At 39.8% G+C, this 72,089-nt stretch overlaps 2 protein-coding genes across 2 annotated transcripts in view; both read right to left on the bottom strand.

Moving 5' to 3' along the window:
* Positions 1–11,672, bottom strand: part of LOC101340324 (putative dimethylaniline monooxygenase [N-oxide-forming] 6) — a 29,122-nt gene extending 17,450 nt beyond the window's left edge. Inside the window, 2 exon segments of the mRNA XM_004384103.1 lie at positions 3,281–3,469; positions 11,541–11,672. Coding sequence (XP_004384160.1) covers positions 3,281–3,469; positions 11,541–11,672 — 321 coding nt within the window.
* Positions 11,673–33,990: 22,318 nt separating this feature from the next.
* On the bottom strand, positions 33,991–65,430 carry LOC101348289 (dimethylaniline monooxygenase [N-oxide-forming] 3). Its single transcript, XM_004384130.1, is given in 10 exon segments — positions 33,991–34,085; positions 34,088–34,317; positions 35,088–35,160; positions 37,882–38,237; positions 40,162–40,358; positions 43,480–43,622; positions 43,880–44,042; positions 47,562–47,750; positions 60,319–60,455; positions 65,334–65,430. Coding segments are annotated over 10 exon segments (1,680 nt in total).
* Between the last annotated feature and the right edge of the window lie 6,659 nt (positions 65,431–72,089).

The raw sequence follows: 72,089 nt of genomic DNA, 5'->3' as shown, positions 1-72,089 counted from the left end.
CACCTTTCTTTGGAATGGGTACCAATATGGATCTCTTCCAGTTGGTTGGCCTGGTAGCTGTCTTCCAAATTTCTTGGCATAGACTAGTGAGCACCTCCAGTGCTGCATCCATTTGTTGAAACATCTCAGTTTGTATTCCATCAATTCCTGGAGTCTTGTTTTCCGCCAATGCCTTCAGAGCAGCTTGGACCTCTTCCTTAAGTACCATCGGTTCTTGATCATATGCTACCTCCTGAAATGGTTGAACATTTACCAGTTCTTTTTGGTACAGTGACTCTGTGTATTCTTTCCATCTGCTTTTGGTGCTTCTTGTGTCGTTTAATATTTTCCCCATAGAATCCTTCAGTATTGCAACTAACTCAAGGCTTGAATTTTTTCTTCAGTTTTTTCAGCTTGAGAAACACCGAGCATGTTTTTCCCTTTTGGTTTTCTAACTCCAGGTCTTTGCATATGTCATTATAGTACTTTACTTTGTCTTCTTAAGCTGAGCTTTGAAATTCTTCTGTTCAGCCCTTTTACTTCATCATTTCTTCCTTTTTTGCTTTAGCTACTCTACGTTTAAGAGCAAGTTTCATAGTCTCTCCTGACATCCATTTTAGTCTTTTCTTTCTTTCCTGTCTTTTTAATGACCTTTTGCTCTCTTCATGTATGATGTCCTTGATGTTATTCCACAACTCATCTCATCTTCAGTCATTAGTGATCAATGTGTGAAATCTATTCTTGAGAGTGTCTCTAAATTCAAATGGGATACACTTAAGTTCGTACTTTGGCTCTTGTGGACTTGTTCTAATTTTTTTCAACTTCAGCTTGAACTTGTATATGAGTAATTGATGGTCTGTTCCACAGTCGACCCCTGGCCTTGTTCTGACTGATGATATGGAGCTTGTCCATTGTCTCTTTCCACAAATGTAGTATATTTGATTTCTGTGTATGCCATCTGGTGAGGTCCACATGTATAGTTGCCGTTTACGTTGGTGAAAAAAGGTATTTGCGATGAAGTCGTTGGTGTTGCAGAGTTCTTTCATGAAATCTCTGGTGTCTTTTCTGTCATAAACGGCATGTTTTCCAACTACCAATCCTTCTTCTTTCTTTCCAAAGTTTGCATTCCAAATCCAGTAATTATCAATGTGTCTTGATTGCATGTTTGATCAATTTCAGACTGCAGAAATTGGTAAAAATCTTCAATTTCTTCATCTTTGGCATTAGTGGTTGGAGCGCAAATTTGAATAATAGTCTTCTTAACTGGTCTTCCTTGTAGGCTTATTGATATTATCCTATCACTGATAGCATTGTACTTCAGGATAGATCTTGAAATGTTCTTTTTGACAATGACTGCGATGCCATTCCTCTTCAAGTTGTCATTCCTGGCATAGTAGACCATATGATTGTCCGATTCAAAATGACCAGTACCAAACCATTTCAGCTCATTAATGCCTAGGATATCAATGTTTATGTGTTCTATTTCATTTTTGATGACTTTTAGTTTTCCTAGATTCATACTTCATACATTCCATGTTCCAATTATTAATGGATGTTTGCAGCTGTTTCTTCTCACTTTGAATTGTGCCACATCAGCAAATAAAAGTCCTGAAATCTTGGCTCCATGCACATCATTAAGGGTGAGCCTACCTTGAGGAGGCAGCTCTTCCCCAGTCGTATTTCGAGTGCCTTCCAACCTGCGGGGCTCATCTTCCGGCCCTATATCATTAATATGCTGCTGCTATTCATAAGGTTTTCACTGGCCAATTTTTTCAGAAGTAGACTGCCAGGCCTTTCTTCCTAGTCTGTCTTAGTCTGAAAGCTCTGCTAAAAACTGTCCACCAAAGGTGACACTGCTGGTATTTGAAATACTGGTGGCAAATCTTCTAGTATCACAGCAACATGCAAGCCACCACAATAGGACAAACTGACACACTTGTGGAGGAAAGGCTGGGTAGGAGTATGCAAATGATGGCTTGTGACCCACCAAGGGGATTGGATAACCTGCTCATAATGTAAATAAGGTGCATGGCACATTTGTGGGGGGTGGGACCATGTAAATAAGGAACATGGAACCCTAATAAGGGTATCGGGCAGCTTTTCCATCCTGCTAGGCTTAAGAGAGAGCCAATTCCAGAGCAGAGAGGGGACCTGACTAACACCAAGAAGAAAAGATGGGAGTGGAGCAGGTCCTTTGCACCTGAGATCACTGAGCTGAGACCCTCCTTGTCCCAGGATATAGAGAAAGAGAGCTGTAACATTGAAGATGGCAAGATGGCAAGACGGCAGGAAGCAGTGGCAGAGACATGGTGGAAGCAGAGGCAGCAGAACCAGAAGACTGGCAGGAGACGATGCCGTGAGCTTCCATGCCCATGGAGCGAGAAACCTGAGTGCCTTTGGATGGAAGGCTTACTGGCAGAGTGGGGTGCTTCTGGGCACTTATAGGCAGACGAATAAGAGCTTCGTAACACTTGCCTGAGCGGGGCAGAGGCCAGGCTGGCCCAAGAGGCCCTTTGGGGAGGTGAGGACCAGAGAGAGGCCTGACTGCAGCATGGCTGAGAAGGGGCTGTCCTGATCCAAGAACTGTATCCTGAGCATGCTAAATCTGAATTGTAACCTGTTACTTCCCTAATAAACCCCATAACTGTGAGTTCTGTGTGGCCTTTGCAAAGAATGATTGAACGCAGCAGAGAAGTACGGAGTACCTTGGGAGGGGTGTTTGGAGGGTGGAGGTATGTCTGACCTCTGCCTCATAAGAATCAACTTTGGGCTATTGATGCTGATAATGATTCTCTCTCCCCCTCCTGAAGTTAGAGGAGGTCAAATGCTGCCTCCATGCCATACTTACAGCTCTATAAGGGGAAATCTAATAAACTAAGTGTGTGAAAGATGAGGGCCATGACTATATTAATCATTCAATTAAATTGTTATTCTCTTAATAATGGCAGAATTTTTTTAACAAATACCATGTTTTCTTGAACCACAACTCATTGGCACTGAATCCACAGAACTAGAGAATCAGATTGTTTCTAGAACATTAGAGCATGTGGCTGGGAAGTACACTATGATGGTATAGCTGCCTCCAGTATTTTAGAGAGTATTGTAAAAGCTCTCTGAGACTAGTGGAGAACAAATTCAGGGGGAAAAAAGTAGTGCATGAATACTTTATAATTTGAACTCATATATGATTAGTGAGGTATCCAAACTTTTGGCTTTGATTTCTGTCAGGGTGCTGTATCCTTACCTCTCCTCTAACTCATACACATACTGATAGCAATGACACCATTTATGAGGTACTTACCTCAAACTCTATGTATCTGAGAAGATTCTTCTTTTGAGCAAATGTCTTTATGTACTCCTGGATCTTGCTGTGGTGTATATAGTTAGGATAGTCATCAGGGTAAGGAAAATCTGGAAAGCACATCATTTCTTTGGAAGAGTTGGTGAACACAGACTGGTAAATGCTGGCTCTACCTTCTTCTGTGTGGTCCTAAGAAGAATAACAAAGCTTTAAAAGGAAACCCCAAATGGTGGTCCCTTCAATGAATATTCAATTCTTGGTTGACTGGAAACTTCTAATATTAAAAAAAAGAAAAAAAATTGCAAGCCTTCTGTAAGTTATGAAATGGAAAGCCTTTAGCACAGCACCTAACACAGAGCTAGAAAGCTCTTTCCACATTAGTCCTCTTACTCTAATTCCCCTCAATGTTTTTGTTTTTGTCATGATTTAGGAAATAATATTGGAGTTATTATTCCCTGTCCTTGAGCATAGAGAATGTGACCCAGCTGGAGCTGGGCTCACAAAGGCTCACAAGGACACATCAACTGGGCCCTGAGGTATAAAGACAATAGCTAAGATAATCTTGGAAAATATCTTTTAGGGAAACTTTCACATTAAGCCAATCAAACAGAACACAAAAGACTTTCTACTCTTATCTTTTTCTATTAGTGAATAGAAATTTGTTGGACCAATGAAGACCCTCCTGACTGTTGTTACTGAAACCTGTTAAGTTGTTAAGAAAGACAATTCAAAATGTAGGATCACAGTTGCTAGCCAATCTGTGAAAAGGTGAAGCTTTCAATGGTTTTGTCCATTTGTAATGTTAACGTATACTGATGACTCTGTAATGGTCTTTGGACCTGGGCAGACATGGCTCTGGCAGCATGCTTGTCCATTTCCCACTTTTGCCTTTTTGAATATATGCCAAATAAAACTTTCTTTTTGCTTTACTAAACTCTGTGATATTCTTCCCCTACAACAGCCATAGATTCAATTCTGACTCATAGTGAACCCATGTGTTACAGAGTAGAACTGCTTCCTAGGGTTTTCTTGGCTGTAATCTTAATGAAAGCAGATTGCCAGGCCTTTTCTTCCACAGTTCCTCTGGGTGAGTATGAACTGCCACCCTTCAGGTTAACGGTTGAGCACAAACCATTTACATCACTTAGGGATCTTACCCCAGTATTAGCTCTGTTTTTATAATCACTTAAATTTTTCTTTCTTTTTTCTATCACTGGCACTGATTTGGATTTTATACTCATGTTAAAAAAACACAACAAAAGGGACCAGCGGAGGCTGTGACTTTCTGCCTATTTGATTTGCTATATAGAGTTTACAGGATCCCTGGTGGTACAGTTGAGACAGATCCCTCACAGTGCTGTATTAAAAATCATGTTTTTTTACCTGGCTTCCTCCCCCACAGTATTGTATTAAAAATCCTGTTTCCTTTGCTGGGCTTCCTCCCCAACCCAGCTTTGCATTTGAATCCTGCTTTTGCCTGGAGGTTATATGTAAACCCCATTGTGCCTACGTAGTATGATTAAGAATGTTGTTGTTATAACTTGTATGAACCCCCTACTTGTAAACTCCTTTAAAAGTAACTTGTCTGCCTGCTCTTGGGGAGCAGTCTTGACAGCAGCAGCTCCAACTGACTCCTTTTTGTTGTACAACAAAATAAATGTGCCTTTCCTGTTCTCCCACCTAGGTCTCTCGTTTATTGGCCAATATGAGTCATGCTGACCAAGAACCTGGGGCTTCCACCCAGTAACACAGTGGTTAAGCACTCAGCTGCTAACCGAAAGGTTGGCAGTTCAAACCCACCAGCCGCTCTGGGAGAAAGATGTGGCAGTCTGCTTCTGTAAAGTTTACAGCCTTGGAAACCTTACAGGGGGCAGCTCTGCCCTGTCCTATAGGGTTGCTGTGAGTTGGAATCGACTTGACAACAATAGGTTTTATATAGAGTTCAGTGAACACTTTCTTCAGCAGCAAGAGAACCCTTTATTGAAGTGATTTCCCAACTTTGGTGTAGTCAGAATCACCTGGAAGGCTTGTTAGACCTTCCTGGGCCCAATCCAGATTCCTGACTCAGTAGGTTCCGGATGCTGATGCTGCTGGTCCTGGAACCACACTTTGAGAACCTCTACTCTATTGTACACGAATTCTGTATGTGAGGAGTTTCTTAGCTCACAGCTAGTGGTATTCACTCCTCACCAAAGAAGCACAGGTAACTGGGGGCCTTAGAACATGTCATTTTAAGGTCACTGTGTAATTGAGTAGTGGTTTCTTTTTGAGAAGCAGCTGAAGGCTAAATTGTACACAAACATTTCCTCTCTATTACAAGGATAGGATAAAAGTTCACACAATGTGCTGCCTTGAAAATACATTCAAAAGCTGGCAGCATCTGCTTCCCCAAGTCCTGAAGGAACTTTGTGAAATGGAGGAAAGGATGGAATGGCAGCCTGGATTCAAATCCTCTGTCTCCTTCCCACCCCCACTGATCTCTGGAAGAGGGAGACAGAAGTGCTGGGACTTGCAAGTTGATTGAGAGGATTGCGTCTCTGGGGTTTGCTTTGAGGCTTCATTGCTTCTCCAGTTGAAAATAGATTCTCTTCTACTCACGGTTGCTGTATTTCTCTTAAGAAGTGAATCTTGGGGGTTTTAACCTTTTTTTAGCTCCATTTTGAAATTTCTGTTCAGGTCAGAAGAAGAGTGAAGGCTCACCCTCGGCAGGTTCTCAGGTCTGAGCCTTTTCTGTTCACCCGTAGCAGGTACCTTTTGCTTGGGTTTGAGAGATGGAGAGGAAGTTTCTCAGCTGCCTGTGGACTGGAGGGAGTGGATGAGCTGCGGGCTGGGACTGGCTAAAGAATGTAAGACTCAGCTCTGGAAAATGGAGGTGATAAAACCTTGGATTATTTCCATCTTTAAAGAATCTCTGCTCTTTTGTCTCTTGACCCCAGCCAAGTCATAACAGGAGGAGACAGCAGCATGTGCTTTACAGCTCCTTGGAATTTTCCCTAAAAGACTGTTCTCCAAACAAAGGAAAACAAATGTGTTACATAACAACTGGCAGTTGCTCCATTTTCATTTGTTCAACACGTAGAGTGGGCGGAGCCAGTAAGGAGGAAATTAAGCTCAGACTCTGCCTCTGGCAGAGAGAACTTGCCCTAGAACAAGAGATCAAACAGTTGTGGGCATGCTATAACCAAACCCAAACTCACTGCTATCGAGTCCGACTCATAGCCATCCTATAGGACAGAGTAGAACTGCCCCAATAGGGTCTCCAAGGAGCAGCTGGTGGATTCAAACTGCTCTGTTTTTGGTCAGCAGCCGTAACTCTTAACCACTGTGCCACCAGGGCTCCATGTTATAACCAGCTATCTTTTATTATAAGTGTTCACCTTTCATCTTCCCCACTAGAACATAAGCAACTTGAGGACAAGGTCAGGGGCTAATTCTAGAATATCATGTAGCACCTGCTGAATAGAAAAATTAATAACAGACATCTTACTTTGATTTTAAGGTTTTTCTTATCCACAAAACCAAATATTAACCTTAAATAACCTGCCCCAAACAGCAAAAGCCTGCCAGAAACTGCTCTATAGCAATGCACATTTGTCTTATCCAGCTAGAAAAGGAGAGTGGACAAACCATTACCTCCTAATTTAAATTTCAAAAAAGTCTCTTGGCTGCAGGGGAGTGGTGGGCCAGATTATTAGCAGCCAGGCCAGAAGTAACCTGATATCAGTTGATCTCAGTAAAAGGGGAAGGCAGGGTTCAATCAGTCATGTTAAGGTTAGTCCAATGGTTGGACTTCTATATTTCCCCCTCCTCTGTCATTTATAAGCCCCACTGTACCAAGCTTCTTCCAGTCATTTGCTTTTTCTAGAATCAAAATGGCCTTCCCATATGCATGTAGAATAACTGCTCAGAATAAACCTTGTGTTCAAATTCCAGTGAGTTTTGATTATTTTTAACACACATTAGAGGCCTGTCTTGATCTTCTTTTATATCCCATCTCTGCTTGTCAGTCTCATTTCTGCTTGTCTAAATATCACCTTTAATTTAGGAGATAATATTCGAATCATTATTCTCTGTCTTAAAATATGACCCAGCTGTAGCTGGACTCTGAAGGACTCACAAGGACACATCAACTGGACCCTGAGTTATAAAGATAGTAGCGAGGACAATCTTTGAAAACATCTTTTAGGGAATCTTTCACATAAACTAATAACACAGTACAAAAGACCCACATATTTTCCACTCTTAATCTTTTTCTATTAGCATTTAGTGAATAGTAAGATTTGTTGGACCAATGAAGACTCTCCTGTCTATCGTTACTGAAACTTGTACCAATGTTATTAAGAAAGACAATTCAAAATGCAGAATAAGTTTTTAGCCAATCTGAAAAGGTGAAGGTTTCAATGGTTTTGCCCGTTTGTAATGTTAATATATACCGATGATTCTGTAACTCCCTTGGACTTGGACAGACATGGCTCTGGCAGCGTGCTTATTCGTTTCCTACTCTTGCCTCTTTGAATACATGCTGAACAAAACCTGTCTTTTTGCTTTACTAAACTTTGTGATGTTTTTACCCTAAAATACCTTCAAGGCCCAGCTCAAAAGTCACCTCCTTTATCATGCCTTTCCTTGCCCTTGATCCCTCTCACTAATTGCAATTCATTTCTACTTCCACTAAACTCCTGGTTGTCTTTACAGCCCTAACTCATATTCACTTTGTTGTTGTTAGCTGCCATCTGGCTGGCTTCAACTCATGATGACCTTATGTATAACAGAATGAAATATTGCCTGGTTCTGAGCCATCTTCATGATTGTTGGTATGTTTGAGTCCATTGCAGTGGCTACTGTGTCAATCCATGTCATTGAGGGTTTCCCTCATTTTTTTTTTTTTATTTTTTCCCATACAAAAATGTATACATACACTGTTATGTGATTCTAATTGCTCTCCCCATACTGTGACAGCACACGCCTCCTTTCCACCCCTGATTCCCCATGTCCATTCAACCAGCTTCTAACCCTCTCTGCCTTCCCATCTCACCTCCGGACAGAAGCTGCCCATTTAGTCTCTTGTATCTGCTTGAGCTAAGAGACACACTCCTCACGAGTATCACTTTATGTCCCACAGTTCAGTCCAATCCCTGTCTGAAAAGTTGGCCTCAGAAATTGTTTTAGTTCTGGGCTGATAGAGAATCCTGGGTTCCTCCAGTCTCAGACAGACCATTAAGTCTGGTCTTCTTACTAGAATTTGAGTTCTGTACCCCACTTTCTCCTGCTCCATCTGGGACTCTCTGCTGTGTTCCCTGTCAGGGTGGTCATTGGTGGTACCTGGGCACCATCTAGTTCTTCTGGGTTACCCTCATTTTTGCTGACCCGCTACTTTACCAAACATGATGTCCTTTTCTAGGGATTGAACATTCTCACTTGTATTAGAGTTATTCTAATATTTGTTTTATCTCTGCTTTTAAAATGTGGCTGCCTGCTGTACCTCTTATCTGCAGCTATGCGTAACACAGTACCCTACACGTTCTATACTCATTATGTATTTTTTGAATGAGTAAGTGAATGGATGAGTAGAAATAAAGTCCAGATAGCTCTGGTTTCATATATTTTTTTTTTGTAATCAAAATGATATAGACCTATCGTACACGGTTTGTTATCCAATCTTTTACTCCAGCAGCAATAAAATCTTTTGAGGATGTGAGGCACTCTGTAGGAGTATACGAAATGTAGAACATGTTAACATTCAACTTACTGGTGTTAAGCCCCATTTGTCTTTCATTTCTCAGAAAAAGCCCATGGTGAAAAGTTTAGAATGATCAGGTTTCTTCTGGAACACCTTCTACCTAACAGAGACCTGCAAGTTGAAAGCTTATGTGACACATTTTTCAAAAATCCTTTTCCACATAAATTTTCTTAGAAAAGAAAAAAAGTATGGGGGTGTGTGCAAGGGGCTAACGTTTAGAATATTTGTACGTGTTCGCATCTCCACTGAGTCTTTGAGTAGAGTTCTGCTTATACACCATGACCTTGTGGAAAAGAGAGGTTCTCTCTTGTGGACAAACCAGAGGGTGATCTTGTGTCTCATTCTATCTGTCATCTACTGCTTCCCTAAGTAAGCTCTCTGATCTGGCTACACTGGTTAACTCAGGATCCCTGGATACATCATGCTCATTGCTGCCTTTATGTCTTTCTTCAATTGCTGATCATTCCTTCCTAGAAACCCCTCCCCCGTAGGCCACCTGGCACTGCCACGCTGCCTGTGGCTACACAAGTCTATGGGGTGCCATTCACAGACTACGATGGAGTGGGACTCTCTGGAGGTGTGTCACACAGTGGTCCTGCTTCCCCTCCACTTTCCTTATCTAAGAACATCCTTCAGGGCTTGACTAGGTGCAATCTTGCAGAAAGTTCCTCTTGACATGCTAAAGTTTCAATGGTCCACCCTCCTATAAAATCTCAAGGTGCTTGTCCATGCCACTGAGCTGACAGTCAGAAGGGCTGTCTTGTTGTTGTAAAGTTCTATAATCTCCTATTGGAAACTCTTGGGGCCAAATGTATTTTGGAATTTGTACATTTGGATTTTGCTCTGTAATGCTCCTAGTGAGGTCTGGGACAGCTCCCTGTAGTCAAATGCAATAAAATGTCTTCAGTGAAACACTGAGTGGGACAAATAAAGGGTATGAATAGCCTCATGTCAAGTCAACTCATATTTTGTGACCCTATGACTTCAGGACAGGTTGTGCTATCAAATGGGTTTTTGCTCATTTGCCGTCAAGGAATTGTGGACCTATATTATGACTTGCTTTAACAAATACAGTGGAAACCATTTATACAGAGTGATTATGTTGCATATTTGTCATTCCAGGATCTAGCACAGAACTCTGCCAGAAAAGGTTCTCAAACAGCATTTAATTGTTGCTGAGGAGCCCTGATGGCACAATGGTTAAGCTCTCAGCTGCTAACTGAAAGATCAGGTATTCAAATCCACCAGCAGCTCCTTGGAAGAAAAGATCTGGCGATCTGCTCCCATAAAGGTTACAGTCTAGGAAACTCCATCAGAGACTTCTACTCTGTCCCATAGGGTTGCTATGAGCCGAGATTGGCTCGACGACATACAATAACAACAACGAAATAATAAACAGCCATTTCATGATTTAGTCTAGGCTGGTCATATCTCCCTGAGCCAGAAATGTAAATAAAGAAAATTGAGTTCTTAAAAAAAATGAACTTTTGATTACTCTCCAAAGCAAAATAAAAAATAGTTGATCTTGTATCTCATATAACACTTTTGGGTTTACAGGTCAAAACATTAAAGCTCATGTGATGATGACAAATGTGCTCTCAGTTAGCCCTGATGCACTCTATTGGAGCAATCTGTTGTTGCAGTTGGGCAACAACTGAGACCAGAGCAGAATGTAGTTACAAGATGAATGATGTGAATATAATGTCTTCAAACCAATATATGTCTTCTACACCCACTCAGAATGACTGAGAAATTTAGAACAGAAAGGCTAGAAGTTTCCTAACACCTGGCCTTTGGAATTTTAAAATTTGTGTTTGTGATTAATATTTCCTAATTATATCATTTATACAGCAATGAGCCTGAATGACTATCACTTTTCTCTCTATATTTGTCATCATACCAGGTGATGACAGACCATTCAATATACAAAGACACACAATAATCATTCACAGTAATTTATAATGTCTACCCAGTAGATATGAGTTAATTAAAAAATCATAACCTGTTAGAACTGGAAGGTGCATTAGAGGTCACCCAATTTTCAACCTCTACATTTGGCGAGCAAGTATTTGAGGCCCAGAAAGAGAAAGTGACTTGCCTAAAATCTACCTGCCTAGAGAACATAAGAGTTGAGACTAGAACTCAGGACTTCTAACTCCTGTCCAGGACCTTCTACCATGTTCCTAGGATTTAAGAGCAATAAGGGATAGTCTTTTCAGTTACATGCGAAGGTGATGGTCAGGTTTGGTTAACTACTGACATTAGCACCTTTTACAGCCTGGAGAGCTGGGCTGTGTGTGCAGGTGACAATGTTTAATGAGCTGGAGATGCTCTTTTCAGGATGAGCCCTGATATAAAATAGTTTTGAGTGATCAGATCTTAGTGTGAGGGGATAGGTACGATTTTACCTACCAGGTCTGGAGTATTTTGATTCCAAAGCCAGGAGTTAGAGTTGATCGGATTTGATTTGCAATGGAACCCACCTTCCTTCCATTGATGTCCCAGTGGTAAGCCACTCACCGAGAACTTCCACAGTCCTCCAATATCACTGCTCCTCTCAAAGCAGGTGGGCTCCAGCCCCTCTTCCAGACAACACCGTATGGAGGCCAGGCCACTGACACCAGCTCCGATGATGGCCACTCTCTTCCCCATGGTCACCTGTGGGAGGACCTGGAGAGAACTGCTTCAGGAGAGGGTCCCTTAATACTTAGGGGTTTTCAGTAGAAATAACTAGCTGAGGTTTATGTAGAAGGATTGTCCCCTAACACGGAAAGACAGATGCACATTAACAATCTATGCTCTTTTTTTTTTTTTAAATCACTTTTCCTCTAATAAGATACTAAATCCGATTTCTTCTCCTGATTATTCAAGATGCCAAAAATGACACAGTCAGTGAATGCTAGAGCTGGAAGAATCTTGAATCATCAATCTCATGTGCTCAATTGCAAATGAAGCAATTGACATTCTGAGATTAGAAATTATTTCTTCAAGGTCTCAGAGGTAACAATTAAGTAAAGGAGTCAGAATGAGAACTCAAGCCTTCTTTCTGAAATCTACTGTACTAGATTTTCCCTAGTTACTTTGAATGCTTGACTCTCAGCGGCCTTACCTCTTAATCACCTGCCTTCCTCTCCCCAGAGAACTAACAGTTCTCTAAATGTAGAAGAGCATGGCTTTTAACAATGTCTTGAAGTCAAAACTCTGGAAGGGGGAGGAGTTATTACTCTTAAAGTAAAAATTCCCTTTTTCTCATCTTTTTAATGATGTAGAGCCCTGGTAAAATCTGATCAGAAGGACTGAGTATGATAGGGATAGGAGATGAACAGGAAAGGGGGTGGGGGAGCAGAAGAGGAAAGGGATGGGGAAAGGGCAAGCATGAGGTGCCTGTTTCTGCTTCCAAAGAATAAAACAGTGATTGATATGGTCATTGGACCTGTAAGGTAAAACCTCTGGGAGATTAAGAGAGCAATGATTCTTTTGTTTATTTTTGCTTTGGAACTATAGAATATATAAATAAGGCTATGCACCTGGACTGTAATGAAAGGTTTTGTTTTGCCAACAGTAAAAACAGTTCAGTTTTCTGAAAACTTAGGAGAACTTGATTCGAAGCTGTTGTTGTTAGGTGCCATTCAGTAGGTTCCAACTCATACTAATCCTCTGTACAACAGAAGGGAGCACTGCCTGGTCCTGCACTTCCTCACAATTGTTGCTATGTTTGAGCCCTTTGTTGCAGCCACTGTGTCAGCTCATCTTGTTGAGGGTCTTCCTCTTTTACGCTGAACCTCTGCTTTACCAAGCATGATGTCCTCTTTCAGAGACTAGTCCCTCCTGATAACATCTCCAGAATACCTAGGACTTAGCCTTAGTCTCACTATCCTTGCTTCTAGGGAGCATTCTGCCTCTACTTCTTCCAAGACAGATTTGTTTGTTCTTCTGGCAGTCCATGGTATATATCAATATTCTTTGCTAACACCATAATTCAAAGCCATCAATTCTTCTTCAGTCTTCCTTATTCATTGTCCAGCTTTTGCATGCATTTGAGGTGATTGAAAATATCACAGTGTTATGGATTGAATTGTGTCCCCCAAAAATGTGTGTCAATTCAGCTAAGCCATGATTCCCAGTAGTGTGTGATTGTCCACCATTTTGTCATCTGATGTGATTTTCCTATGTGTTGTAAATCCTACCTCTATGATGTTAATGAAGCATGATTAGAGGCAGTTATGTTAATGAAGCAGGACTCAATCTACAAGATTAGATTGTATCTTGAGTCATTTTCTTTTGAAATATAAAAGAGAGAAGCAGAGAGACCTGGGGACCTCCTGCCACCAAGAATGAAGAACCAGGAGAGGAGCACGTCCATTGGACCCAGGGTCTCTGTGCTGAGAAGCTCCTAGTCTAGGGGAAGATTGATGATAAGGACTTTTCTCCAGAGCTGACAGAGAGAAAGCCTTCCGCTGGAGCTGACACGCTGAATTTGGACTTCTCGACTCTTAAACTGTGAGAGAATAAGTTTCTCTTTGTTAAAGCCATCCACTTCTGGTATTTCTGTTATAGCAGCACTAGATAACTAAGACACATGACCTGGGTCAGGGACACCTGAGTCCTGAAAGTGGCGTCTTTGCTTTTTAACACTTTAAAGAGGTCTTTTGCAGCAGATTTGCCCAATGAAATACGTCATTTGATTCCCTGACTGCTGCTTCCATGGACGTTGATTGTGGATCCAAATAAAATGAAATCCTTGATAACTTCAATATTTTCTCCATTTATCATGATGTCGTTTACTGCTCCAGTTGTGAGGATTTTTGTTTTCTTTATGTTGAGGTATAACCCATGCTGAAGACTGTAGTCTTTGAGCTTCATCAGTGTTTCAAGTCCTCCTCACTTTCAGCAAGCAAGGTTGTGTTATCTGTGTATTACAGGTTGTTAATGATTTGAAGAGCTGAGGCTAATCTTAGAGATGATGAGCTTGTAAAACTAGAAAATTCAAACAACAGAATTGTGAAGTCACTGAGCCTTGTCTCTGGCTCCCTCTCACTTCTATATCTGCCTATCCTGCATCTGTTTCCTCCCTCCTTTTCTTTCTTCCTCTCTCCCTTCCTTGGTTTCTTCCACTTTGCTGAGTGCCAACTGTATGTCAAGCATTATGGTAGTCTCTTGAGGTTCACAGATGAGAAGACATAGTACCTTCTACCCAGAAACATATAGTATAATGGGGAGAGAAGATGAGAAGTGTCATGATGGAAATATGAGTCAGTGTAGTGCCAGAAGGAACCCTAGTGGCACAGTGGTTAAAGTTCTTGGCTATTAACTAAAATGTCAGCAGTTCAAACCCACCAGCTGCTCCACAGGAGAAAGATGTGGCAGTCTGCTTCCATAAAGATGTAATTCCATTAAGATTACAGCCTCGGAAACTCTATGAGGCAGTTCTATTCTTCCTATAGGGTAGCTATGAGTTGGAATGAACTCGGTGGCAGTAGGTTTTTTTTTTTTTGGTGGTGCCAGAACACAGGGAGGAACACCTAAGTCCACTTGGGAATAAGAGAGGCTTTGGGAGGAAGTGAGAAATGCTGCATTTTGAAGGAAGAATAGATGTTACCAGGTGGACAAATGGCAAGGAGAACACAATAGGCAGACAGGAAGTATATTTGTCCAAAAGCACAGAAAAGTAAGTGAAGCTGATACAGTGAGCTACAATTAGTCAGTGTTATTGGACCATAAAATGATGGGAAGAGAAGATGAGTCAAACATGCAGGACATATTATGAAGGATATTGAAGTACCAACTCAAGTATTTGAATACCATCCTCTAGGCTATGCTGATAATTTTGAACAAGGAAGTAACAAGATCAGATTCACATGGAGCCTAGAGTGAACAGTAACCTGAACCAGATACCAAAAAGGAGGTTATTTCAGTAGTCCATGCCACAGATGGTGAGCACCTAAATTAGAGCAGTGTCAGGGGAATGGATAATAGAGATGAAACATGGAAATCTTTAGTTAGTAGATGGTTGGGGCTTGCTGATTATTGAATTGATGCCTCAGAGAAGATCCCTTCCATCTTTAAGATTTTATGTTATGATTTATAAGCAGATCACTTGTGATTTAGTGCAGAGAGCAGAAACCACTCTATTTAAGTAAAAAATAGATATAAAAAGAGAAATAGGGCTTGTTTACGCAATCATTGGGAGGGCTAGAGGAGCAGAAGCCAGGGAGCTGCCATGGGACTTGTAAAGTGACACCACAGAGCTGCCATATATAGCAAGTGTCACTAGGCAGTGTCCAACAGAGTGAGATATGTGGTATTAAATGGAAACCAGTCCTGCTTTCTTAGAATGCCTAAACATGTTCTTAATCTTTCTTCAATATTAATACAGTAGATACTCAGTGATTTGCCCCTATAAATTAGATTGCATATTTTGTGATAATTCTGGCAGAACTGCATATCCCTCCCCTATAAAACGAGCAGATTGAATTAGATAATTGCTTCAACATTCTATGAGCCTCTTTAATTTGTTGAGTAAACTTCTGATCAAAGATAGAGAATATAAGCCAGAACAACAAAAAATAAGTTGAAATTGCTTAAGAGGATCTTCCTTATTCTATATGCCTCCAATATTAAAAGATTGATGTTATTTGAATGCTGAGAGCCACTTGTTAAAATGAGAGCTTCTGCTGAGGTAACTGAAAATATAAGAGGTTGGAGAAAGTTCAGCTTGAGAGAATTTTTGAAGTGGATCTCTTTGGAAGGAGCCACTGTTGGGCTGTGTTCTTTCTCCATCAAAAGAAACGGGTCAGAAGGTCTGGTTCTCACCTCTAGCCTAGAAAGAAGGGCTCAATGAGACTGTCTGGAGAGCACTTAGGGGGCACAGTGGAAGTATTGTCCACCTGCTCCCTGCCTGGGAAATTTAAGGATGAGGTTCGGGCTGGTTAGCTGTGAAGGAGAGAGGATGTGTAAAGACTTCCTGTGGGCCATACATGAACCACACAAGTGAGAGACCCGATGTGAGGGTCATATTAGATCCTGTCCAATAGGACCGTGGAAAGGCATGATGGGACTCCAGCATGAGGAGTGGCTGCAGAGGAAGTGTCTGCAAGAATAGAGTCTATTCTCCTGAGTCAAGTGAACTAAAGGGAGAGGCTACTGTTGTTTTTAGGCCTCTGAAGTATCTGCAAAAACATTCATAAGCATCTGCCAAAACAGGCCCAGAGACCTGGAAGACACATTATGACCAAACCAATTAAGTAAGATTTTCCCCTTTTCTTCTCTCCCTCCCTCACCTTTCTTACCTCTCTTTCCTTTCCTTCCTCCTAGTCCCTTCCTGGCCTTCCTGAAGGCCTCAGTGTGGTGGGGAGGAGGAGTGGAAGCGTAAGATGGTAAAGAAGAAAAGTACTATGCCTCCCTTTCAGGACCTTAAGCTTCCCTAGTAGTAGAGAAAAGATTATAATAACTTTAAATATAAATAAACTTCATGTTTTTGATTATCACACAAGACTGGACCTTCTATTTTCTGAATTGAGAGTGTTTGTGTGGGAAAGAGACCACAGAAATGTCTGTTACTCAAAAGTGATCAGAAAAGTCATGAGTGCTTATGGGTCTCTTGCCTCTCTTTGAGTTATTGCAGCTTGGCAGCATCTTTAAGGAGATAAGTGGGGTACTCCAATTAATTAGTCAAACAAAAAATGAAGTCCCTGGAGTTATTTTACAGGCCAAAGCAAGCAAGAACAAGAAATAATGGGAAGACATTGCCCTGGTGTCTTGTTCTTCTTTCTGAGACCCAGAGATTCTCTCATTTGAGACCCCTCTTCAGGGCTGGCCCTGGAACTATGGAAGACTTAGGAGGAAGAGGATCATTAAGGCCAGGACAGTGCCAGGGTGATCATTCCTGGGGTTCCTCCACTTCCCTTCAGCTGAGTCTCTACTTTCTTCTTTCCACATCTCCATGCACTTAAAGACACCAAGCTGATCTCTTGCAATTCAGGGCTCTCCAGTTCAGACCAATGAGGCTGGCAGCACTCCAGGGTTCACACTACACTTTCCAAGAACAGCATTGAGATCAAATTGAGAATGCTGAACATTTGTAGAATATAGAAAAATTTTTAGAAAGCACTTTTCCTTTTATTATCTTCATCCTTGTAAGGTAGGTGTGATCATTATCCTCAATTTACTAATGAAGAAACTGAGTTATTCAAATTTGCTAAAAGAGCAAGAATTTATGACTTGAATGCACGTTTTTTTTTTTAATATCCAATATGAGGATAATGAGAATACTTATTCTAGAGAATATGTGAAAGACAGCACATCAGAGTGTTGTGCAAAAAGTTAAATATGATAATTCATTCAAGAATTTGTTCAACAAATATTGATTGAGCACTTACTAGTGCCAGGCATTGTTTGAAGCATTGGGGATCCAGCAGCAATAAAAGAGGATGGGGTCTTGCTCTTTGGGAACTTATGTTCTAATGTGCATTCTGGGATACGGCATGTAAAATGCTTCACACAGTGCCCCACACTCTGGAAATGACAGGGGAAAGTTCCACTAATAATAACCACTGTTGACTGTGCATTCCCTGTGCCAGGCCCTAAGCTAGGCACTTTAAACATGTTACTTCGTAAGGACCTTATGAGGCAATATTACTGTCTCCACTTTACAGATGAAAAATTTGAGACTCAGGGAGGTTAACCTGCATAGGGTCATGTAGCTGACCCGTGGTGGGACTACACTGTCTCCCCTCAAGGGAAGGAGAGGAACGCAAAAGGAATGAACACGCAGAGTATTTGTTAGATGTCAGGCAGTGTGTTAGAACAGATAGGTGGAGGGAGGCACATACTTTGCTAATTATTTTGACCATGATTAGTGTAGTGGCTTAAAAAAGGGCCATTCAAATGCGGAAGACCAAGAAGTTTACTCTGTGAGAAGGGACTGGAGAAAGATTTGTAGTCATGTCAATGTTTGAGCTAGTCCTTGAAGAACGGAAAAAAAATGCATGGTTAGAGAGGGAGAAAAAGCACTACTGGTCCTGGGGACCATAGGAGCAATTGTACACACCTGGGAGCGTGGATGGAGATGTGGGAATGGTGCACGTCAGGAGTGTGGTGTTGCTGCCACCTGAATCTTTCAAAGCCTTCTCCCATGTAACCATTGATCCTAATAACAATTATGCTAGGTGATTAATGACTAAGACTGTGTTGATATGGGAATGATAAGGGAATTTGGACTTTAAGAGATAGCAATGTTTTAAACAAAAAGAATATATTTCTAATAGTGGAGCTCCAAGCATTAGAAAATGATCAGAATGGTAGAGAAGATATTTCCCCATATCCTGGTTCACTCCAGACAGTCCTGGATTGCATCAGTTGTGCTGATATCTTTTTAATATTTACCCCTTTCACTCTCTGTTATGGATTAAATTGTGTCCTTTCAATATATGTGTTAGAATCCTAACCCCTATACCTGTGAATGCAATCCTATTTGGAAATAGTTTTCTTTGTTGTATTAATTAGATTATACCCAGTTGGGTGGGTTCTAAATCTAATCACTTCTGAGGTAAGACACAGAGATACACACACAAAGGGAAAGACAGATGCTATGTGAGGATTGCCAAGGAATCAAAGAATGCCCGGGGCTGCTAATAAGGAAGGAATCGACGTGGAACCTGATTTAGACTTCTAGCCTCCAGAACTGTGAGAAAATAAATTTCTGTTCTTTAAAGACACCCACTGATGGGATTTTCTGTCACATCAGCACTGGGTAACTATGACACTCTCAAAAGTAGTCTGTTTAGACCAAAAATGACATGATCACTTTACTTAAGAGATGCTCCTATTGTGATTCAAATTCCATTCCAAAGACTCATTCTGCCTCTCACAGGTACCTGGTCAGGCTCTTCAGATTTGTATAGATTTCAGTTCTCCATTTTTTCAAATTCCACCGTCACTTTTTAGTTTGAATGTTGAACACAGTAGGAGTGGTTTGGACAGGCTGCCTGATATCTGGCTTCCCTGACCAGCAGGTTAAGGTTCTTCTGAGGATGATGGAATTTGCTGTGAACCCTGTAGCAAAGTGTGGGAAACTCTGGTGTCCGTATCAGTCAGGCTGATTATTACAGAATATGTGGAAGTTTGGGGAGATTTTCCAGATCACTTTACATCTTGTAATTCTAATGATTGTATTTCTCTGGACCTAAGGGAGTTGTGGGGGAGCCTCAGTAGTAGCCAGAGGCCTTGATTTATTGGGATTTCTAGATCACTGGGTTTCATTCCAGCACATCTTATTCCAGTTCCACTCTCACTACAGAGATACTCCCCTGCCTGGATCCATGCCTAGCTGGCTCTATCTTATCTCCAGATGGAAGGAAGGAGACAGGGAAAAAGATTTAGCCACTTCTTTTCTGGAAGTTTCCTTCAGTAACAGGATAATATGGAACATCACCTTTCAGTGACTCCTGAAGTCAGCCAAGAGGAGGCCCTGGGCCAAGCAGAGAAAAGCTGTCCAATTTGGAAGGCTAAAAGGTCACAATGGTAGTATCCTCTTTCCTTCCTTCTGTGGCTACCTTATTATCTTCCTAGTACCATCCCTCCCCTATCAAACGAACTTAGGCTCAATTCTATTCTTTTTATGGAGCTTTTCTGCTTTTAGTCCTGACTTTACTTTTTTCCCTCTTTCTCAGGGGCCATTCTTCTGGAGCTGAAATCTCAAATGACTTCAGAAAATTAATCTTCCTAGAGCATCCTTCCATCATGCCATGCCTGTCCTTATGGGTTGACAGTGGCTTCCCACTGGCATTCACTTTTGCATTCTCACCATTTCTCTGAAAATACCTTGTCTGCCAGGATGTCTGGTACCCTTAATGCCCATCACACATACCATGTTCACACTGTGAGTACTCCCCTTCCTGGCATATGAGTGTTAATTCTGTCTCTGTAGACAGAGTTCATATTTCCTGTGTGCTTATTATTTTACTTACCACCCAGTAGAGTGTTCAGTAGGAGCTTTTTGGATTGAATTGTGCTCCCCCCCAACAAATTTACATTGAAGTCCTAATCCTTATTACCTGCTGTCTTAGTTTTCTAGTGCTGCTATAAAAGAAATACCACAAGTGGATGGCTTTAAGAAAGAGAAATTTATTTCTTCACAGTAAAGTAGGCTAAAAGTCCAAATTCAGGGCGTCAGCTCCAAGGGAAGGCTTTCTCTCTCTGTTGGCCTTCTAGTCAATGCTCCCCTGGACTAGGAGCTTCTCCACACAGGGACCCCAGGTCCAAAGGACACACTCTGCTCCTGGCACTGCCTTCTTGGTGGTAGGAGGTCCCCCTGTCTCACTGCTCACTTCTGTCATATCTCAAGAGATTGCCTCAGGACACAATCCAGTCTCGTCAATTGAGTCCTGCCTCACTAACACAACTGTTGCCCATCCTTCCTCATTAACATCATAGAGGCAGGATTTACCACACATGGGAAAATCACACAATACCAGGAATCATGGCCGAGCCAAATTGATACACACATTTTTTGGGGGACATAATTCAATCCATGACACCTGTGAATGTGACATTGTTTGGAAATGGGGTCTTTGAAGATGTTGTTAGTTAAGTTGACTTGAGGTCATATTGGAGTAAAGTGGGTCCTAATCCAATCTAAGTGGGATCCTATAAAAGAGGAGAGAGACATAGAGAGAGAAGATGGCTTTGTGACCACAGATTTATGCTATAGCTGCAAGCCAAGGAACTCCTAGAGCTGCCAGAAGTCAGTACAGAAAAGAAAGGTCTTTCCCTAGAGCCTTTGGAGAGACCATGGCCTTGCTGACATCCTTAATTTGAATTCCTAGCCTCCAGAACTGTGAGACAATAAATGTCTATTCTTATAAGCCTCTGATTTGTGGTACTTTGTTATGGCAGCTGTAGGAATTAAATACAGAGCTCAGCAAGCAAGTGTTGATTTCACATGATGACCCCTTTCTCAGTGTTTTCTTATTAATAACACAGAACAGGGATTCAATCCATCTTATGAGGGCTTTCAGGCTCTATGGTGCCAGAATTTGAAGCAAACTTCATTTCTTTCCACAGGAATGCTCAGAACAATTCTTCCTTTGTTTTCAATATAATATGATATGTTTATCTTTTCAGGCAAGTTTATGCCAGTGACATTTTTTTGTCCTTAGTACTGATTGCAGAACACATTATCTACATTTAGTGTTATGTGAAACTAGCTTCAGGTTTTGGATCCACTTAAATCCATGAGATTTTAGAATACTTCTTCCTTTTGACATGGTGTGTGTGTGTGTGTTTGTGTGTGTGTGTGTGCGTGTGTGTGTGTGTGTGGAAGGGGGAGGAATGAGAGAAGGCAGTGAGCTAGATGTTGAGAAGTTTTCTGAGTTTGAGATTAGGTCAATCACTCCACAAAGAAATTTTTTTGTTTACTCAGATGACATACCTCTTTAACTAAGGCATTCCATATTCAAATATCCCCTATGCCACCCAACTTTGCTTTTTTCAGACTGACATTCAATTCAGTTAAATTCATTCACTAACTCATTTAGTCATTCATTAAAAAAATTATTTGCTGAATCCCTACGCAGTTCTAGGCACTGAGGATTCACCAGTGAACAAATTCAATAGCTAGTTATTGAAAAAGGAGCCCTGGTAGTGCAGTGGCTACACGCTTGGCCGCTAATCCAAAAGGTGGCAGTTCGAACCCATCAGGTGCTTCAAGGGAGAAAGATGTGGCAGTCTGCTTCTGTAAAGATTTACAGGTTTGGAAACCTTATAGGGCAGTTCTACTCTGTCCTATAGGGTTACTTATGAGTCGGAGTTGACTTGATGGCAATAGGTTTTTTTGGTCAGTTATTGAGAAGTCACAGGAGATATGGAGCTAAATGAGGCACTGTTCCAGCATTCATTGATCTTCTAACAAGATCAATGTTTATGGAGGAAGGTGGTTGTGGGGAAGGGAGAGGTTAGGAGAAGTACTAACTATAGGATAGGGCAAAATACAAGTGATACGAAAAGGGAACCAAGTTGCTATATTGATTCAAAGAAGGGAGAGAACACATCTAAGGGCAAATCAAGAAAGTCTAGGGAAGAGGTTGCATTTGAGATGGATTTAAAGGATACCTGCTGATTATTAAGCAATTTTCTCTCAACTTCAAACCCATTCTTCTGTGCTCTTCTTTATGATGCTGGGGCGGGGACTCTGCAAACCACATTCTCCTCTGCCAGCTGGTTCCTTTTGTGGGGGTGAGGTGGGAGTCTGGAAGCCTGGAAAAGGAAGAGGGATGTGCTCTTTTCTTGTTAGCTTCCTGTTCCTGTCAGCATTGCTGCAGCAAAATTTCTCCATACTGGCAGCCACGCTAGAGCCATTCATTTTTCCAGTTTACAGTTGTTGCAATGCTCCTAGCACCTGTTTCTTTAAGCTGCCTCAGAGACACCAGCACCAGTCACCTGGCACCCTTCTCAGATGTTAGGTCCATCTCTGCAAATTCTCTCTAAGCTTCTAAGCTTTAATAATCCCAACCTCTTCCTTTTGTCTCCTCAGCCTAGGGGTTGTAGCTCCTTCTGCAGTTACTACCTCTGTGATACCTCCCTGTTCTTTTTGTCTTTTAGGTTCTCTGACACGTTGCTAACTCTGTTGAAATATTATATTATTTTTTATGTATTCTGTATGTAAAAATAGCTAGTGTGATTTCTATTTCCCGACTGGACCCTGACTGGTACAGATGTTGGTGCCAGGAATGGTTCCTAGAAATGGAATCTCAAAAATGAGATTTGGGGATTAATTTGGTCATGTTCTTGGACTTGAATGCAGTGCTGTGCTCCATGATAATTGTGAACTGAGATGCTAGTAATCCATGACATCAATGGTATCACAGTTAACCATATTATCAGCTATAACTGATTATGATGAAGTACCTACTGAAGCAAGAGCCCCCAGTGTGGGTGGGTGGGTGGGCAGAAGTGGAGGTGTCACTGGACCGTGGACTCCCAGTGTGGGTGGCTGGGCAGAGAAGCGGGCACCACCAAATCACAGGCTTCTGGTGTGGTTGGGTAGACCCAAGAAGGGACACCACTAGTCCACAGGCCCCTAGTGCAGATGGCTAGGTGAAGAAGCAGGTGCCGTCTTTCCATGGGCCCCCAGCACTGGTGGCTGGGTGGAGAGGCGGATGCTGCCAGTTTATGGGTCTACAGAGTGAGTGACTGAGTGAAGGGGCATGTAAGCCTAGTCTGTAGACCCCCAACTCAGTGAGTAGGGTTGTGGTGAGTGCCATCGAACTGTGATCATGTGCGGAGGGATGGGTGAGGGGGGTGGGGGGCACTGCAAGTCCACTGGCATCCAGCATGGGGGGCAGGGAGGGACACAGTGGATGAGGTGGGTGTACTTAGCTTTCACAGGGCAGGGAGAACTCTTGCCTGGCTCTGGGTATGGGTGCAGAATTGCTCCTGCTTGGCTATACCAGGTAATGGGGACTTTGGCTGGGAATGCCGCTTGCTTTGTCTCAATATGGTTGCCCTGTGCAGGTTCAGCTGGCGGGACGCCGATGATCTGTAATTGTCTGTGTCTACTGTTTTTGTACAGTCTCTCCTTCCACTTTGCATTCAGTCTGATTCTTCATCATTGCCTTTGATGCTCAGGGTTCCAAAGTTGTCATGTATATACAATTCATTTATTTTCTCATGTCTTTGTTGTAAGAGGGACATTATGAGTCATCTGACTACACTGCCATCTTGGACTGCCTCTTGCAATTGGTCTTTTCTGATGACTTGTCCAAAGTAAGCAAGCTAAAGTCTTGTCATCCTCACTTTTAAGAAACATGCTAGTGGTATATCTTGGGTGAGGTAGAAAATATTCTAAGGAGCACACAAGCAGAAAGTGAAAGCTGGTAACTTCAAAGTAAATCTCATTGCCTTCATAGTTTTACCCAGTGTCAAGGAGTGCCTTGGGCTTTCCACATACTTGTGTCCTGGACTCAACACAGAAAGGATCTATTCATCAGATACTGACACAGTTACACATGTAGGAGGCTATATACTTCCATGTGGGGTGTAGTATTCCAATCTAATCCTTTTGGTAATCAGAGATTGGCAATTATCCTGACCACTTGAGTTTCCAACTTAGCAAGCTCTTTATTTTCATGACTTCCTTGATGGTTAAATCTGGTAACCAAGTCTGTGAAAAGGATTTGTGAATACAGTAGGTACAAAAGTCTGTAGGGAAAAGTTTGAGCAGTGTAGGCACCATTTCAGGATTAGAAGGAGTAATCAGAATCCCCTTTGTTAAATAGTGCTATTTTAACTCAAGGGAACTGGCAATGGAGAGAAGAGTTTCATAGGTGCTTCCCTCTGTGCCTCATCATAAGTTTGACGAAGAACTGGAAGATTCCTGGCTCTAACACTACCTCTTTGTGCATTTATTTTGTTGTCTGTAATATGGGTATAGAGAACGATGTTTACACAATATTAATGAAGATGAAGATGATAATGTAAAAGTGAAAGCACTTTGAAAAGAATATTGTGTCATACAAATACAAAGTAATGCTGTTTGTATAGAGATGGTGATAATGGTTAACCAGGGCAATCATGCACCTTTGGACTTTATACAGCAAATAGATGAGCTTCATGACCTAGGGTTTCTTTCCACTGTTGTTGATAGTAGCTGTGGAGTCAGATTGACTCATGATGACCCCATGCACAACTGAACAAAATGCTGCCTCGTCCTGTGCCATCCCCATGGTTGGTCACAGATTGAACCATTGTGATCCATAGAGTTCTCATGGCTGATTTTTAGAAGGAGAGCATTGGGCCTTTTTTCCTAGTCCTTTTTAGTTTGGAACGTCTCCTAAAACCTGTTCAGCATGATGGCAACACATAAGCCTCCACTGACAGATGTATGGTGGCTGTATATGAGGTCCATTGGCTGGGAACTGAACCCACATCTCCCACCTGGAAGATGAGAATTCTACCACCGAACCATCACTGTTCCCTTGTGGAGTGTTTAGAATAAAGCATAAAGCATTTCAAGAATAGAGAATGAACAAGAGCCTGAGAGTGCTCACAAATGTAACTATTCTCACTTGGAAATGAGTCTATTATGAAAGAAAGCCAGTTTTGTAGAGTTATAGAAAGGATAAGAAAGGTATGGGATGGTGTTGAAAGGTGGTGAGGGATCTAGTAGGCCGTGGAGGAACTTTGGGTTTTATTCTAACTGTAAAGGTCAACCATTTGCAGGGTTTAAGCATGGGAGTGACACGATCCTATTTGCATTTGAGAAAGATCACTTTGGCTGCTGCATGGAAAATGGAATGTGAGGATGCAAGAACGGAAGCAAGGGGACTACTTATTAGGCTATCAGGGTAATGGGTCAGAGTTAATGGTGGCTTGGGCCAAGGTAAGAGGAGTGAAAATTTTGCTGATGCTGTGAGAAGGGGGGTGGTAAATTAAAGAGATGAATCAAGTTTTTGGTTTAAGCAACTAGATATTGAGAGGTTTCATTCCAGGATCAGAAAGGCTGGACAAGGAACAAGTTTGGGTGTGTAGGCATGGTGGTAGAAATTAAGAGTTAGGTTTAGCAGTTTTAAGTGGGAGATGCTCATCCGCATCCAAGTAAAGATATAAAGTGGGCAGTTGGAGGTATAAACCTGGAGAATTTATAAATTGTTATATAAATGATTTAAATAAAGAAACCAGAGCCTCTTCTCCATTCCCAATCACTTCTGGATGTCAACACAAAGGATTGGTTAAGTGGGGTTAGTATCATCTAGCAGTGTTGAGTCAGTTGGATTCTATTATTTTGTACTGAAGGGAACTATGTGCTGCTTGATTTCTGTGTTTCTAAAAGTCAATGGACCATGGAAAGACACAAAAGGGTCAAATGTCACCTTGACAAGCCACTCCAAAATTAGGAGGCAGTTGTGACATTCCAAAAGTATGTACTAGATTAGACATCGTGAGACATGGCTTTGGATCCTAACTCTGTCCCTTTCTAGATGAGTGTGTAATTTTGGATCATAACCTCTGAGAGGCAGATTTTTCATCCAAAATATAATGATTCTTATTAGGCGTGATTTTGCTCCACGTAGGGTATGTTGCAGGGGCAGTTTTTGTTATATAATTGGTGAGTGATAAAAACAAAGATCTTGCAAAATCCTGCACAATGAAGAATTGTCCTGTATTTCAAACAACATTTGAATGGTCCACTGTATGTGTAGGTGAGAATCCTAAAGAGATCCTATATATTACAATTGGTCCAATATGTTACAATTCATTACACTGAATAATTAAGAATTATGTGTGTAAGTAAGCATATTATCTATAAATTTTACTTCCAGGTCATAGAGAAGGTTTTACAAAATTCTTGCAATTAAAAGAGGCTTCGTATTAGATTGTATTGAGAACAACTGACCTCTAATGTTGTGAAAAGAAGAGGTTCAGGGAGGTCAGTTGGCTCAGGACTCATATTCCTAATGGAGCTCACATTTATACTTTCAATATTATCTCCAAACAAAATTATACACGTGGTCACAGATTCACAATGATGGGACTGAAAGATGTCTATCTTAAAACTTTTAACTCATGACTCTATCCACCTCTAGTGTATTATGAATTTCTATTTTTGTAATTCACATTTGTTTGTCAGTTTGTAGTACTGTGGTGGCTTGCATGTTGCTGTGATGCCTGAAGCTATGCATCAGTATTTCAAATACCAACAACATCACTCACGGTGGGCAGGTTTCAGCGGAGCTTCCAGACTAAGAAAGACTAGGAAGAAGGACCTGGTGGTCTACTTCTGAAAAAATTAGCCACTGAAAACCTTATGAATAACAGCAGAACATTGTCTGATATAGTGCCGGAAGATGAGCCCCTCAGGTTGGAAGGCTCTCAAAATAGGACTGGGGAAGAGATGCCCCCTCAAAGTAGAGTCGACCTTAATGATGTGGATGGAGTCAAGCTTTCGACACCTTCATTTGCTGAAGTGGCACAATTGAAAATGAGAAGAAACAGCTGCTAACATCCATTAATAATCAGAATGTGGAATGTAAGAAGTATGAATCTAAGAAAATTGGAAATCATCAAAAATGAAATGGAACACATAAAGATTGGTATCCAAGGCATTAGTGAGCTGAAATGGACTGGTATTGGCCATTTTGAATTGGACAATCATATGGTCTACTATGGTGAGAATGACAATGTGAAGAGGAATGGCGTTGCATTCATCATCAAACAACATTTCAAGATGTATCCTGAAGTACAATGCTGTCAGTGATAGGATAATATCTTCCTACAAGGAAGACCAGTTAATATGACTATTATTCAAATTTATGAACCAACCACTAACATGAAGAAACTGAAGATTTTTACCAACTTCTGCAGCCTGAAATTGAACAAACATGCAATCAAAATGCACTGATAATTACTGGTGATTGAAATTCGAAAGTTGGAAACAAAGAAGAAAGATTGGTAGTTGGAAAATATGGCCTTGGTAATAGAAACAATGCCAGGGATCACAGCATAGAATTTTGTAAGACCAATGACTTGTTCATCAGAAATATCTTTTTTCGATAACATAAACGACAACTATACTCTTGGACCTCACTGGATGGAACATAAAGGAGTCAAATTGACTACCTCTGTGGAAAGAGACTATGAAAAAGCTCAATATCATCAGTCAGAACAAGGCCAGGGGCCGACTGCAGAACATACCATCGATTGCTTATATGTAAGTTCAAGTTGAGGCTGAAGAAAATTAAAACAAGTCCATGAGAGCCAAAGTATGACCCTGAATATACCCCACCTGATTATAGAGAGCATCTCAAGAATAGATTTGGCATTCTGAGCACTAACTGAAGAGGAACGGTGTCACAGTCATTATCAAAAAGAACATTTAAAGACCAGATGAGTTGTGGGATGACATCAAGGACATTATACATGAAGAAAGCAAAAGGTCGTTAAAAAGACCAAAAAGAAAGAAAGAAAAAAAAAAAAAAGACCAAAATGGATGTCAGACAAGATTCAAATTTGCTCTTCAATGTCGAGCAGTTAAAGCGAAAGGAAGAAATGATGAAATAAAAGAGCTGAACAGAAGATTTCAAAGGGCAGCTTGAGAAGACAAAATAAAGTATTATAATGAAATGTGCAAAGACCAAGAGTTAGAAAACCAAAAGGGAAGAACTCGCTTGGCATTTCTCAACCTGAAAGAACTGAAGAAAAAATTCAAGCTGTGAGTTGCATTACTGAAGGATTCTATGGGCAAAATATTGAACAATGCAAGAAACATCAAAAGAAGATGGAAGGAATACACAGAGTCGCTGTACCAAAAAGAATTGGTTGATGTTCAACCATTTCGGGAGGGAGAATATGATCAAGAGCTGATAGTACTGAAGGAAAAAGTCCAAGCTGCACTGAAGGCAGGCAATGGCAAAAAACAAGCCTCCAGGAATTGACAGAATACCAACTGAGATGTTTCAACAAACAGATGCAATGCTAGAAGCACTCATTTGTCCGTGCCAAGAAATTTGGAAAACAATACCTGGCCAGCTGACTGGAAGAGATCCACATGCATGCCCATCCAAAGAAAGATGATCTAACAGAATGAGGAAATTGTCGAACAATATTATTAATATCATATGCAAGTAAAATTTTGCTGAAGATAATTCAAAAACAGTTGCAGCAGTACATTGAAGGAATGAAAAATGGGAATTCCAGAACACTTAACACTTAAATTGTGCTTATGCACAACCTTTCACAGACCAACAGGCAGTTGTTCAAACAGAATGAGGGGAGGCTGCATGGTTTAAAATTAGGAATAGTGTGAGTCAGGGTTCTATTCTTTCACCATGCTTATTCAATCTGTATGCTGAGCAAATAGTCTGAGAAGCTGGACTATATGAAGAAGAATGTGGCATCAGGATTAGAAAACTCATTAACAACCTGTGATACTCAGATGACACAACTTTGCTTACTCAGTGTGAAGAGGACTTGAAGCACTAACGGATGAAGATCAAAGAGGACAACCTTCATTGTGGATTATACTTCAACATAAGGAAATCAAAATCCTCACAACTGGACCAATAAGCAACATGATAAATGAAGAAAAGACTGAAAGTGTCAAGTATTTAATTTTACTTGGATCCACAATCAATGCCCACGGAAGCAGCAGTCAAGAAATCAAATGATGCATTGCATTGGTCAAATCTGCTGCAGAAGATCTCTTTAAAGTGTTAAAAAGCCAAGATGTCACTTGAGGACCGAGGTGCACCTGACCCAAGCCATGATATTTTCAATCACCTCACACGCATGCGAAAGCTGGTCAATGAATAGGGAAGACCAAAGTAGAATTGATGCCTTTGAATTATGATTCGGTGAAGAATGTTGAATATACCATAGCCTGCCAGAAGAATGGAGCCCTGGTTGTGCAGTGGTTAAGAGCTCGGCTGCTAACCAAAAGGTAGGTAGTTTGAATCTACTAGCTGCTCCTTGTAAACACTATGGGCAGTTCCACTCTGCCCTATCGGGTCACTGTGAGTCGGAACCAACTCGATGGCAATGAGTTTGGCCAGAAGAATGAACTAATCTGTCTTGAAAGAAGTGCAGCCAGAATGCTCCTTGGAAGTGAGGATGGCGAGACTTCATCTCACGTACTTCGGACATGTTATCAGGAGGGACCAGTCTCTGGAGAAAGACATCATGCTTGGTAAAGTAGAGGGTCAGCGTAAAAGAGGAAGACCCTTAACGAGACGGATTGACACAGCGGCTACTACCATGGGCTCAAACATAGCAACGATCGTGAGGATGGCACAGGACTGGGCAGTGTTTCCTTCTGTTGTACATGCGATTGCTATGAGTTGAAACTAACTCGACAGCACCTAACAACAACAGCATTTTTGTCAGAAAACCTGTTATTATCTTGTGAATATCTATGTGATATCATATCTTATTCTTTTATTTTAGTTTCAATTTGTCTTATATAAACATTTAAAATAATCTACAATTTTAATAATTTTTTTCACCATTTCCTCATTTAAAAAAATATAGTGAGAAAAAAGGGGAAGTCTCTTAGGCTCTCTTGATCTCTAAGAAGTGATAAGAACTACCTCAAAGGATTATTCTTAGGACTATTTAAGTTTTAATTCTTTAATTAAGTTCTAACACTGCAGCAGGTACTGGCAATTTCTGAAAACCTTGGGCAGTTGAGAACACAGAGACTGGATTTTTCTAGAAAAGTGGTTTTGCTTGCTATAAGTGGTGTTAGAAGTTTTAAATTCTCTGTTACGCACCAGACTGTAACTGGCTGAAGACAGGGACCATTTGTCTCAGTTTTTTCATCCTCAAATCTAGTATGCCTGCCAGCTTGGCGGTAATGGGCTGTTAATACTTGGGGAACTTATCTGAGATGTTAGCAAAAAGAATGTATTAGTAAAACACTATCAGTATCATGTTGGTGCAATTGTTGCTATGAACAACAGCTACCTGACTTTTTAAGTAAAGTGTTACATCTGGTCAAGACTATCTCCAGATGATAGCATAGTAATACACAGGCAAAGGAGCCCCCGTAGTGCAACACTCAGCTGCTACCCGAAAGGTTGACAGTTCAAACTCACCCAGTGACTCCACAGAAGAAAGACCTGCTCCCAGAAAAATTACAGCCTAGAAAACCCTATGGGGCATTTCTTTCTCACATGGGGTTCCTATGAGTTGAAAACAGACTCAGTAGCACCCAACAATAACAACAACAATGAACAAGCATAGAAAATCACATATAATATTTATCTGAAGAGAAATGAAAGAACAGCTAAAGATAAGAACTATTTAATGCTCACAGGTATAAGCTGCCTGAAAAGGAGTAATGCAAACAAACACTTAAACTTGTTAATGTCTGTCCTTACTACATAGGCTTCAGACACTATATCAGACAATGTTCTACTGCTGTTCATAAGGTTTTCACTGACTAATTTTTTTAGAAGTAGACTGCCCGTTCCTTTTTCCTAATCTGTCTGAGTCTGGAAGCTCTGCTGAAGCTTGTCTCATGGGTAACCCTGCTGACATGTGAAATACTGGTGGCATAGCTTCCAGCATCACAGCAACAGGCAGCCACCAGATATGACAAACTGGCAGACAGGTGGTGGCAAATACACATAGATTTGCAGAACTACTTCTGTGAGGATGAAAATACACATATGTGAAAAGGAAGTAAGAGGAATGTTCACCTTTTAATTAAATTCCTTTGAGCAGATAGTTTTCTATTAAATCTCCCCACTTACAGGCACCAGGGGCTCTCAGGCTTTTGTCAAAGTACAGCTGCTCTGTCCGTCTGGTGGCTAGTGGCTCTAGCAAGTTGTCGTTGCTACCTCACTTTGACCACAGTCATTTGACTCCCACAGTCCCTCCCTCCTCTAGGGTTAGACCAGTTGCTGTCGAGTCAACTGACTCATGGTGACCCCATGTGTGTTAGAGTAGAGCTGTGCCACATAGGGTTTTTAGTGGTTGATTTTTTGGAAGTAGATCACCAATCCTTTTTTCCAAGACCCCTCTGGATGGACTTGAACCTCCTTTTGGTTAGCAGTGATCACATCAACAATTTGCACCACCCAGGGACCCCAGAGGACATATTTGGTCATCTTTAACTTACACTTAATGCTTTGTGTCTGGAACATTTAGCTGAGGCTGAATAACCTTTAGTTTTAATAAGAATGTTGTTAACTGGCTTCAAGTTGATTTAAACTTATAGCCATCCCATGTGACAGAAGAAAACTGCCCATAGGGGTTTCTAGGCTGTAATCTTTATGGGAGCACATTGCCAGGCCCTTCTTCTGCAGAACCGCTGAGTGAGTTCAAATCGTCAACCTTTTGGTTAGTAGCTGAGCACTTAACTGCTATACCACCAGGGCTCCTTTTTAAAAATTTTTATTGTACTTTAGATGAAGGTTTACAGAACAAATAGTTTCTCATTAAACAGTTAATACACATATTGTCTTATGACAATGGTTAACAACCCCACAACATGTCAACACTGTCCCTTCTCAACCTGAGGTTACCGATTACCAGCTTTCCTGTCCCCTCCTGCCTTCTAGTCCTTGTCCCTGGACTGTTGTGCCCCATTAGTCTCATTTTGTTTTATGAGGCTGTCTAATCTTTGGCTGAACAGTGAACCTCGGGAGTGATTTCATTACCGAGCTAAAAGGGTGCCCGGGGGAGCAGGGCTCCTTTTAACAACAACAACAAAACAAACAAACAAAAACCAAAAAAGCTAAATCCGTTGCTGTTGATTCCGATTCACAGCAACCCTATAGGACAGAGTAGAACTGCCCCATAGGGTTTCTAAGGAGCAGGTGGTGGATTTGAACTGCCAACCTTTTGGTTAGCAGCTGAAAGCCTAACTACACACAATTCACTTTTAAGTAAAGGTAAGACTTCCTAGATGAAACTAGGAGTGAAAGAAAATCTTCTGTGCTTCATATATTCAAATAGTATGAGTCAGTTGAGAGAGAGAGATATATTTTTTCAGAGTGTAATGTGCAAAAATGAATGATTATAAAATTCATTAATGTTATACTCAAAAGTAAATATTAATACCTTGGCGTTAGTTCAGTAAGTATGGAAATAGATTGATGTTAATAGGACTATTAAGAGCATTTATTAGCTAGATTAGGTTAGGAAGAATATTCATGAGCCAACTGATGTTTACAGAAATTTAAATAACCATATAAAGAAGAGCAATAAAAATTGGATTATATCAGTTTTAATCTTGAAATTATTTTGTGTGCTACCATTTACAACATTAAACAAAATAAATTTTACAGGCTGTATTTAATTTTTGGTTACTTGATTCATTTAGGCCACAAGGTTTTCAAAAAAAGTTCAGTTTGTGAATATTTCCCATTTTGTGAGGAGACCTTAAAAGCAGACTGGTATTTTGCTACCTAAAACTATTAGGAAAAGGAAACACTTTAGAATCGTATACAACAAAAATATGAAGAGAATGAAAAATAGAAAAGAGGAAAGTATTAGAAAAAATGTGGTTTCTCATCTCCCAAATATTTTGTTGTTCCCCTGACCTCAGTTAAAAGTGAAATTGTAGTAAGAAATGCGTACATAGTATAACAACCAGTGGAGTCCTCTATAGCTTTTGGTATTTTATCTGCACTATAATGTCACGCTTTAAACATTTGTCTATCAAAATTTTAATTTATTCTCCTGCTTATTCTTACCACATTTTATTAATGCAATAATACTCATTTTTAAAAATAAAATTTCAGATATATTCCAGGACCCCAGAAGTTCATTCTGTAAGGACAGTATTCAACTTGGGCCATGGCTTTGGCTAAATACTTGTTTTTTTAAAATAAGATTTTCCATTCAGCTAATATGTGGAGACATTTCTTATTATTATCATTATTTTGTGTCAATGTGTTGTAAAGTTTATCTTTTTTAATTGAAAATACAGATATTTTGGGTTCTTTATACAGATTAAGTCTTCATGCTGTGCCCCTGGGCCAGGGAATAGGAGGGATTGCGTGGAAGATGCTGCATGACACAGTCATAGATATACTAGCCAAACCCTCTCCTTGTCTCTGAAAATAATTTGTAGACGTAGCTCGAGAGTATCATGTATATAACTATTCTGCTTAATTTGCTCTTGTTCAGATATTAAGCACATATTTTAAACATTGTTTAAAGGACATAGTCCTGTCAAAATGCTTGAGGGAGATGATTTATGTTAGGCACATTTAGATAACAGTTAAGTAAGTCTGGCATAGGGCCACAATTCTCATTACAAAATGATGGTGGAGCCTAGCAAGAAGTGATTAATAACTTTCTTCAGATCATGACATGCCTCTTACAGGGACTTATCTAAAAGCCTAGATATAGCACTGTTTTACTGACTAATGCCTCCAGAGTGCTCATAAAGATAGCTGAATTTTTAAATAGCAAAGTCTTGCCCGAGTATTGTCAGTAACTTTAAAAATCCCAGAGAGAGTGATGATTAAATCAGCATAAGCAAAACACCAATGAACAGTATAGGAATAGCAAGAAGCTTGAGACAAGGCTTCTGACGACTCCCAACAACTCGTGTCTTCATGGTTTTAGTGCCTGGTCCCACTGGGTCAGGATGGCATTTCTGACTCCTGGCCACTTCCCTGGGCCCACCAGCCTAAACTGGTATGGGCTGCAAGGGCCAAAGAAAACTTCCAAGGCTAATTTGGGATCTGTGAGAAAAAGCCATAGGATGTTGGGCTTTGCCCCAATGAAGGAGGCAATTTCATCCATATAAGTAACATAATCCATCTGTATGGTCTTGCTTTTGCCAAACCTAGAGGGAGGAGAGGAAACAACACCATGAATATCCAAGCTCTGTGCAGAAACAAGGGTAAGGAAAAAGCCTCATGCCTTTTTACCAGTATTTAGACTGGAATTAATGTCAAGCCTTTGTGTTAATAATGAGGATATCTCTTATATACTGTACTGTGTAGTTTTTTAAAAAAATTTTCATATTGATCTCATCTGGACATTCCTCATCTCACCCAGGCAGCTAAGGAAGGCATGTTTGTTTCCATTTACAAATGGATGCATTGCTTCCTGCTCAAGTGAAGTTAATAGCTCATGGTCACTGAGCTAATTAGTGACAAAGGTAGGACTCGAGCCCAGTTCTCCCGACACATCCTCATTTTGCTGAGACATTTTCATTAGAACCACCTGTTTGAAGATCTCCTATATATCTTAGAGGAGTTAGGGGCTAGAGACTAGAAGCCCACACCACTTGGTCTCAAATTCCTCTAGTTTCTAATCCTTTCCAAATCTCCTTTCTGTGATGTTTGGCAGGAGCCATGGAGGGCTGACTGTATAATGTAGGTTCACAGTTCTACTATTCACTGTGTCCTGCACAAAACAGGATTTAAGATAGTGTCACTTGCAAAGTAGATCCTCAATAAGTATTTGTTGGATGGATGAATTTAGCTTGCAGGGGGGGCACCTTAATGACCTCTTACTCAGGGTCACTGAAGACTGAAGCAGTTCCAAGCATTCACAAATTCTGACTTCTCTGTGGAAATCCTAGATCCCCTTTATAATAGGTGATCTTACCATTTGAGCTTTTTCCCTATTTTCTCATCAATATCACACATCACGTCTTCCACAGAAGGCAAAGTGCAAGTTCCTAAAAAAGATAATAGTTAAATAAGTATGGCATAGGGCCAGTCTGCAATTTCTCATATTTGATAAGAAATTATGAATCACAGTAGTAATTCAAATTTTTTGTCACTGTTCAGCAAAATAAACTCTCAAACAAATGAACTTGTGACCATTTTGAGACAAATATACAACTCATTCCTAGTCTTCTCAGGACCAATACCTGTCATAAGAATTAAAAACTATTACCCTAACCACTTACCAGATGTTTAAAATATATTTCCAGGATTATATTCTAATTTCTCAGCAATATTTTAAAGAATACTATCTAATAAATATTAACCAAACACAAGAAATAGGCATCTCTTTTTTCAGATTTAAGAAAAAAATAAACTTCATAGGAAATAACCCTGGTTTTCCAGAAAAAAGAATTTCTAGTAGATAATAGAACTTAGTGTAACCCCAAGTCTCTCTCTGGATCCAACAGTTATTGGATGAGACTGAGGTATGCACTGTCCACAAGTCACCAAAACACAGGAGAGCCCCAGGAGTCTAGATCTGAACTAGAACTGCTCCAGGATTTCAGACTCATTTGGGCAGAGTTCTCTTAAACCATGACCAAAACATGCCTTTGAGCCCAGTCTGGAGGTCCAAAGATATACTTCAAATGTAAGTTTTTTGAAATCTTGGGATCACCTTGAACAAGACTAAAACTGCCACCTCAGCTCTGATTTCTTAAGAGTTATGTAACTTGCTGAATTTCCTGTTCTGGCAATTATTACTAGCTGAGTCTTGAGCAGCCTTTGTTAGACTGGTCTTATTCCAGAACTTGCAGCCAGACCTATCCTTGGGCAGGGAGAGAGAGAGAGAGAGAGAGAAAGAGAGAGAGAGAGGTTGGACTCAGTAATCCACCAGCTACCACCACTGGGTTGATCATAACTGGCCCCTCTGTCCTGGTACTCTGGTTCCCCCAAGCTGGATTGTTTACCTTATCTCCCATTTCCCATAAGATGGAATCTTTGCCTTGTACATCAGTGCCCTATTGATTGGGTCTCTGCCTTATCTCCTTTCTTCAGGGCCCAGATCACAACTTGTGTCCTCACAGAGAGTAAAAGTCCTACCTTTAATGCCAGTCTCTCTGGGACTGAACCTTAAGCTCTCTTCCTTCTGAGCAGAATTTCATACCATCATCTGCCTGGCTGCAGCCTCCCTAGAGCAACATCACCCTGCAACACATCTCTGCCTGGGTTGGGAAAAGTAAAGGAGGCTCAGGGATGTGCAGGACTAAGCTTAAGTGGATATTGGTCTGCTGGTAAGAGGTGGCCCAAGATGTATAGCAGCAGATTTCAGGTTCCTGAATAAGAAAAAGACACTTTAACCTCCCCAGCAAATCAGGGAAAGGCTGGAAGACTTAGAACATTGCTTCAAAAGGAGGTAAGCCTGCCAAATCTCCCTCATCCAGGATTTTTATACCCATAGATTCAACTAAACTTTACACACTAAACTTTGATACCTCTATTTGTTCTCCAATCGTGGCCCTGCTTGGTTTTATGATCTGCATCTGCCCACACCTGCATTCTAATCTGAGTGTGAATCTAATTCCAGTACCTACTCCTGGGGGATGCTGCTTGCCTTGCTTTCCTGACCCCCAATCAAGTTTGTTTTCTTTTTCTTTTTAAAATATATAAAAAAAAAACAAACCCTTTGCCATTGAGTCAATTCTAACTCATAGCGACCCTATAGGACAGAGTAGAACTGCTGCATAGTGTTCCCAAGGAGCGGCTGGTGGATTCAAACTGCCAACCTTTTGGTTAGCAGCCATAGCTCTCAACCATTGCCCCACCAGGGCTCCTTTTAAAATATAGGAACCCAGTATTCCTGTATATAGATACTATCTTCCACACCTAAAACTTTCTACCTCTAATGATTCACTATTTGCCCTTGTCTGACACATGGCAGGGGAGAAAATAGTAGCAGAAAAGCCACTGTCTTTCCAGTAATAATAACCATGTTTTTGGACTGTGAATAGGTGAAGTTGGCTGGATATTGGCTTGGGAACATCTTCCCTTATTAACCTTTCAAGCAACATCATTGAATTGAGTTTTAAAATCATAGTTTTATAAAGCTGTCATGCACTTAAGACCAAGAGCTTTGGTGTTCTCAAGTCTAATGATCTGGGGTAATTATCAGCTCTAAGGAGTTATAAGTCATAAAATAACTCCTCTAATAATACCACGTACTATTGCATATGATAATCCAATGTGATATATTTTTAATTGCTTGTATATTATAGCGGCAAGAATATGAATGTTACACTTTCAAGACTGAATGGGACCTAGGATTGTTGTTGTTGGTTGTCATCTAGTCGATTCTGACTCATGGCGACCCCGTGTGTGCAGAGTAGAACTGCTCCATGAGGTTTTCAAGGCTGTGACCTTATGGAAGCAGATCACCAGGCCTGTCTTCCAAGGTGCCTCTGGGTGGGTTTGAACTGCCAGCCTTTCGGCTAGTAGTTGAGTGCTTAACCATTTGTGCTACCCAGGGACTCCTGCGTTACTAATTATTATAATTAAATGATTATATAAATTTATATAAAATATAAACATATAATTATAATCATATAATTATAATCAATTCATAATAATTAATGATTATTCCATTGTAATTAGGATTCTTCTTTTCACAAAGACCCAAAAACATTCTCATTGGTATCCGTCTTTCCAATCTATCAGCTTCCTTTTCTACTCACCTTTTATTACTCGTGCTGCCCAGCGAGCCTGCAGCTCAGTTGTAGGGATGACAGCCCCAAGGGACTGGACAAGGCCAATTACTGTCATAGTTGACTTCTCTAGTAGAGGAGGGAAGATGCTTTTAAACAAGGTGATCTCATGGTTTTTGATTTTGATGAGGGATTCATCAAGGAAGGGATAAGCATAGTCGTAGCCTGTTGCAAAGATGACAAAGTCACTGGCCTCAAACATGGTCCCATCCTCAAAAATGGCTGAGGTCTCTGTGAACTGCTTCACATTAGACTTAATGGACACTGTGCCACACAGAATTCGAGGTGGGAGCTCATCATTAAACACAGGCTCTTTCCTCAGGGTTCTGTGTGGAAAACAGAGACAGCAGCCAGAACTATAATATTTTCCTTTTGTTTTATTGGTATCTATATCTATATCTGCACATAGATATAGATAGACACACAGATATCTAGCTTATATAGATACACAGGTATATTAATAAGGAGGTAGAAAACTACCAAAGATTTTTTTCTTGCTATGGAATGTTGCCAATGTGGATGAAGAGCAAAACTGACACAAGGCAACATTATGAAGTGAGAGAAGTTACCTTTTGCTGATCCCTTCTCTATTTCTTATGATCTTTCCCTTCTCTACCTGAATGTCTAATAGGTATCTCAACTTTAATATATCTAAAAACAAAACTTTTCCTCCTCCCGATAAACCTGCATTGTTCCTCATCTCAGTAACGTCAACTCCTTGCTTGCATACTTGCTCAGATCAAACATCTTGAAGATGTCCTTGACCCCTTTGTTTCTCTCATCCTTTCCCAATTTAACAGAAAATCTGTTTGGTTCTACTTTCAAAATACATCCAGAAACTGATAACTTCAGATCACTGACTGCTAACAATCCTAGTCCAAGCCACCATCACCTCTCTTCTAGGTTTTTGACAATAGCCTTTTAACTAGTCTTTTTCCTTCCTCTCTTATCCCACCCTCTTACACTGAATGATGACCACAGCAGCCAGAGTGACCTATTCAGTGTTAATTTAGATATTATTACTACCTACTTAGATGTCTGCTATGGCTTCCCATTGCATTCAGAGTTCTTACAATGGCCTACAAGGCCCAAAGCCATCTGGCTGTTTTTACCTCCCTGGCCTTATCTCCTACTACTGTACCCTTACCCTCTTTATTGTTGAGATGTCCCATTGCTGTCGTTGAACGGTTCAGTTATGCCCCTGAAGCCTTTGCCCTGGCTGTTTCCTCTGTCTGGAACACTCTTCCTCAGATATCCCCATGGCTCTTTTTGTCATCTCCTTCAGGGCTTTGCTTAAATGTCTCCTCAGTGACATCTACTCTGAGGACCCTAATGTTGTTCTGAAAACACTCTCTGTCACCCATCCTTGCTTTGTATTTTTCTTCATAACGCACATCTCTACATTGTCTTCTGCCATTTGTTTACCATCTGTCCTACTACTAGACCATAAGCTCCATGAAAACAGGGGATTTTGCCTATGTTGTACATGGATTAGAACAGGACCTGGGATATAATAAATGCTTGATAAATAGTTGTTGAATTAATGAATTAACTTTCTTATAAACGGTGCACAACCTGGGATTTTTGATCTCATGTCAAAGTAATTTCTTATCATGTGACTAGTTTGGGCGATGCTATTGAAGAGTGAGGAGGCGAAGCAAATGTTGTGGTCACAGTTCAGTGGGAGAGCTCCATTAAGTCGGGTAGGGGGCTTGAGGGTGCAGCACAGGGGAACTCCTTCCACTCTGTTTAACTTAACTTTGGGGTTAAGAGGCAGTAGAGCATGGTGGCTAAGAGTGAGGGGCTCTGGAGTCAGTGGATCAAGGTTTGCTGTGAATCCTGGTTCTACATTTTGGCTGTGGGACTTTGGTAGTCATTAACTGCACTGAACCTCAGTTTTCTCCTCTAAAATGGGGATAATAATAAAGCTCTCCTCATAGAGTTGTTGGGAGGATTAAATGAGATAAGGCATGTAAAGGTCTTAGTACAGGCTCTGACATGTATTAAGTCCTTAAAATGTGTTAACTGTTATTATCAGTACTAATTCCTGATGTATTATATAACTTCCCAGCTGAGAAATCTGGTAAGGAGGATTGTGAAATTGGAAAGATTTCCTGATTTTTCAGTCCTTTATCCTCTGAGGTATGAGATGTGATTACTCCATTACTGTTGATTTGTTTGGAGGCTTTATTCCAGTTATTCACACAGAAATAAAAGTTAACAGGCATATAATGTTTAACTCTGCTTTACCCATCTAAAGGCATCAAGCCATAGTTCTCATGCTTGAATTCTGAATTCATCTGCTTCATGTACCACCAGTCAGAAATGGCTGTCGATAAGTTGTTTTGGAGGAAGTTTTCAAATCGGTTGACAAACAAGTCCCATGGGTAGCCATCATCCCAGACTCTGCTCATCACCCAGGAACCGCTTCTGGAGCTGATGATTACCTTAAAAAACACCCATTCAACCATGAAAGTAGTGACTGCTAATAGTGGATATTGTGTTACGCCCCCAGGCCCCCTTTCAGGACTGGACCTATTAGCCCAGCGGCTGGGAATATTGCTGGACGGCAGCCCTCAGCTATCAGCCGTCTTTGGGAGTTGCCTTGGTGAAAGACAGTGGTCTCACCCAAGGTCTTGCACCCTTCTGGGGTTTCTGCATCTAATGACTGGTGGATGCAAGAGTAGAGAGGCCCAGCCCCTCACCCCAGCTTGGGACAACTCCGAAGAACCATCCCAGCTTTAGAGTAAAGTAAAACGGAAGCTTCTATCCCTTCCTGCAAAGATATTGACCCTGAGAGCACTCCCAAATAAACCTTCTGTGCTTTAATCTGCATCTCAGAGTCTGACTCCCAGGGAAACCAACCTGACATACTGTTCCAGGCAAGTTATCATATACTAATCAAATCTTATATGATAGATGACCAGTAACTGAATTCTAGTTATACTTTTCCTAATGCTCTTCTGATGCTATTGTCTATAAAGAAAAAATTATGACCCCAAATTACGGCGTTGGAATTAAAATGCCTGCCACCATCCCAAAAGGAGCCACGAGATTTGGAATCAGAAAGACTTGAGCTCAAATCCTGACTCCACCACTTACTAATGTGATTTGGGGCAAATTTCTTTAAATTCTGTCATCTTCAGTTTCCTCATTCCTAAAATGGGAATAACAAATACTCACCACATAGAATTTGTTCAAGGATTAATCCAATGTGATTACCTTTGTACGGTGCCCGGTGTTGCCTGGTGCAGCATGTGCTTAGTAAATGTCAGTTTTCTTCCTGCTCCCCTTTTTGTTATGTTAATCCCTAACAGCACAGTTTTAAAGGCACAATTTTGGCTATATAAGATCACTTATGTAGGTATTGTAAGGGAAGCTGGTTAAATAACAAGAGACGAAGGATCAATCTGCAAGAGCCTCTGAAATTAGTCATTCTTCCCTCTAATTTATCCTATATACAACCAACAGACACATCTCTTAAAACTATGGTTTCATCATATCTTTCTTTAGCTCCAGAAGCGGAAATGATTTATCGTTATTTATGGACAAATCCAAATTCTTTACCCTGTCATTCAAGTCCTTAAGTCCATAACCTGACTCCAATCATTCTTTCCCATCTCAATTTCCATAACTACTCTGTTCCTTAGAATCAGAAGACCTAACTCTCAATCCTCTAACACATTTGATGCTCAAACAGTAATCTCCTCTATGACTTTCAAGAAGGCAATTGACATCTCCAGTCCTCAGTATTCTTTTCTGTAAAATGGGCATGATAAAACCTGGACTGCTTTCTTCTCACAATCAAAGTAGCTAATTTAAATGAAGGTGCTTGAGTACCATAATGCATTCTACAAATGAAAGGTGTTATTATTAAGAACCTCCATTCCAGTAAAACAAATCTGTAATAGTCAAATATGCAGAGCACGTTCTTGTCTCCATAACTTTGCTCATGTTGTTCTCCCTGTCTGGAACACCCTCTGCCACCTCTTCACCTATGATTTATATTTATCATTTCAGGGCTGATGCAGGCATACCACCATCTGGAGGCCTCCCCAGCTACCACAGCCTATAGTTCTAAAATCATAGTATGTCTCAATCACTCATTTATTCTAGCTGCAGCTCTTGTGCATACTGTTGCATTGCTTTCTATTTAACCTTTGAGGTTATGTTTAACTTATGTTCATGTATTAGATTTTTAAGCTCCTTGAGGAGAGAGGCCACACACTAACTTCATTGTATGCCTCCGTATTGCCTAGTCTAGTACTTTGAACAGATAGATAAAAACCAAACCAGTTGCTGAGCTGACTCTGATTCATGACAACCCCATGTGTGTCAGGGTACAACTGTACTCTGTAGGGTTTTCAATGGCTGATTTTTCAGAAGTAGATCACCAGGCCCTTCTTTCAGGGCATCCCTGGGTGGACTGTATCTCTAACCATTTGGCTGAATGTATTAACCCTTTGCATCACCCAGGGACTCTGAACAGATAGGTAGAAATACATTTTTATGCCATGTATTCTGTTGCGTTCTCTTTGCTTCACAATACATAATTAGGCCTATATTGGGGGCACACGGCATGACATCAGTGGGCATTACAACTGAAGATAAGATACCTGGCTTTGAGCCTCTGGACCATCAATCCCTAAAGAATCTTCCAAAGCCAGTCAGTGACATTTGGTTAAACTCCTTAACATGTCCTAAAAGTCCCTGTGTCACCTCTTCTCTGTCCTCACTACAACTACCCCTCATCCATTCTTTTCCAGACGCCCTGAGTTCCAGCCAGAGAGCCTTCTTCCTTCTTCCAGACTTTCTGACACTGTGCCTTTTGTTCAATTTTTAGTTCTCAGCTTAAATGGCATCAGCTCAACAGGGCCTTTCCACTTCCCTGCTCTTACAGCAAGATTTTCTTTCCTGCCACTTTTCACAATTATAAATTAGCTGTTTGTGCATTTGCTTATTTAATGTTTATTTTCTACACTAGACTTTGAATTCCAGGACAGGAACCATGTCTTTTTTGTTCATCACTTTCTCCACAGCACCCCAGCCAGTGCCTGGCTCATAGTAGCCTATCAATAATAAGTATGGAATGAATGATGGCATGAATGAATGGATACAGAACTTTATATGGCTTAAATCTTGTTCAAATGCCTTAACTTCTTAACAAGATCAAAAAGTAAGCTCTATTTTTTTCTCTGTTTTACTGGTGAGAAAATTAAAACTCAGAGGGACGGAAGGACTCGCCCAGGAGTCTCAGAGCCATGATCCGAACCCTGAATCCACACTTGTTTTGTTGAAATTGATCAGATACATGTTAGACACCAAATGCCTTGAAGGAGAAGACTGTTAAATGGCAACATCACTCCTTGCCAAAGTTCTGCCTTTGTCTTTGTCTTTTCAAAACCTCGTTTGTTACCACGGGAAGCTGAGCTATATGAAATTTCACTTAATTTTCACAAAGGCCCTTCCTCCTATTTCACATCACACCTTTCAGATGATAATAACTACCCCTGATCTTTAAAGAGAAGCCCCCCTCTTCCCCCCGCCCCAGTACCTGGGAAGTGGTACCTGTTCTGCTGTGCGGCTGAGTTCCACGGCAATATCACAGCCTGAATTCCCCAAGCCAATCACAAGGATTCACTTCCCCTTGAATATTCCTGGTTCCTTATATTCCCGGCTGTGGAAGTATTTGCCTTTAAAATGTTTTAGACCTGAATGAAAAGTGGGAAACTTGTATCATTTTCACAGAAATGACCTTGTAGGGGGATGTAGTCACAGTAATAGGAATTTTAACATACTTAGTATAGTCCTTTTGGTAGATATAATAGAAGTATATTTTAATTTAACCAGTTTGTAGATAGATCGATAGAGGTATTGATAGAGGTAGCGATATATGTATAGATAAAGATATTATAAAGATATTCACTCTTGCCAGATGTGTAGGTGGTAGGCTAAATTTTGGCCTTACCTGGAAAGGACTCTTTTGGTATATTGGGGTACACATGATGTCCAGAACAAATCATTACAGCATCAAAGATGGCAGATTCCTGTTTACCATCCTTTTCAGTATATACATCCCATTGGCCAGTGACTGAGAAATCAGGACGTTTATTTACACTGGATACAGGTGTCTAAGAGAAACACAGAAAGAAAGCCTTCACTTCCATTTCAGGTGGAACCTACCTGATCAAGTAGTATGGAAAAAATACTTAATAGATAGTGGCTTAGGAAAAAAATACTTCAAATTCAGAATTCATTCGAGTAAATCAACGCATTAAATGGTGTATATATATTATTTATTCTTACATGGTTTCTTGTGAATAACCAGTATTTTCTGCGGTAAAAAAGTGACACCCCTTGGAGGTATGACAGTGAATCCAATTATAGTTTAAGTACAAGAGGCGTATACCACATGTAGCAAGTTATCTGGTAGTGAATAATTTCTGTAATATATACATGTGTGTTTAGTCACAGCGAAATGGCTGCCTGTTGGTGTGTCCCCTCTTTTAAAAAAATTTTTTAATTCTTCTGACTATATTTGAAAGAGAAACTATTTTGGTCTTACTTGTTCTTAAAAACTTTATTATGTAATATTTCATTTGTTGTTAGGTGCCGTCGAGTTGGTTCTGACTCATAGTGACCCCATGTACAATAGAACAAAACATGCCTGGTCCTGCACCATCCTCATAGTTGCTGCTATGTTTAAGCCCATCGTTGCAGCCACGATATCAATCCATCTCACTGAGAGTCTTCCTCTTTTTCACTGACCCTCTACTTTACCAAGCATGATGTACTTCTCCAGGGACTGGTCCCTCCTGATAACATGTCCGAAGTACATTAGAGAAAGTCTTGCCATACTCCCTTCTAAGGAGCATTCTGGCTGTACTTCTTCCAAGGCAGGTTTGTTCATACTTCTTCCAGTCCATGGTATATTCAATATTCTTCACGGACACCATAATTCAAAGACATCAATTCTTCTTCAGTCTTTCTTATTCATTGTCCAGCTTTTGCATGCATATGAGGCAATTGAAAATACTGTGGCTTGGGCCAGGTACACCTTAGTCCTCAAAGTGACATTTTTGCTTATGAACACTTTAAAGAGGTCGTTAGCAGCAGATTTGTCCAATGCAATACATGGTGTGATTTCTTGACTGCTGCTTCCATGGGCATTGATTGTGGATATAAGTAACATTAAATACTTGACAACCCCAGTCTTTTCTCTGTTTATCATGACGTTGCTTATTGGTCCAGTTGTGAGGATTTTTGTTTTCTTTATGTTGAGATGTAATCCATACTGAAGGCTGTAGTCGTTGATCTTCATCAGAAAGTGCTTCAAGTCCTCTTCATTTTCAGCAAAGGAAGGTTGTGTCACCTGCATAACGCAGGTTGTTAATGAGTCTTCTTCGAAACTTCTTTGTATAGTCCAGCTTCTCGGATTATTTGCTCAGCATGCAAATTGAATAAGTATGGTGAAAGGATACAACCCTGACATACACCTCTCCCGACTTTAAAACACACAGTATCCCCTTATTCTGTTAGAACAACTGCCTCTCAATCTATGTACACGTTCCTCATGAGCTCACTTAAGTGTTCTGAAATTCCCATTCTTTGCAATGGTATCCATAATGTGTTATGATCCACATATTCAAATGCCTTTGCATAGTTAATAAAACATAGGTAAACATCTTTCTGGTATTCTGTGCTTTCAGCCAAGATGCATCTAACATCAGCAATGATATCCTTTGTTCCACGCTCTCTCCTCAATCTGGTTTACATATACAAGAATATATATGTACCAATATAACATCTTTGTTACTTATGAAATATAATAATAAAATGAGCACTTATGAATCCATAAAAGCTTGTACATAATTTATTTAGAATAATTCTGGGGTTATTTATTTATGCTATTGTAAATGGCACCTTTTTTTGGATTATAGTTTCTCTGTGTTGCCAGTTTACAGAAATGCAATGAAGTTTTAAATATTGATCTTATATACTGCCGCTGTGCTAAACTATTTTGTATTAATAGTTATTCTAGTAATTTGTCTGTAGATTCTTTTACATTTCCTATGTGGACAATCATATCTGTGCCTAATGATATTTTTTTTCCTTTCAAGTTGTTCCTTTTGTTTCTTTTTCTTAAATTTCTTAAGACTGTTGAAAAAAAGCAATGATAATGAACATCCTTATCTTGTTCTGAACTTAAATAGGAATGCTTCTGATATTCACTGTGTAGGACAGCACTGTCTAGTAAAAATATAATATGAGAAAATATGTAATTTTAAATTTTCTAGTAGTCACATTTAATAAAATGAAAAAAGTATAATTTAGCCCAATATATACGAAATACTATCATTTCTGCATGTTACCAATATGAAAATTATTAATAAGATATTTTGCATTTTTTTAATACTAAGGCTTTGAAATTGAGTGTGTATTTTGCACTTATACTACATCTCAGTTCTGTGGCTAATGGCTACCATATTGAACAGTATAAATCTAGAATAACGTTTGTGTTTTGGTGGGTCAAGAAAATTCCCTTCTAGTCTTTGTTGAAAACTATTTCTCCTCTTTCTCTCCTCCCGACCCCTCCCTTTGCCTCCTGTCTGGCTTCTGCTGTAGTCATGTTTTAAAGGATTTTTGTATCTATTTTCATGAGGGAGATTGACCGATAATTTTCCTATTTCATATTATCCTTGTCTGCTTTTGATACAAAAATTATAATATAGAGTGAGCTTCTGGATGAATTTATGGAATAATGAAATAATCTGTCTCTTACAAATTTGGAAGTACTTACCTATGGAACTATCTGTTTATTTTCTTCATGGTAAGATGTTTTTCTAAGTCACAAGAACTATAAATCATCAAGAAACTTTTTAGCCTTTCTACTTCTTTTTGAGTGAGTTTCAGTAAGAGTTTTTTGGAAAGAATTTTTTAATTTGACCAATTTCAAAGAAGTATTTGGCAAGCGTTTTTTTTTTATAGTATCTTTTTAAAATTTAGTCTGCATCTATTTTGTCTACATTTTCATTCTAATATTATGCATTTGTGCCTTCACTCTTTTTTCCCCCACAAACTGCCAGCTATTTTTCTAATGTTAATTTTATTAGACTTTTCAAAGAATTAACTCTCAATTTTGTTAATCTGTTTTATTTTCTACTTTATTAACTACTTTTTTGTCATCTTCATTTTACATTCTTGGGATTCATTCTGCTTTTCTTTTTCTAATTTATTACACTTCCTTACCTCTTAAATTTCTAAACCTTCCTCATTTTCTAATATGAGCATTATGTTTGTAATTTTCACAAACATATAGCTTTATCTGCTTCCCACAAATTTTGTTACATAGAATCTGAATTATCATTCAGTTCTAAATATTTTAAAATTTACATTACAATTTCTTCTTTGATCCATAAGTTATTTAGGAAAAAAGTTTTAAATTTTCAAATTCATGGATATTTTACATTTATTTCTTTGTTATTGATTTCTAAGTTAATAGCATTGTGGTCTAAGAACTCTACGTGGCTACACTGGTAAAAATGTTGACAAATAAGAAAGGGATACAGAAAGGGAAAAATGGGAATCCAGTAATAAACATGGATGTCCTCACAGTTATGCCAAAGGCCAATTTATTGCTAACAACTTACCTTAAATTGTATGTATTTTAGAAGGTTCTTTTCTTTGGCACATGTAGTGATGTACTCCTGGAGCTTGCTGTGGTGCATGAAGTTGGGGAAGTCGTCAGGAAATGGGAAGTCTGAAAAACACGTCATTTCTTTGGAAGAGTTGGTGAAGACCGACTGGTAAATGCTGGCCCTGCCTTCCTCTGCATGGTCCTGTGAATGTATACTTATAAGTGGAAGAGAGTTTGTAAGTGGGAATACTTAAGTTCAGGGAAAGTTCTAAATAATTATCACTTATTTTGAACCTGCCTTTACCCACAAGTAAATTCAGTAAGCAAGGCGTAAATAAGCTTTACTTTAAATAATTGATTGTAATCATAAAAACTTATCAAGGAAATTAGGAGGCAGAAGAATATGTTTTTCTTAACATCCTTGTTTTTCTTAGGAAAATTAATCTTGAATTTCACTATATCCTTTTGGGACTATGTAATTAGAGTCGTTACTTTTTTCTTTGAACCACTAAACATGGTAATGGATATTTTCCGAAGTTCAACCTTGCATGGTTTGTATGTGTCAATGCAGAGAGGACAGAGGACTGTAGCAGCATCTGTGTTTGCATTTGAGAAACTTCATCTTTCCTCTACCTCCTCTACCACAAGACCACATAAGTCTCCTTTCTCTAAAAGCTCAGATGCAGTCTTGGAAAGGGTCAGAGAAAAGGAGGAGGAGTTTGAAAGACTGAGCATTGATGCAAAAGATACCTGGAGATTAAGCTGTTCCATCTCAGGGAACTTCCACTTATTTTGTCTTGGAATACTTTTATCCTTCTACTTATGTAATTCTGGACGTTTGTCTAGACATATCAGAGTGACCTGAGCACCTAGTAGTCAAGTATATACTTCAGTGTTTATGAATGTAGCATTGCAAGATGTCAAGAACTCACAAGGATAAAATGGGAGAGAATATCCTAGGACAATGTGAGGGTTTCAGAGTGGTCTGATTTGCTTCACTCAACAATAGCATGATTATTGCATCAACATATAACATAAGGCACGTGGTAGGCAGAATTCTAAGGACAACTCCTAATAACACTTGTCCTTGTATAAGAATGATTAATAAAACGTGTTTACTCTCTTAAGGTCATAAATATTTCCTTGGTTTTATTATTATCTTAAAAATGATTTGATGGACTCATGTTCTAGTAAACCACTTTAGCCAAACCACTTAATATACACTGTTGTTGCTGTTGTTAGTTGCTACTGAGTCAATTCTGACTCATGGTGGCTCAAGTGTGCAGAGTGGAACTGCTCCATAGGGTTTTCAAGGCTGTCACCCTTCAGAAGCAGATCGCCAGGCCTGTCTCCCGAGGCGCTGCTGGGTAGATTTGAACTGCCAGCCTTTTGGCTAGTAGTCGAGTGCTTAATTATTTGTGCCACATTACATTCATATATTTGTTTCCTCTTCAACACGTTTTAATTTCTTCTTCTGCCATAAAATTCTTCATATGTAGCAGACAAAGGATAACTTTAGATGCTCTCACGGGTGAAATGAGTGATGTTCAATACATCTGGATAGAATAAAATACATTAAAGAGGCTCCCAACCCTTACATGAATAGATAGTGAGAATTCAATTAGCTCTTTGCCTTCATCCTTGGAGTTGGCACTTAAGGCTTGATAACTAAGTGGTCCTGTTGTAAACGTTGATTTAGAATATTTTGATTACTAAATCTAACTGCAAGATTAGGTGAATTCTGCCTACAGAATATTTATCACCTAAAAGGATAGAGAGCTTAGTCTTTGTTGGATATGCAGAATGTTGTTGTTGTTAGATGCCATCCAGTTGGTTCTGACTCATAGCTACTCTATGTACAACAGAATGAAACACTGCCTGGTCCTGCGCCATCCTCACAATTGTTGTGCTTAAGCCCATTGTTGCAGCCACTGTGTCAATCCATCTCATTGAGGGTCTTCCTCTTTTTCGCTGACCCTCTGTTTACCAAGCATGATGTCCTTCTCCAGGAACTGGTCCCTCCTGATACCATGTCCAAAGTATGTGAGACATAGTCTCACCATCCTTGTTTCTAAGGAGCACTCTGTGCTTCTTCCAAGACAGATTTGCTCATTCTTTTGGCAGCACATGGTATATTCAACATTCTTCACCAATAGCACAATTCAAAGGCGTCAACTCTTTTTCGGTCTTCCTTATTCATTGTCCAGCTTTTGCATGCATATGAGGCTATTGAAAATATCATGACTTGGGTCAGGTGCACCTTAGTCTTCGAGGTGACAACTTTGCTTTTCAAGAGGTGTTTTGCAGCAGATTTGCCCAGTGCAATGTGTCTTTTGATTTCTTGACTGCTGCTTCCATGGGTGTTGATGGTGGATCCAAGTAAAATGAAGTCCTTGACAACTTCAATCTTTTCTCCATTTATCATGATGTTGCTTATTGATCCAGTTGTGAGGATTTTCGTTTTCTTTATGTTGAGGTGCAATCCGTACTGAAGGCTGTGGTCTTTGATCTTCATCAGTTAGTGCTTCAATTTCTCTTCATTTTCAGCAAGCAAAGTTGTGTCATCTGCATAACACAGATTGTTAATGAGTCTTTCTCCAATCCTGACACTCTGTTCTTCTTCATATAGTCCAACTTCTCAGATTATTTGCTCAGCATACAGATTGAATAAGTATGGTGAAAGGATACAACTTGACGCACACCTTCCTTGACTTTAAACCACGCAGTATTCGCTTGTTCTGTTCGAATGACTGCCTCTTAATCTATGTACAGATTTCTCATGAGCACAGTTTAGTGTTCTGGAATTCCCGTTCTTCGCAATGTTATCCTTAATTTGTTATGATCCACACAGTTGAAGACCTTTGCATAGTCAATAAAACACAGGTAAACATATTTCTGGTATTCTCTGCTTTCAGCCACGATCCATCTGACATCAGCAATGATATCCCTTGTTCCATGACTTCTGAATCCAGCTTGAATTTTTGGTAGTTCCCTGTCAATATACTGCTGCAGCTGCTTTTGAATGACCTTCAGCAAAATTTTACTTTCATGTGATATTAATGGTATTTTTTGACGATTTCCACATCCAGTTGGATCACCTTTCTTGGGAATAGGCATAAATATGGATCTCTTCCAGTCGGCTGGCCAGGTGGCTGTCTTCTAAATTTCTTGGCATAGATGAGTGAGCACCTCCAGTGCTGCACCTGTTTGTTGAAACATCTCAGTTGGTATCCTGTCGATTCCTGGAGCCTTGTTTTTCACCAATGCCTTCAGTGCAGCTTGAACTTCTTCCTTCAGTACTATCAGTTCCTGATCATATGCTGCCTCCTCAAATGGTTGAATGTTGACCAATTCTTTCTGGTATAGTAACTCTGTATATTCCTTCCATCTTCTTTTGATGCTTCCTGTGTTGTTTAATATTTTCCCCATAGAATCCTTCAATATTGTAACCTGAGACTTGAATTTTTTCTTCAGTTCTTTCAGCTTGAGAACTGCTGAGCCTGTTCTTCCCTTTTGTTTTTCTAGCTCTGGGTCTTTGCGGATGTCATTATAATACTTCACTTTGTCTTCTCAAGCTGCCCTTTGAAATCTTCTGTTCAGCACTTTTATGTGATTATTTCTTTTGCTTTAGCTACTTGATGTTCAAGAGCAAGTTTCAGAGTCTCTTCTGACATCCATTTTGGTCTTTTCTTTCTTTTCTGTCTTTTTAATGACCTCTTACCTTCTTCATGTATGATGTCCTTGATGTCATTCCACAACTTGTCTGATCTTCGGTCAATAGTGTTCAACATGTCAAATCCATTCTTGAGGTGGTCTTTACATTCAGGTGGGATATACTCAAAGTAGTACTTTGGCTCTCATGGACTTGTTCTAATTTTCTTCAGCTTCACCTTGAACTTGCACATGAGCAATTGATGGTCTGTTCTGCAGTCAGCCCCTGTCTTTGTTCTGACTGATGATATTGAGCTTTTCCATTGTCTCTTTCCACAGATGTAGTCGATTTGATTCCTGTGTATTCCATCTGGCGAGGTCCACGTGTATAGCTGCCATTTAAGTTTGTGAAAAAAGGTACTTGCAATGAAGAAGTCGTTGGTCTTGCAATATTCTATGTGCGATCTCCAGCATCGCTTCTGTTACCAAGGCCATATTTTTCAACTACTGATCCTTCTTTGTTTCCAACTTTCTCATTTCAGTCACGGGTAATTATCAATGCATCCTGATTGCATGTTTGATCAGTTTCAGACTGCGGAAGTGGGTAAAAATCTTCAATTTCTTCATCTTTGGCCTCAGTGATTGGTGCATAAATTTGAATAATAGTCGTATTAACTGGTCTTCCTTGAAGGAGTATGGATATTATCCTGTCACTGACAGCCTTGTATTTCAGGATAGATCTTTAAACGTTCTTTATGACAATGAATGCAACGCCATTCCTCTTCAAGTTGTCTTTCCTGGCATAGTAGACGATATGATTGTCTGATTCAAAATAGCCAATACCAGTTCATTTCAGTTCACTATTGCCTAGGATATCATTGGTGACCCTGCTGGTATTTGAATACCGGTGGCATAGCTTCTAGCATCACAGCAGCACTCAAGCCCCCATAGTATGACAAATTGACAGATGCGTTGGGGGGACATACAGAATAGTTGACATAAACTATCTTGTACTGATTGCTGATAAATATTTGCTTAATTAGTGTATTTATATGTGGCAGATTTTGTTTTGAAACTGATTTCTATCATAAGTTGATAATGCTGTGGAAAGATAATTTTAACCTTCACCCATCTCTAACTGATGGACTAATAACTAATAACCTACCAGGAAGAACCAGACTGACTAGGTCAGTTCGCAATGATTTCTAACACAAAAGTGGACAAAATGAAAGAATGGTAAAGCTGAAAGTGTGTTGGAGTGAGAAGAGACCAAGAAAAAAACAGGATTTAAATAATCGTGTAATTTTTTTTTAACTTCTGATAAAGTAAATTGAAACATGACATAGTATTTCATCACTAAGAAATTTACAAAAGCTTAAATTTCCTCATTAGAAAAAAGATAAATTGTTCACATGTAATTTCCAGGGAGGTAATACTAAATCAGTGAGGCTTGGGACTTTTAGGATGAAATGATGTTACATAAGGTGTTCTGATACCGTGAAATTCAAAGCACTTTTTGCCTTTTAGTTTTGTTTTAGGAAAAGTTTTGTTACAGAAAAAAGAGGCAAGTATGTAAAGTTCAAAGGTAGTTGAATGATTTTCTGCAAATTTCCTTGCATATCAACTTATTACTCTAACATTCTTAAAGAGATAAGATTCATTCTAAATGCTTCCAAAGCCCAGAGATGGAGAAAATCAACACCCTTTGATATATGCTCTTTTTGTACAGAAATCTCGGAGTGGGGTAAAAAATTATTTGGGGCTATGTCTTTGGATTTATCTTTATCTTGTTTCCTAGCCTCACATTTTTCTATATCTGGAGTTTTTTAATTTCTATTCTAAAAGTTTAGACAGAAATGGTAACAAAATAAGATTTTGTAAACAAGAAACATGCCAGAAGTATTGATTGTCCATTTATTGTATCAAGGGACTAAAATCTAGTTAACTTTCTGGTGTATTTTAGCCTAATGTGTTCTGTCAGGGTTATCTCCCAGACATATTAGATGGAGAGTGGTTATACTATACAAACTTTAATAACCCTTCCAACCCAGATAGTGTATGCCTTAGGTTGTCATTGGAGCCTTAATATTTAAAAAGTTATTAGAAATCAGTAAGGAAAAACATCACAAGATTTTAAAAAGGCAATTTACAAAAGAATAAACGCAAATGTTTAAGAAAAAATTTGAAAAGATACGTAGCTTCAAAGAGATGTGAGTTCACAAAATGATACACTGCTTATTGACACTTATTTTAAGAAGTTACAATGCCAAATTTTGCAAGGAGATATGGGCAAATTTTATATTGAAATAAGAATATAAATTAGGATAATGTTTCTGGGATGATACTCTGGCAATTGCAAAAACTTGGTTATAATCTCAGTGGTTAATAATAGGGATGATGGAATAAAATTAGTAGAGTGTATGAAGTCTACAAGTCAACCATTAAAAATTATGTTTTCATGTTCCCAAAGAATATTTGAAGATACAGGAAATGCTTCTGACATTTTTAAGTAAAAATAAAAGGCTACAAAATTGTATTTTGTAGGAAAATCTCTGTGTACATTTAATAAAAAGAACGGTTGTTGTCATGCTCTGAAATCTGTTTAGCATCATAACAACACCCAAGTTTCCACTGACAGATGGTGGTGGCTGTGCATAAGGTGCATTGGCTGGAATTTGAACCCGAGTCTCCAGCATGGAAGGAAAGAATTCTACCACTGAACTACCACTGCCTTCATATAAAATGTTAGCAGTGGCTAATTTTAATTAGTGAGGAGAGCTGATATTCAAAATATTTAATAATCAGTTTCACTGCAGTGAAATACTGTTTTTTTAAAACAAGTCAATTAACTTGATTCAGTTTGTCCAGATATGTTCAGCTTTATAAAACAATTTACTGTTTTCTCTTATTGCCATATTTTTACTCAAATATTGTACACCTTCTGTTTATTTCCCAGTCATGCCCTCCCTCCGTGAGGCACACTCACAAGTGCCACCATGGGAATCCTCTTCCACATGTTGCTGTAAAAAAATTAGCATAGCACGCTTACGAAAACGCCTTGCAGGGGGAGGGTGCAGCCTGCAAACAAATGCAGAAAGGGTGCATTATTTGCATAAAAATACAGTATACAAGTAATACATGTTAACTGTAAAAAATGAGAAAACGCAGATAAGAAGAAAATATAGATCACCCATAATTCTCTTCAGAGATAACTTCTCTATTAGCATTTTAGTTATGCTCTTCCAGACTTTTCTTTATCCATATGTATGAGTTCTTCTTACAAAAATGAATACAATGCTATGTGTATGTAGCATTTTGTAAGTTTTTCCTCCACTTAATATATCAGAAATTTCTTTCCATATCAGTAAATCTGCTCTTAAAACATTATTAATACCGTTTAATTACTTAATACATTTTCATATAATCTTCTATACTACGGCTTTTGTACAGGTTTTAAGGCTTGAGCCATGGTAGATGTCAGTCAAGCTATAGCAAAAAGATCAGAGGCTGAGATGAACATGGGTAGCTATTCAGATAACAAAAAATTCATTCAGTAGTAAAGAGAGTACCTGAAGGAGATGTGAAAAGAATTTGTAATGGACATTTATCACTTTAAGCCACCCAACATTCATAAGCTCTTTCTTAAGCAGCATTCCAAATTCCTTTGGGGGAATAATTTTTTTCCCACACCCCAGCTTTGTATATGTTGGCTAAATGATAAGTCCAGGCCTGCTCCAAGGGAAGCAGAGAGATCTTCAGAGGCATCTTTCTTCATTATTCTGCTATATGGGAAACACAGGCAGACACAAGACTTAAATAGCAAGTCAGACTCTCTCTTGAGAAACTTTGAATTTTGAGGGGAATGAAGCAAGGATGGGCAAAATGGTAATAATTTCTTCCTTCTTATGGTGGTTTCTGGGGAGAATACTGAGTGGTTCTTGCTACTGAAATATTCTGGAGCAGCCTATTCCTCTCTGTTCCTGTGGCTAACTCAAGACCTTTCAATTAATTTTTAAAATTTCTCAGCTAAGCCTTAGTCAATTTCTGTGGCTTATGAGCAAAAAAACCTAAATGGTAAAGCAGCTAGTTTATTTTACATATTTATGTAAATATATACCTCTATATACATATATAGATATGGATATATGTATATATATCTACACACACACACACACACACATTTGTTGTTGTTAGTTTCTGTCAAATTCAACTCATGGCGACCTTACTGTAAAAATGGCATGGTGGTGGTGCCTGACCTCTTCTAACTTCACAAGGGGAAATGAGAATCAAGATCAACAGCCCAGGCTGATTCCTATGAAGCGGAGGTCAGACATGCCTCCTCTCTCCGACTTCTTTACCAATTCTGACAATAACCATCCTTCCCATGGCACTCTCCACTTCTGTGCTGGGTTTGATAATTCATTGCAATGGCCACAGAGAACTCACAGGCAACACTAAAGATTATGGCGTTTGTTTAGGGAAGTAACAGGTTACAGTTCAGGTTAAGGAAAGCTCAGCATACAGTTCTTCCATCAGAACAGCCTCTTCTAGCTGTGCTCACAGGCACGCCTCTCTCTGGCCCCTCATCATCTGCCCTGCTAGGGCAGGTACTAAAAAGCTCTTTTAGCTCTGCCGATAAATGACCCGAGACATCCCACCCCACCAGTAAGTCTCAGCCAAAGGCCCTCAGCTCTAGCTCCCTGGGTTAGCAAACCTAGATCCACCAAGTGCCGGAAGGCACCCTACTTCTCCAGCAAGCCTCCTGCCCAAAGGCACTCAGCCTTCTTGTGCTGTGGACCAGGAAGCCCACCAAGTTGTCTCCTGCTAGTCTCTCCTGCTGCCATTTCTCTGCCACTGCTTTTCACTGTCTTCAGTGTTCCATCTCTCTCTCTCTCTCAGTCTCCTGGTTCCAGGAGGGTCTCAGCACAGGTATCCCAGGTCCAAAGGACGTGCTTCTTTCCTAGCTCTCCTTCCTTGGTGTTGTGAGATCCTCTCTTTCCCACCTCTTGGGTGGCTCATTTTAAGCCTAGTGGAATGGCAAAACTGACCAATCCCCTTTTCAGGGTTCCATGTAACTTATTAGCATGGTCCCACTCAGTCACTTGAAAGGCCACACAAAAGTGATCCATCGCACTGCACTTACATTGTCTGTTCCTGCACCATCTTCATGATCGTTGCTATGTCTCAGCATTGTTGTGGCTATCATGTCAATCCATCTCACTGAGTATTTTTCTAGTTTTTGTTGGTCCTCTACTTTACCAAGCATGATGTCCTTTTCTAGCAATTGGTCTTTCTTAAAGATATGTCCAAAGTAAGCCAGTTGAAGTCTTGTCATCTTTGCTTCTAAGGGGCATTCTGGTTGTATTTCTTCTAAGACTGATTTGTTTTTTCTTTTTCAAGTCTACAATATAGTCAATATTCTTTGCCAACACCACAGTTAGAATACATCAATTCTTCTGTCTTCCTTTTTTCACTAACCAATTTTTGCCTGCATACGAAGTGATTGAAAAGACATGACTTGGGTTAGATGCACCTTAGTTATCAATTGACATCTTTGCTTTTTAAAACTTTAAAGAGGTCTTTCGCAGATTTGCCCAATGCAATAAGTTGTATATATATGCGTGTATGTATACACACACACACACACATACACACACACACACACACGTCCTCACATGTGTAGCTTGTTCAAAAGTTTTCAGATAGAAAAAAACAGTTTGGTGGGCTAAGTGGGTTGATAAAAGGAGCAAGGCCACACAGAATGTTTTACATTTTTCAAAATTTGTGTTACTCTTTTTAAGTTGAAAATTAGGATGAAGTAAGAAAGGTCTTTTATAATGTGTAAAGTGAGTAGAACAATGTCTGACATAGATTGTAATTCCATATAAGGGTTTGTTAGATAAAATATATCTCCAAACCGTAACTTCAAATATAGCATGTAATGGCTTTATGAAACTAAAAGATTGACAGATCTGTTTCTTGAAAGAGCTTTCACTTGAGGAGGTGGTTAAGAGACAGGTGTAAATTCCACTTTACAGTGGAAGAAGCAGAGCTAAAGAGGCAAAGGCTGTGGAATAATAAAGGACTAGAACTAGGAGTCATTCTACTTTTCTGCCTAGTTTTTAAATTCTTGGTGTTATTCAGCACTGTTAATGAGAAATTTGGATAGGGACAGAATCTTCCCAAGATTCCTGTCTTGGGAGCCACCCTCTACCTCTGCAGAAAATATAAGGGAGAAGGCACTCATATGCAGCCGCTTAGTGACAGGTCAAAGTGCAAGATGCAATGGTTGCTAAGCGACTGTTTGGCCAAAAGTTTCCATACCTTTAAAAAATGAAAAACCAAGAAAAGAGTCATCACATTTTTTTAAATATCATTTTCAATTTTAAAGAGTTAATAAAACTCCAAAAGATGCATCAAATAAAAATATTTCCTTTCTTAAAAAAAAAAAGATCAATAGCAGCTGCAGCAATCATGATTCACATTAAATGGTTTTTTCTCGGATGAAAGCTCAAACGGCAGATGTCTATGGATAATTGCTAGTACATAATTGAGAGCACTGAGCACTAGAAATTTCAAATTAGGGATCATGTAACTTCAAGTTGTTAGTGCCCCCAAAATATGAATTTTTAATATAATACTGAAATACTACAATTATGTCAAAAGCCAGTGTAACTGGGGCCTGACTGTTTGACAAGTGATTAAATGGTAGATTAGTTGCAATGTTTTCCTTGCAAAAATGGGATCCTGAAATAGGGCGTGAGTTTCCTGGCCCTCACCTGGTTTGTTGTCCCTGCTGGTGTATTGGTGGGCTGGGGAGATGAAGGAATTTGTTGCTTTTGGTGGGTTTAGGAAGATTGACAGAGACAGTAATCAACAACAGGCAAAAGGATACGTTACAGAACAGACTGATACATAGTCTAGAAAAAATTAGGGGAAGTGAACAAAGGATTGTATGCTCAGAAAAAGGACCCTCTATTCATGAAATCCAGGGCAAAATCTAGAGAGAATTTACTGATTTATTATTTGGGGGCTCCTGAGAAAAAAAGACATTTGACTAGACTTGTGGCCCTGTCAGAAAGTGCCTCACTTTCCCAGTGACCAAAGAAGGTGAAGGAAACATGTTGTTTTAGATCAGGGTTAGCGGTGAGAACTAGAAGGGGTAGGGAAGTTCTGTAGAAAATAGGGAGTCCATGGGTGGTGCAAACAGTTAACTTACTTCACTGTTAACAGAAAGGATAGATGTTAGAGTCCACTCAGAGGCACCTCAGAAGCAAATCCTGGTGATCTACTGAAAAACCAGTCATTGAAAATCCTATGGAGCACAGTTCTACTCTGACACACACGCGGACTCGATGGCTACTGGTTTTTTATAGAAAACAGTTACAAAAGTCTGAACTATCTACATCCTTACTGTTTCTCACACTCGACTAATGTTTAGGTCCCTCTGAAGGGGAAAAAAAAAATTGAGAGAACGTGAAATACTGACTTTAGAAACAAAAGGTAACGAAAATACAGAATTAATATAATTTTGCAGTATAATCTTATAATGTGAATTTTGCTATGACTCAGTGGCGTTTGAGATCTACTGCAATTCACAACCTCATTTGCAATCCGTGACTCCTCTCATAGTAGTAAAGGGGTTAGAAAATGCTGAGAAACTAACTGTAGCTACGGTTACAAATTCCCACAAACTTGGTGACTTAAAACAACAAAAATTGATCTTCTCACAGTGCTGGAGGCCAGGAGTCAGAAATCAGTATCATTGGTGGCATCAAGGAGTTGGCAAGGCTGCGCTCCCTCTGGAGGCTCTAGGGAAGAATCCATTCCTCGTCTCTTCAGTTTCTGGGGCTGCTGGCATTCCATGGCTTTTTCAGTGTCTAGTGGCTGCATGTATGCCTTGGCTCATGGCCCATTTTTCCACCTTCAAGTTCTACAGCATAGCGTCTTCAATTCTCTCTTGTTGCTGATGTCATTACATTGCCTTTTCCCTTCTGGCTGTGTGCCAAATCTCCTTCTGCCTCCCTCTTACAAACATGCATATTATGGCATTCTGGGCTCACCTGGATAATCCGGGATAATCTTCTCATTTCAAGATCCTTAACTTGATCACATCTACAAAAACCCTTTTTTCCTTATTAGGCCATCTTTACAGGTTCTAGGGACTAGGACTTGATATCTTTAGGTAGCCCTTATTCAGCCTACTACAGTCCTCCCTCTGGCCCCCAAAGATTCTTGTAACATCCCACACGCAAAATACATTCACCCCATCCCAACATTCCCAAACATCTCAACCAATTACAGTATCAATTCCAGTCCAAAATTTTATTTATTGAGGTAGATAATATAATACTTATTTTGCTTTTAAAGATGAAACAGTAGCTTAAAAAGGGTTATTGATCTTTCTACATTTACATATATAAAAATTGGTGTACGAGAAGAAGAAAAATAAGATGTGGTAGGCTTAGCCAGGCAGTGGTCCTAATGTTGGGGACACTGATAGGGTTATGGGCACAAAGTGGCCCCTATACCTGCTGATGTGGTTGTCAGGTAACACAGGAAGTGATCGAGTGGGGCATACATACATGTCTACTGATATGGCCCTTATTATAAATGCACAGAAACAAAACAGGTTGAAGAACTTCAAATCAGCTTGTCCTCATTTTGGTGCCTCTTGTAGCTGTCTAATCAATTGTGTGGTGTTCAAAAGACCAAAGTCAGTACCTGAGATCTTAAAACCTGTAATGTGAATCCTTAGAGGATGCTTGGTAACCTCCACAGAAGAATGGGAAGAGTCATTGTTTTTTAAATGAGTAAATCATTTAGCTCTAACCAATATATAACCGCTGATTCTATCTCCAAGTGGGTCACTTATTAATAATTTATCAGGGGTGAACTCTGTACACAAGCAGAGATCTTCAATCTAGCCCATCATCTACTTACTTCTGACTTGGAAGTAGTTTACTTTCCAACCTGCTCCTGATGTTGTGCTTCTTGGATTCCAAACCTAAGGGAGATTATAACTGCCATGGCAGCTAGTTGGACAGCCTTGCTAGAGTGCCGTGTTCTTGCACACATCCCATCCCATTCCCTTCCTATTGCAATGACGTCCCACTCACCGAGAATTTCCACAGGCCTCCCACATTGTCACTCTTCTCAAAGCAAGTGGGCTCCAGCCCCTCGTCCAAACAGCTCCTGATGGAGGCCAGGCCACTGACCCCAGCTCCGATGATGGCCACTCTCTTGCCCGTGATCTCTTGTGGAAAGGCCCAGAGGGAATTTCCAGCAACAGTATTATATAAACAAAATATAAAATATAAAACTTAATTTTTAGGCATGACTCTTTGGCTTAGAAAGAAATTTTATTTTTGAACCAAGAATGTAATTTTAAACCAAAATGTTAATTTTTAATAAACTGGAGCTCATTTCAGTCATCTGACTACATTTTGCATTTCTGTCTAATTTCTGAAGAGAATGTTTTCATCCAAAAAGAAGCACAATGTTTTTAGTCAACTCTTCAAAATTAAGAAATTGATGATCCAGCATATGCCTTCATCTTTTTTGCCTCTGGCGTTTTGTCATTTACTTTATACCAGTCAGAATAAGCAGGAGAAAGAAAAGGAGATTCACAACATACATAAGCTGCAGTTTTCTACTTGAGATATCCCAGTAGTGTGTGTATATATATATATATATATATATATATATATGGATTCACACAGTGGCTGCAACAATGGGTTCATACATAGATTGTGAGAATGCTGCAAGACCAGGTAGTGTTTACACTTTTATCTATCTATCTATCTATCAGTCTATCTATCTATCTATCTATCTGTCTATCTACCATCTATCTATCTATCTCTGTCTATCATCTATCTATCTCTCTATCTGTCTATCATCTATCTATCTCTCTATCATCTATCTATCTATCTCTCTGTCTATCTATCATCTATCTGTTCATTCTTTCTATTTTGACAGAGACTTAAGGAGAGAAAAGGCTGAAATCAGTGCTAAAATGAGATCTGGGGATGTACTTCAGTATGCCTGGTTGTCACCCCCTATGTGTTCTTCCCGTTATAACGTTCTTCACCTTCTCAGTTAATAAGAAAATTTAAGTACCTTTACCCCAAAACAGCTTCTTCCCACTAGCTGCCTCCCCTACCTCTGTCTTCTCCTAAGAAAATTACATTTCCTGAGCTTCTCATATTCCTAACAGTAACTTTATGCTCTACTATAGCTTCTATAATTTTTTTTTATTCTTTTAAGATAAAACCATACAGCTACGCCATGAAATGAACTTGTATTACAAGAATTACATTCTGTGATTCCCAGGAAAAACAAATCTGTTGAATTATATGCCATTCTCCTTCTAGCCATATTTGTTATGAAATTACAGCAGGCTCCTTCTCCATTCACCAAGCCCGCCCTCCTCCCTCTCAGCCCTTTACAGTATCATTTTTTTCTCATCTCTGCTACCTTTTCTTTGTCTTGCCTTCTTCTGTATGCTTGAGTCCTGTCCAAGTTGTTTGGGCAGCTTGAAAGAAAAAATGCTTTACCTGAACTCACACTCTGTGTGGGGAAGTATTGGAAAATGGGAGGAGCTGCTCTTATGGAGGTACTCATTACCTGGTCTGCAGCAACTGAGCATACCACCAACTCCCTGTGAGGGGCGGGCTTCTGGGCCAGCTTCTGGCTGCCTAGTTCAGGCTTTGCCAGTAGTCACAACCTACTGGTTAAACACAGCCTACTGGTTACACTCCTGGCCACTTGGCCCGGGCAGCTAGGCGGCTTCTCCCAGCAGACTTTGCTGTTCTCTTCTTCATTTCATTATGGGTTATTTCAAAGTTTACATTATTTTCCTCAGTCTTAGTTCTTTGGTGGGTACCTCACAGTAACATCCACATACTATAGAAAATCAGCTACCTAACTGAGATATCCCAGTGGTGAAAATGGATTTCCCCTCTCTCTTTCTCCTCCTGTTCTCTCTTTTTGACCTTTGTGGTCAAAGGCTTGTGTTACTCAAATTGGTATTTCTTACACTCTGTGGAACAGTGTGTGGTCACAGAAAAGGTCAAATTCCATAAATCGATCCAATTTGTACCAGCTAAAATTATGCTGGCAGTAAGACTGAACAAACTGTACCTAACACCTCAGTCATGAAATAGAGTGATATTTCTAAATATTATTTCCCTATCAACCATATTCCTATATTACTTAAAATCATGATACATCAATTATTTTATCCTGTTAGTCCCTTCATTTAGTTGGTGATAATTAGCATTAACTGGCATATATGTAGGGAGCCCTGGTGGCGCAGTGGTTAAGTGCTCAACTGCTGACCGAAAGGTTGACTGTTCGAATCCACCAGCCACTCTTCAGGAGAAAGATGTGGCAGTCTGCTTTGGTAAACGATTTACAGCCTTGGAAACCCTATGGGGCAGTTGTACTCTGTCTTATAGGGTTGATATGAGTGACACTTGACTCCACGGCAAGGAGTTTAGTTGTTTGGTTTGGCATATATTTAATTCTTAATGAATTGTCCCTTTATGTCTTTTGGAGATGGTAATGCTCATCTCTAGAAAAAGTGTGGTGAAGTAGAGAACAGGATTTTAAATCTTAGTTCTGTCATGTCACTTATAGCTGTGTGGCTTTGGCAAGTCACTTAACCTCTCTGATTCTTGGTTTCTTCATTAATAAATTCAGATACCACTATCTGTCTTGCTGGGCTGTTGTAATGCTTAGAAAAGATGTAGATATAGATATGTATACATATTTAGCAATAGATATAATATATAACCTGGCATGTAGTTCAAAATACCAAATGGTAAGTGTGGATTTGGAGTCAAATAAAAAAAAGAAAATCACATGTTCATTAAATTTTCTACAGCTGCGATTCAGACCACGTCATTTTATCTTCTCTCATTTTACCTAGAGCTCTTTTTCAGTTTTTAATGATTAAACAAACAATACTGTGAAAATAGATCTTGGGTAGATTACTTAGGAGCAATAGCACTCCTGTAGCCTTTTTCATCTAAGGAGGACAGGATATACCACAATTCTACCTTGGCCTGTGATGCTGCTCTCTCTCCAAAAACCAAACCAAAACAAAAACCCCACTGCCATGGGGGTTCTGACCTATAGTGACCGCAAAGGGTTTCCAGGAGGTGGAAAAGACGACTCTTTTTTTCTGCCCTTTGCAGGAGTATATTCCATCTGCAGCAGACACGTTTACTAGCCCAGTCTCTCTCCTGGCACCTCTGCCACAGCTTTTGCATACTGCAGCTTTCTGCAAAACCCCTTTCATCTTCTGAATCTTAAAGTCCAAGCCCTATCTTAGGGGAGTAACCATTCCCTGCTCCAATGTCCCTTCTTTTCCAAAGCTTTCATGCTGTTTCCTTTATATTCCCTGGAGTGGGGGTGAGCTGGGAAGGGAACTTGAAGAGTAATTTAGCTCAGGTGGTGTGGCTCCCCAGAAGGTGAACCTGGGGAGTCCTGGGGTTACTTCTACGTGCAGGAATAAATGTGCTTATTCAGTAGCAAAAATTCCTGGCCATGTTGCAGGTGTACTAGCTTTGATGATTCTTCTCCTGAATCCCACTTCTTTAATGTTTTAGGCAATGGTGTGGGTGCAGGCACTTCACTGAGAGACCTGACAACCTAAATTTCTTGAGGGCGTGTTTGAGTCAAGCACCAAGACTGCGAGGTTGCATCATTTTCTCTATTTCTTGTCTTCTACAGTCCCTATAACCGCACAGAAGAGATGCTGTGGGTCAAAGGACCTAGATTACCCTAAGTAAGATGGCCTTTGTCCTTGGCTCTGGAGAAATAACCCTTAGAGCAACTGCGGTGCCTTGGTCTGGGATTTCTAGGCTCCACCTGAGATTTTGTGCTGACAAGTGGGGGCTGGCCAGAACAGAAAAGACTCATCTGGAAAGTCCATATCAACTAGGCTCAGGAGGCAGGGTTTAGCCTAGCATTCAGGACTAGCTGATAAAAGCCCTGAACACAGACTCAGAGAGCTTTCTAGTTGGCGAGGGTAACATGTCCCTTGGGACATAGAAGCTCTGTATTGGGAACCTTCCCAGACCTCGCCTTAGGTGTCTCTTCATTTGTGTCCTTTTTGGCTATTATAAATCTGTAGCCACAAGTATTTATACTCTTGGTGAATTCTGTGAGACATTTCAGCAAATTATCGAACCCAAAGAGGTAGTAGGAGCCAGCAGTTCAGGAAGTAAAGGTGTAGTGTGAACTCTTGAGTTTGGAGCTGGCAGCCTGAAGGGGTAGTGGAAAACCAGCCCTGAATTTGTGGCCAGTGGGTCAGAAGGTTGGGGTGTTGTGTAGACTCTCCAATGTTGTGGCAGTTGGAAGGACAGTATCCATCTAACTTGTGAGCTCTGACCTAGCTCCAGATGACTGGGGTCAGAGAGGGAGAGAGAGAATGTTGCCACAGGGGTGGCTGGTGATGAGGCTGGAGAAGTAGGGATGTGAGGACTGGATCAACCTCTGTGTTTTGGGGATTGGATTCATACTGATCCTTTTAGTACAGATGCTTGTAAAGAGATGCTCATTTTGTGTTGGCCTCATTTCTTCACATAAGCTTTAGACCAGGGGTCTCGTTGCAACTATTTAACATTGCTGTTGTAGCACAAAAACAGTCATAGACAATATGTAATGAATGGCCATGGCTGTGTTCCAGGGAGACTTATTTATACACATCAAAATTTGAATTTCACATAATTTTCATGTGTTACAAAATATTATTATTCTTTTGATTTTTTTTAATCATTTGAAAATGTATGAACCATTCTTAGCTTTGAGTTATACAAAAGAAGATGGCCAGATTTGGCCCACAGACCTAACCCTGCCTTAGAGAAATCTCATTATTCTAGTGAGTTACTGTTCCTGGTGTTGAGGGTCTTCTGTGAACTAATCTTATGAACAAGCTTCAAAGTTTAAACCCTTAGTTGTGTTTTTAAGGAATTTCACAAAAAAGAGAATTTCTAAATGAATATGTCTTTTGCAAATTCACCTTACCCTTCCTGATGGACCTGGATTCCCTCTGGTGGCTGAAGGTATTCACCACACTCCTGCCTGCCTCACAAATGCATTCGTATAGTTCCCAGGACCTTCTCACTTTGCTCATGATCTCTTTCTGTTCTGTTCCACTTGCATTTATCTCTGAGCCCCTGATTTTTCTTCCGTTTGGAACCCCTCTCTTGATTGAGACTCATGGCGACCCCATGTGTGTCATAGAACTGTGCTCCATAGCGTTTTCAGTGACTGATTTTTTGGAAGGAGATTGCCAGGCCTCTGGTGGACTCGAGATGCCTCTGAGTAGACTTGAACCTCTAACCTTCGAACCTCCAATCTTTTGGTTAGCAGTGAGTGCATTAACTGTTTGCATTATCTGGGAATGCCACTCAGAAATGTAGAGGCAGAATTACCTTCCAGTTAGTGGAGGCAACTCAGGAAACTGCACCCATTCTCCAGACCATCAGTAAGTTATCAGTTCCACATTGTTTACGAATCTCATCAGGCTGCAACAATGACCAAGAACGATATAAAATGAAGGTTTAAAAAATCAGACAAATTGAAGACAAATCCAAGTCAAACGTGTCATTAACTAACATCTTGAATTTACAAGCCCCACTGTTGTACACATTCCCTTCAGCTAAGCCAACTTCCTCCTTTAAAGTAGTTCAGTGGCGAGCAGGATCAGTTGAATCTCAGAAGGCTGCTTGAATCCTGCTTTATAAGAGGTGATTGATTTCCCAAACTATCTAGACATGTGTGTATTGACAGAAGAGCAAACTTTCTATTTCCAGATGTGTTTTTGGTCTGAGTCAGCGTGTTGTTGAAGAGCAAATATAGGAAAGATTTTTTTTTTCTTAAATAGGAAGATGTTTGATGCTTTACATACACAGAAAAGTGGGTCTTACAGATGATAAGTTATCTCAATTACCCTACCAAGGAAACTAAGGTGACTTCAGCCTACCACCTTGCCAGAATGGGATTGATGTCATACAGGGTCAGAGCTAAGAGTTGGTATCCTACCTGAGGTGTCAAGAAGTGGAGACAATCAAGTCAAACTCTTTAGAAAGCAATAAATATCAAAATAGCAAAGGCAAGATAAGCCACTATCCAAAAGGCAGGGATAGGGCCCCAAACAGGAGAAAAATCAGGGGTTCAGAGACAAATGCTAATGGAACAGAACAGAAAGGGATCATGAGTAAAATGAGAAGGTCTTGCGCATTAGTACTACTGCATGAAATATCTGTAATTGCTTTTATTGCTTAATTTGTGTGGTGCTTGAGTGAATTGTTCTGGCTAAAAGGTACCAGCCAGACACAAAGATTCTTTTTTTTTTTTTTAACTTATACTCCCCAAACCACAAGCTTGGTGAGAGATAATAGAATGGGTACAGCAAAAACACAAGGACTCTGGTCAATCTCCTGTCAGTACAACTTCAAGAATCTCATCTGCTACAGTTCCTTTAATTTCCCCACATGTTGCCTTGAAGGCTGATGAGTTTTCCTTGCTACGGTGTTAGAATCTTAAATCCCAGCTACTGCCCACATCCCCGTCCACCTTCCAGAAGTAATGCTGCTTGGTGTTCTGCACCTCCTCCCTTGACGTCTTTCACTGCTATAGCAGTATCTACCTTCACTATGCCTCTCACCGCCTCCCTAGGGCTGAGTGACTCTGGTGTGAGGGGAAGCCTGTCATTTGAACCTCCCAGCCTGCACCGAGGCGGCCCTGCTTGAGATGCCTCTTGTCTGCTCTCATGCTAGTCTCTAGGAACAAGTCCAGGAAAGATCACAGAGCCTTTCTCCAGAACCTGGGCACTTATACTCCTTCCTGCTGCTTCCTCCTCTCTGCACAGCTTTTTCAGTCTCCTGTGTATGGCAGCAGCAGGATAGACACAGCTGGAAATGTTTTGATGTTCATTTGAAAAGGTACAACACATGCTGCTTTTTTGCCTCAATGAACAAATATGTATTAAATATGCTACCCACCACCACCCCACACATCTCTTTAGCTAATGTGTAAAATAGAAAAACTTTGTAAGTCCAGAGCCTATACAAATATAAGCTATGTGTAAATGTTTGTTAAACTAGTGTGATGTTTTCAACTACCATCTCAGTAAATAAATGGTGAGGTAGTCTCATTGGAGTGGGTTAACAAGTTAGGATGAGTTTTGCAAGGCTGTAACTGACTTTTGAGAAGTTAGTGAGGCATTAGGAAACATTGGAGGAAATTCATCTGTTCAATAAATGTTTATTAGGCACTAGTCTCTTCTGGGGAATCCAATGTCCCAGCCCTCAAGGGACTTTCAATAGTGGGTTAGAACCAACAACATGTGACACATATATAATATAATGTATGTAATAATGATGAGGCAGTAGTAGTTCAGTGGTAGAACTCTCACCTTCCATGTGGGAGATCTGGGTTTGATTCCTGGCCAGTGCCCCTCATGCGCAGTCACCACCCATTTGTCAGTGGAGGCTTTCATGTTGCTGTGATGTTGAACAGGTTTCGGTGAAGCTTCCAGACTAAGATGGACTTGGAAATAAGGTCTGGAGATCTACTTCTGAAAATCAGCCAGTGAAAACCCTGTGAATCACAACAGTCTGATCCTGTTGTGAATGGAGTTGCCATGAGTTGGGTGCTGACTTGATAGCAGCTAACCGCAACATGTGATGATGAGTGCTATGAAAAAATACAAAGCAAGTTAATGGGATAGAAAAAATGGTAGAATGATATTTTATTTTTTAATAAAAAAATAGGAAATATATTCTCAGGGTTCAAATATTGAAATTATATAAAAAAAGTATACAAGGAGAATCTCTCATCCACCCTGCCTTTGATCACCTTGTCCTTCTCTGTCCCAAAGGATATTCATTTTCACTAGTTTCTTGTGTATCCTGTAAATTAAGGCACATACAAATAGGTATCTTATTTCAAATTACAACCCTCTTTTCGCCAGATAGTTCATAGCCCCCTTTCTTGCTTAGTTTTTTCCTTAGTACTTATTATTTAACATACTCCAGTTTTACTTATTCATCATACTGATAAGCAGATGCTTATGGAGAGAGTGCAGGCTGGATCAGCCAGCTTGCCCATGGTTTTATGTTGCTGCAGGCCAGTAGTGGTACTGAGAGCAGTGTCTACCCCACTAACTTTCCAGATACCATTATCAAAACTATACCTACCAGTTGGTAAAGCTAGATGCATATGTAGTCCTGTCAATCTATCTTACGCTTCCTAAGACAGAAGCACAGATTTTCTTTGTATTTCAAAGAAACTTTTTGTATTCTTATCTTCTAATTGGCTTACTAGCAACAGGGCAAATATCTCTGGAGACACTGTGTTGTCATGTCTGGTAATGGCTGAAAGGTTCATATAATCTGATGATGGCTTTTGGAGATCTGACTTGATCTGCAGTGCTCCTGTGGAACATTCCAAAGAATTACCTTCTTCTCAGTTCATGTTCTGAAACCATCATCTCAGGAAAGGACACTGTATAACTTTGTTCAGGTAGTGCTAAGTTAGATTTAGGTGGTCTATTTCACCTTCTGCTACAGATTTTAAGAAGCATCCTTTGCTTTTTAGTTTCATGGCCAAAGGACTTCTGTGATTATTTCCAAAGATATTTTTTCATGTGCTGTATGTCATGTATCTGTGGGCCTTAGAACTCTGATGTAAAATTCTGTAAAATGTTTCCTTTAATGAGTTTTTCAGTTACTAACTTCCATAATGATGATGATGATGTTAGAAATAAAGTCCCCACAGTTTTCCTTTTTATATAAAAAGTCTATATTGTTTGATCTAGGAGTTCCACTCCTGGGAATCTATCCTACAGAAATAAAAACACAAGTATGTTTCAACGTATTGTAAAAGGAGGTTTATTTCAGTGTTGTTCGAATGGATAAATTATTCCATTCCTACCAGTGGATAGTTTTTGGCTACTAAAAAACATGAATTTGAGCTATAACAGATGGTTTGGATAAATATCCCGTAAAGTATTGGGAAGAAAAAAAAAAGCGAGATGCTGAAAAGTACTTATAGTATGATCCAAATTTCAAATAAATAATTATTTTTTTTAAAACTCTGTATATGAACACACACAAACACTATCACTCATAATCTGTAATGGGTTTTGATCAGGGAGAAAGATTTGAAATGATATATTCCTTTTATGTGTGTGGGGATAATTTTATGTGAATAGATGAAAGAGATGAGTAAAAACAAAAAACAAAAAAAAACCACTGAACTAAAAAAAAAAAAAAAGATCCTGAGCAGGAAAGAGATAGATGGAACTTAGATAATAAAAGACTGTATATTTCATCCTGAAGTCAGACACATGTGAAAATTGGAATAGGGGTCTAAGAAAAGTTTGGCTGTGATTCACTGTGAATTTTTACCCTTGGATACACAGTTGAAAAACACTGAATTGAAAATGAGATCCAACTATAGGTACTGAATGATTCTTCCACTTTGTGTTCCTTTACAAAAGGACAGGGTCACTTACTCAAGCTGCTAACATGACCTCTGTAAAAACCCGTTGCGGTCGAGCCGATTCCAACACATAGCGACCCTACAGGACAGAGCAGAACTGCCCCATAGTGTTTCCAAGGAGCGGCTGGGGGATTCAAACTGCTAACCAGAGATCTTAACCACCACACCACCAGGGCTCCAATATGACCCCAGAAGCAGGAAAATCAAAGGCCCTGTGATTAAGGGGAACTAAGTGAAGAATATACCTTGTAACTCTGAGTTTTTATCAGAAAAGACTTCCACAACAGATGATGAATTTCCAAGTAATCATAAGTCACCAGGAAAACGGCAGAGATTACCAGAGCTTCCTGAGTAGGAGGCTCAGGAAATAAGAAAAATCTCTTATGTGACTTGTTAGAAGGAGATTCTTCTTCTTCATTGCTTTGATAATTCTTTTTTTGGGGGAGTGGGGTGGCAGAATGACAAGGTAGCTTTTTGGGGCCCATTCCATTTCCCAGATCCCATCAGCAGCAACTGGTTGGTGTACAAGGGTTGAAAAAGATTTGTTCAGTTTAGGTTTGGATTTATCGGGAATAAGGACAGTTTGGGGTCACACAAAAGAAGCTGGCTGTTTCATCTATTTAGTGCACATACTGCTCTTGGAAGGCATTGTGCTGGCTAGTAATACACCTTAAGGCAAAAGAGGTTGAAAATAAGAACTCTAATAGCTGATGTTAACTTGGTACTCATGTCTGCATTTTAAAACAATAATTTTCTAAATTTACATTCTACTTAGACACACAGTATTTTGGAACTTGAAAGGACTTCATGGATTAAATTTCTCAATTACCTCATTATTTGTGTTTTGAACAAAGCAATTCTTCACTGTGTGGGACTATCTTAGGGATTGCAGGGTATTTAGCTTGACTGGTACCTAGTCACTGAATGCCAGTGTTACTTACCTCTATGACATTAAGAAAACAAAAATCTGACCCCATACATTTCCAGATGCTCCCTTGGGGAAGTACTGCTACTTCCATTAAGAAGTGCTCATAGATCATTTCTATAATTTCACTCATTTTATTTTTAGACCAAAAAATCTGAAGAGCTTGTTCTATTCAAATTGTAGTTGGCTAGCTCAAAGGACATTTCATGAACTCCTACCATGTATCAGGCATTGAGCTAGGTGCTGAGAATATAAAGATTTATAAGACACAGAGTTCAGAGTCTAGCAGAGAAGACAGACACCTGAGTAGTTAACTTCACCATTATACTCTACACACACACTATGTCCAGTGTGCCAAGTTGAATGGCATATAAATAGGTAAAATAGCAAATAGATAAGGTCCAAGGAAGCCAGCTGGTTGAGAATTATAACTAAGAAGAATACACCTGATGTGTTTCCCTTGTATTTTAAGCTACATTCATACGCACTTTCAATTCATTAACCTAATAAGTGAGTACTTCTTATGTGCTAGGTATTGTTCTAAATTTTAGGGATATAGATACTATGATGGTTAAGGTTCTGTGTCAGTTTGGCTGGGGTATGATTCTCAGTGTTTTGGCAGTCACATAGTGTTGTGATCACTTCTCTGTTGAGATTTGGTACATGATCACCCCCAGGATGAGATCTGCTGTGAGTAGTCAGTCAGTTGAAGGGGAGTCTCCTTGGGCATGTGGCCTGCATCAAGTGTGGGTAGACGTTCAGGCAGGGCTCAGGGGGCTTTTGCTTGTTCTGAATCCTACAGCTGGCTCCTGTTCATCTGGCTTCCAGTTCTTAGGACTAGAGCTAGCAGCTTACCTGCGGTCTTGCCTGCCAATCTTGAGATTCATCAATCTTCACAGCCTGTGAGCAACAGCTCTGCTCTCCATCCTGCCGATCTTGGGTTCACCAGCCCCTGAGGCTGCGTAATCTGGAGAAGCCTCTCTCCTGACCCACGGACTTGGGACGTGGCCTCTGCAACCGCATGAGCCATTTCCTTGATATAAATCTCTCTCTCTCTATGTATGTATATATTTATACACTTTACTGATTTTGCTTCTCTAGAGAACCCAGCCTAAGACAGATATTGTGGTAAATATCAGATTAAGTCCTTGTTCTCATGTAGTTTATAGTACAGTGATCTCCTTTGCTGCTACTTTTCCAGTTCTATCCTAAATGACTAATAACAGTAGTATAATTTTGAAATTCGGTACCCCAAAGTAAGTTTTGAAGAGTTATTCTTTCATTTTACTACCTTTCCCCACCCTAGAGTACCCTTGAGAGGAGACTCATCATTTTTGCCCTGTAAAAAATATGTCACTTAGAAGTTTTAAAAAATTTCAAAATTGCTTTAAAAATTTTAAAGTATTACATATTTTAATATACTATGTATGCTAACTTTTATAATAA

This window comes from Trichechus manatus, unplaced genomic scaffold (genome assembly GCF_000243295.1).
Source record: "Trichechus manatus latirostris isolate Lorelei unplaced genomic scaffold, TriManLat1.0 scaffold00117, whole genome shotgun sequence".
Taxonomy (NCBI): domain Eukaryota; kingdom Metazoa; phylum Chordata; class Mammalia; order Sirenia; family Trichechidae; genus Trichechus; species Trichechus manatus.
The sequence above is the reverse complement of the archived record's forward strand: the minus strand, read 5'-3'. Positions and strand labels throughout refer to the sequence as shown.